The sequence below is a fragment of the Azolla caroliniana genome, unplaced genomic scaffold (assembly GCF_043228905.1).
Source record: "Azolla caroliniana isolate FFs.n. ecotype wild unplaced genomic scaffold, voAzoCaro1.0.p SCAF_3, whole genome shotgun sequence".
Taxonomy (NCBI): domain Eukaryota; kingdom Viridiplantae; phylum Streptophyta; class Polypodiopsida; order Salviniales; family Salviniaceae; genus Azolla; species Azolla caroliniana.
This window is the reverse complement of record NW_028230438.1, coordinates 10,452,640-10,524,728: the sequence shown is the minus strand read 5'-3', so window position 1 is coordinate 10,524,728 and position 72,089 is coordinate 10,452,640. Positions and strand designations below refer to the sequence as shown.

At 45.4% G+C, this 72,089-nt stretch overlaps 1 protein-coding gene and 1 non-coding gene across 3 annotated transcripts; both read left to right on the top strand.

Moving 5' to 3' along the window:
• Positions 1-39,518: 39,518 nt before the first annotated feature.
• Positions 39,519-43,984, top strand: PHR1 (photolyase 1). Of its 2 annotated transcripts, XR_015529470.1 has the most exons (10): positions 39,519-40,057; positions 40,686-41,032; positions 41,299-41,539; positions 41,632-41,789; positions 42,326-42,362; positions 42,461-42,519; positions 42,602-42,683; positions 42,778-42,849; positions 43,285-43,544; positions 43,822-43,984. XR_015529470.1 is itself a non-coding variant. In XM_087316594.1 (9 exons), the coding sequence occupies exons 1-9, from the start codon at positions 39,548-39,550 to the stop codon at positions 43,447-43,449; spliced, it is 1,671 nt and encodes a 556-aa protein (XP_087172720.1). In that variant the 5' UTR covers positions 39,519-39,547; the 3' UTR covers positions 43,450-43,656. The 2 variants fall into 2 exon arrangements, 1 of the variants encoding a protein (XP_087172720.1); XM_087316594.1 differs by lacking the exon at positions 43,822-43,984 and having other exon boundaries at positions 43,285-43,656.
• Positions 43,985-44,173: 189 nt separating this feature from the next.
• TRNAR-UCU (transfer RNA arginine (anticodon UCU)) lies at positions 44,174-44,246 on the top strand. Its single transcript has one exon. It is a non-coding gene; the product is annotated as a tRNA-Arg (tRNA).
• The last annotated feature ends 27,843 nt before the right edge of the window (positions 44,247-72,089 follow it).

Here is a 72,089-nt window from a genome sequence, read left to right as displayed (position 1 = left end):
GTGCCAAATACCGAGGATGGTATAACGACAGATTGGAATGAGGTAACAAATGCTTGTAATAAATTTATAAAAAGAATGCAAAGGAATGGTGTAATGCTACAAATACCACATGTGGGAATCACAAATCGGCTTGACCAAAACATTGAAGTTAAAAGACTTGGTCGAGAACCATCACACGAAATGGTCCATCAACCACGAGAAATGATCAAAACTAAGAGTGAGTCTTTGCTTGATGATTTAGTTCAAAGTATGAAAAATCTAACAATTAAAGTGGCAAAGCTTGAGAATGGCCAAACTTCGAGGTCAAGGGAACCATTTCGACCTCGATGCATGTGGTGTGATAGCCTCGAACATCAATTACGTGATTGTGCGGAATATAAAGACATGGAAAATCGAGACTTGGTGTATTGGAAAAATGGTAACATTTATTTAACTGAAACTAGAAGTCCACTTACAAAGAACTTTGGTGAAGGTGGTGTTAAGGTTAAATTTGAAGAAGCTGAAGCAAAGAAGGCTTCCGCAATGTACTACTTGGCAATGGCAGGAATGCGCCTCGATGACATGCCATCCCGATCATCATTCTGGGAGAAGGTTGTAAGTACCGCACAAAAGCAAAAGATGAAGATGGAAGACCTTCGTGTTGCCGAAGATTCTGTAAGGAAAAACATTGGATCGGATGTTCCAGTAGATGCTATGACGGTCTATGCTCAGATGGTAGAACACCAAGAGCATGAGGTGATAGTGGAAGAAAAAAGGAAAAGGCCGGATGATGAGATTGGCTCAACAAAAAAGCATGAGACAAGAGACAGCAAAAGAAAAGAGATGGACGCAAAGGTCGAAAAAGGTAAATCTGGTCCTTCATTCAAATTAATGTCTGATATTGAAAAGGATACAGATTTAAAGAAAGTTTTAGAAACAAGAATACTAGACAGTCGAGTAGAATTTACACTAAGAGAAGTGTTAGGTATTGCAAAAAAGGAATTTCATGATGAAATAATTGATATTGTGTGAAGAAAGAAGCAAGTAAATGAGCAGGTTAAAGAGACAAATACGAAGGTGGCATATGAAGTGGTGAGCAACGAGTCAAACAATATCGTTGTTGACTCTCAACATGCATCAACCTCAATGATAAATTCAACAGATGTAAGAAGCCATTACTCTCGCAAATGTTGGGCAAGAGCCACTACTGAGCATCATGTGAAGATTAGAAATGTTCCAGACCCCGTGATGGCACTTATTGATCATGGTTCTGAAATAAATATAATGAGTGCTGATTTTTACAGGAAAGGTAGATGGCCAATTGATACTCAACATGGTTTGCGAGTAAAAGCTGCCACATCAGTCACAGAAGATTTATTTGGTGCATGCCCAAATGTAAAGGTTACTATTGGTGATATAGAGGTAGATCAACATTTCTTTGTGCAGGAAGGATCTACCTATCCAATAATCCTGGGGTAACCATACATTACAGCGGTACAGAAGGAGACCAAAGTCCTCGACAATGGTTCTGCCTATGCGAAAATCCGTAGCCAAGATGGACGATGAACTGTACAATTTATGACAGTTCGCCCAAATCATGAGAGGAACAAGCAAGAGCTTCATGATCATTCAATACCAAAAGATTGTGATGATTTTGATAATCAGGTTTTTGACCAGGACTGTTGCGAGTGAGGGTTGCAATAGTCCCATTATTAAAAGACCCTCATATAGGGCATTACAACATATGAATAAGTCATTTCATGTTTCTAAAAGTGGTGCTATATGTGTGACTAGGATGTATGAATGCAAGAGGAACTTGAAAAAGAATGCTAATCTGTTTCAATAGGCATTGAAGGATACTGGAGTACTTGAAATGGAAGAGCAGATTGAAAGTGTTATGGAAGAAATTTCTTTTGCAAATACTTTAGAAGAGTTAGAAATGTATTTGAAAGAAGATGATGAGAATGTTAGAAAGATACATGTAAACTCAATTGATATGTATTATGAGATTGATAGGTATAATTGTAAATATGAAGAAGTAGAAAGTTTATGTAATACAAAATACAAAACAATAGATAAAAAGGTCAAACCTGCTGCAGTACCATTACCTATTGGTAGTGAAGAGAAGATGGAGGCAGTAGCAACCGAGCCTATGCTTCGACCAATAGAGAAGATCGAACATCACTTCACTTCGGAGACAATAAATAACTTGAGAATCGGAAGGGGTGAATTTCTTCTACAATCAGAGATCGTGACTTTCAAAGAAATGATCTTTAGGCATGGGAAAGCGTTCACATTCAAAGCTGAGGAGATTGGTTGTGTAAATCCAAAGGTGGTGACACAAATGGTAATATTTACTATCCCTCATATTCCTTGGAATTTTAAACCTATTGCAATACCGAGAGCTCGATTACCTCAATTGTTGGAGTTGCTGAAGGATAAAGTCAAGATGAAGATTTTAGAGCCTTCAAATGCACCATACTCCAATAGATGTTTCGTCATTTTATTCGGCGTTGTTTCTGCCGATCGGCCCCGTTTCCTTGCTTGAATGGCCAGTGGCGGTGGTACTAGCAAGATGAGCCATTGTGCCATCGCGGTCCAGGCCTTCTTCCCATCCACAACCGAGTGAATGGCAACCCACAAGGAATCTACCACTATAACCAACCAGTCCACCTTCACACCTTCATACGTCGCAATGATAAAACTCGCTCCATTTTTAGGCATAGTCGGTGGGCAAGGATGCACAAATCCATATTCGATTAACACCCATGCCACCTCCCAAAAGAAAGGGTCCTTGTCGCCTTGTGTGTGGTATGCTTTGCTGCCTATGGAGTACTCGCCAAAGTACCCCATCAGTGTCTCAATCGAGGGGTTCTCGATGGAGTAGAGGCTTCCTGCCGGTAGGGTGGTAAGGGCCTACACCATGCCTTATGTGATCTCCTCGAGGTCGATTTGTAATGAGACCTTCTCCGGTTCTTCATGCGGTGGCGCCTCTGCTATCCAGAGGAATCCCTCCAATCCGTATCTACTGAGCCAATCTTTCGCCGCGTCTAATAGAGCCATTGGTCTTGTGTCTTCTTCTTCACTTTAGTTGATTTGGTGGAGTTCCTTGCTGTTGGTGCTCGCTTGTGCTCTTTTGAAAACTTGTAAATGCCTTTGCTCTCAGAATACCTTGTTTTCACGAAATGGCAGTGCCTATGTTAAGCGGATGTTTTGTGCCCCCATTTTGTCCAGCCGACATTTCTTGATTCCCGCGCGCATGCACGTCGTGTACCATAATAGTATGTGCACGCTGCATGGTGCGCTTTAAATGGTTGTTGTCACATCTTTTCATGGTGGCCATTCATAATTCACGTTCTTTTTTCTTTTCTTTTTTTACTTTAACCGGCTACTAGACCGTCATAGCCGAAGGTACCAGCTTCGTTGTCGGCGTAAGTTCCATGATTACTTCTTCACCGCTAGGCCCCGGTTGCTCGTACGGATTCTTCGGCATCAGTCCGTGTTACGAGCATGACCATATAATATCCCATGGTGAGAATTTACCGTAGCATTCTATACACGTGGAAAAGTGTGAGGCTTAAACGAGAGTGTAAAGAAGGGGAGGATTACTTTTAATACTCGGGATTGAGACAACCCATTAGGCCAAGTGTGAACTTGCCTGGGGGCCTTGGGTATCGCTATAAATAAGATGCCTAGCTACCCTCATTTCATCATCTATTGACTATGTTGAGACACTGTTCGTGAGTGGTTCGACTCTTGTAGCAAGCGCACCAGCACCAGGTACGACTCGACGCCACGGCGGTGGTATGGGATGCCTATCAAGGCTCGAGTCCATCTCGATCCCTTCGCTCGGGGGTGGTCGGGTGGATCGGCACCCTTCTTTCTCTCTCTCTCCTTTCTTTCTATCTATCTAGATCTATCCTTATCTAATGCTTACTTTAGTACATGTCTCTAATATTTGGTATCCAAGCCTTTGTACTAATGTTTCTTTTGTTGTTCTTATCTTCTCGATGGATGGCGATCGATCGTTGTGCAGTTGGCCTTCATGCAGACAAGGATCAACAAGGAACTTCGGTAATCTTTCTTGTTATTTTTGGTCTATTTTTTCTTCTCCCATCTAATCATGTGTATGGTTAATATGTAGATTATTTTCATTAATCAAATTATGTTGTAGTGGTATTTAATCGGTTATCTAAAACGCTTACATATGTGCACGAGGTCAATACCTCGTTTGACATATAAATAATATGTGATGAGTGTCGTATGTGTACGAGGTTAATACCTCAATTACATATTACGTTCACGAACATATGTTACATTTGCATATGAGGTCAACACCTCGATTTTATTGTAAATGATATGCGTTTGGTCTCGTATGCGTAAGAAATCCCCGTTGAAATCCCTATTGGTGACTTCGATATATCGTTACGTAAAGAAACGCTATAGCCATAATGGTGTTGAGTACGTAGGCCTTGACCCACTTCATGTGAGGTCGCTCTTATGACACACATATCCAATATCCCTCCCTCATTACATGGATACGATGCCACCATGAGATCATTCTTACGAGAGGCATTCGCAATAACGTGACCATGTGATGGGCCATGTGGGCCTACTACGAAAAGAGGGCTCATTTGGCTTGACCATTAGGTTGCACTTTGGCGTATGCCATCGTAATTACGAGACTTGAGGTTAGGTAACGTACCAACGTAGTTGTAGTAAATGAGGGCGAAATAAGGACTCTTGACATATATGTTTCTTTTAAAAGAACATATATGGGCAAATGCCTCGCATATCTCTTATATGCATGAAACATTAAACATTCAAGAAGAGCAGCCTACTTTGTTGGCTCAAGTGTTTAATGCATTTGTTCTCGAGGTCTCGAGTTCAAATATGACCAAGACTATACAACCTCGTTGATACATATGACTATAACACATGTTTAGACTTGAGGTCTAAGTGCACTTCGGGGACCTCATAATAGGACTTAAAGAGCCAAAACCATAGATGTGGGCACCAAAACATAGTTTATTGTTAACATTTTTTTCGTGTATAAACTATTCATGACGCGAACATACATGGTTGAGCCTCGGGGAGCCACCATGAAAAAATCGATATAGAGATCAGGGAAAGACATTAAATTGTCACCCCCATGGTTTTTAAACCACCTTTGTGTTACCATAGTAACCTGATCTTGAACCTCATCTCATACGTCTAGAGGGGTATCGACGTAAGATCATGATATTGATTAATGTTTGCCCATGATATGTTTCCATCACGACATGATGTTATGACTATCCCTTTGACCTTATCCTATTTCTTTGCCAGAATAATCATTTAAGGGCTCAAAATAACGACCCAATGTCATCCGCTCAAGCGGAAGGAACTCAAGGAAATCCTCCTGGACAAACATCCATTGAGATGTATTTTTCGCAACTAACCCAATACCTTAGTTTCACCGCTCAACAGATGACCGAACTTCGGGAATCTCAAAGTGCTCTCGACGAACGTGTCATTAGTTTACAACGAGAGACTAATAGACCTGATGAGCGATACGGTAAGCCATCATTTGTCGTTAAGCCATTTACGGAAGAAAAAAAGAAAAGAACCGAAGAAGCAATTTGCACGTGGTTGGGCTGATGGGAGTCTCATTTTGAGCTCTATCCCATGCAAGATAGTACAAAGATTGCATATGTCGGCCGAGAACTAGGGGGTAAGGCCGTCACCTGGTGGTGTGGGCTCCGTACTTTGGGGAAATTTCCCGATACCTTGACAGATTTTGTCACAGTTTTCAAGGGCCAATTTCTACAACCTCCCTCTTGAACCGAGGTAGCACAAGCTTTAATGAACCTCTCTAGTCGGAAATTTTCCTCGCTAGAAGACTATGTCCACCATGCTAGAAACCAAATCCAAAAATCGGGTCTAGAAGGGGACAATTGGTTAATAGCTTGTTTTATCAATGGCATCCCCAATTCGGACTATCACTGGATAGTGCACGATAAGGATCCAAAATCGTTTGAAGAGGTCGTTGAAATAGTTCTTCGCTATCAACGCACTTCGAAGAAGGACCACAACAAACCCAACGAAGTGCCCGGGACTAAGCAGTCGCAATTCATTGGGAAACACAAGACACCCAACTAATTCCTGGATCGCAATTGTAAGCGACAACATCCTTTTTGTGTATACCGCAAAAAGAAGGGTTATACAAAAGAACAATGTCGAAAGCTCCAACGGAAAGAGCACGACAGCAAAGCTAAAGCTGCAGACCATAAAGGTCAGATTCCTAATGTCGTTCAAGTTTATACACATCATTTAAGTAATTGTGAATGTTCGTCCCCTCACTATGTATTGGGTCCCAATGATTTACTACGTGCAAACGGGTATATTTTGAACAACAACAACTTGATATTCGTGATGTTTTTCCGAGTGCACTACCAGATGGTTTACCTCCTAAACGTAATATAGACCATCGTTTAGATATTGTACCTGGCATTGCACCATTAAGTATACCTCCTTATCCCTTAAGTCGACCCGAAGAAGATGAGGTATCTAAGCAACTCAAGGACTATTTAAGAATGGATTATATACGTTATAGTAAATCTCCATGGGGTGCACCAGTTCTCTTGGTAAAAAGAAAGAGGGCACATGGCGTATATGTATTAATTACCGATGCTTGAAAAACGTGACGATCAAGAATTCGTATCCATTGCCTTGGGCTGACGATCTAATTGACCGTCTCCAGGAGCTCAGTATTTTACGAAACTTGATCTCCGTACTGGCTACCATCAAATTCGTATAAATGAGGACGATGTTCCTAAAACGACATTTCGTACGCACTATGGCCATTATGAGTTTCTGGTTATGCCTTTTGGTTTGACCAATGCTCCGGCTACATTTCAACAAGAAATGAATGACATTTTCCGAGAACAACTTGGAAAATTTGTCGTTATTTTCTTGGATGATATTTTAGTTTATAGCCGTACATTACAAGAACATGCTAAACATGTCTACTTTGTTTTACAAACATTGCGTTACAAACAAATTTACGCGAAGATCTCAAAATGTGAGTTCTTCAAGAAATCAATTACTTATCTTGGACATCTCATAACCAAACGAGGAGTTGAAATTGATCCTTCTCGCATCGAGAAAATCAAGCATTGGCCCACTTTTCGGATTATTCGAGAAGTTCAATCATTCCTTGGTTTTGTTGGGTTTTGGCGAAAATACCTTCGTAATTACTCCCAATTGATGACGTCGTTTACTAATCTTCTAAAAGGTCAAACGCGTAAGTCTACAAAACCTATTGTGTTGAATGCTACACTAGACCTCCCCTTTAAGGAACTCAAGGACCTAGTTTCCAAGGCTCCTTCACTTCTTTTACCCGATCCTTCAAAACCTTTTGAGGTTGAAACCGATGCAAGCGATTATGCTATAGGTGTTGTCTTATATCAAGATGGTAAGCCAATAACATTCGAGAGTAAGAAACTTGATTCTGCTCAATGTCGGTATACCGTTCAAGAAAAGGAATTATTCGCAATTATACATGTGCTCAAAACATGGCGTCATTATCTTTATGGAAATCGCTTTGTGGTAACTATAGACCACAAGTCCTTGAAATATTTTTGTGACCAACAAGACCTGAAAGGTCGTAAGGCACGATGGGTTTATCTCATCCAGGACTTTGATTTTTCCATACGATATCGTAAAGGTTCCATGAACACTGTCGTTGATGCACTAAGTCGCATCCATGAAGTTAACATGCTTAGATTCACTGAAATAACATCAGATCTTTATGATCACCTTCGAGGAAAGTATCCTGATGACAGTTATTTCGCAAAATACTGGGCAAGAGTTGAGTCTGGAATAGACACCACCACATCCTCGAAGGAATACTTCACATTGCTAACGGTTTGCTCTACCGTAATGGGAAGGTTTGTGTTCCAGATTTGCCTGAGGTAAAAAAGAAGATTCTTTTTTAATGCCATAATGCACCCTCAGCAGGGCACCTTGGAATACTGTGTACACTCGTTCTCATCTCCACTCAATTCTATTGGCCTAAGATGCGCCCTGACATACATAGCTATGTGAGTAAATGTCACCAATGTTAAATTTTCAAAGCCGAGCGACTTAAAGCCATGGGACTTTTACATCCCTTGGACATTCCCAATAATAAGTGGGAAATTATATCCATGGATTTTATTATTAGCTTTCCTCGCACCCAAAAAGGTCATGATGCCATCTAGGTTGTGGTTGATAGACTAACTAAAATGGCTAGATTTATTGCTACTAAAACTACGGTAACAGCTCCTGAATTGGCTTACCAATTCATTGATGAGTTATTTAATTTTTATGGGTTACCGATGGATATCGTGAGTGATCGAGATCCAAAGTTTACTAGTGACTTCTGGACGCAAGTCTTCAAGAAGTTAGAAACTACGTTGAGCATGAGCTCCACGGATCATCCTCAATCCGATGGACAAACAGAACGAGTAAATCAAATTATTGAGGACATGCTTCGAACATACGTTAGTACAAAACAAACAAAATGGGTACGTTATCTCCGAATTTTGGAGTTTGCTTATAACAACTCCAAGCATACGTTGACGGGATATAGTCCTTTTATGTTGATGTATGGTTTTCAGGCATGAGCCCCAATTCATGTTAATATACATCATGATGAGTTGCGAAGTACGCAAAACTTTCTTTGGGATGTGCAAGATATGTTGCATATTGCACGAGATAAAATATAAAAACAGCTCAAGATAGAGCGCGTTTTTATGCCTATCATAATAGGGAACCTCGTGTATTCAACCCTGGACAGAAGGTATTTTTACGTGTACCTCACAATTCTAAGACATTGTCTAAGGGTAAGTGCGCTAAGTTAGCCCCACGGTTTTGTGGACCTTTTACAGTCCTCAAATGCATTGGGTCATCAGCCTATCGTCTTGCTCTTCGCGATGGCGTTGAAATTCATCCAGTTTTTCATGTGAGTCGTCTAAAAGAACTTCTAGGTTCTGGCGACAATATAGTTACAACTGAAACTCTGGTTACTTCTAAAGAATTATCTTCTAAACCACATGTACCAGAAAGAATTCTCGATGTTAAAACAAAAAAATTACGTACTAAAGAAATCCGAGAATTTTAAATAAAATGGATGGATAAATCTATCAAAGATGCCACATGGGAACGCGAAAATACTCTTAGAACTAACTTCCCTAACTTTCCATTGCAAGAGTGCAATGCTTTAAAGAGGGGGAGTATGTTACGAGCATGACCATATAATATCCCATGGTGAGAATTTACCGTAGTATTCTATACATGTGGATAAGTGTGAGGGTTAAACGAGAGTGTAAAGAAGGGGAGGATTAGTTTTAATGCTCAGGATTGAGACAACCCATTAGGCCAAGTGTGAAATTGCCTGGGGGCCTTGAGTCTCGCTATAAATATGAGGCCTAGTTACCCTCATTTCATCATCTCTTGACTATGTCGAGACTCCATTTCGTGGTGGGTCAAGTCCTGTCGCGAGTGCGCCAGCACCAGGTAGGACTAGACGCCACGGCGGTGGTATGGGACGCCGATCGAGGCTCGAGTCTGTCTCGATCCCTTCGCTCGGGGATGGTCGGGTGGATCGGCACCCATCTTTCTCTCTCTCCTTTCTATCTACATCTATATTCTATCCTTATCTAATGCTTACATTAGTCTATGTCTCTTACAGTCCGTGGTATAGTTTTAATCGGAAACCGTTCACCCACTTGTCCAACACTTCGCCGGCTAGCGTGCCAAGTTGGTACGAGCCCTTGAATTCTCTTGTTATCCAATATGGCCCGGTCTGGAATACTAAGATGGGTTTGCCGATCCCAAAGTCCTTCTCGTTCCCCTATTCGTGCCGGTCCACGAAAGCTTTTCTTTGTCGTTGCTCAAGTTCTAATTGTAAGATACCTGTTATCCGACGCTCTTCCAACTCACACAGCGCCACCAGGCGAATTTTCTCCGATTTGTTTTCGCTTAACCGTTCCCGAACCTGTATCATTTAGCTAGGAATTTGGAATTCCATCGGTATTACCACTTCCAACCCGAACTCTAACTGGAACGTTGTCGTCCGAATACTCGTTTGGTACACCGTCTAGTATGCCCATAGCGCGCTTTGTATCTTTGTGTCCTAGTCAGTTTTCATTGACGATCTTCTAGAGAATATTATGTAGTGTCTTATTGGTGGATTCTGCTAGCTCGTTGGCCTGTGGATTGTACGGCGTGCTCCGTTTATGCACAACCGCATAGAAAGTTGTCAAGCTTTCCACTACTTGGCCGAGGAAATGACCACCCTAATTGTTACGGGCATGACCATATAATATCCCGTGGTGAGAATTTACCATAGTATTCTATACACGTGGATAAGTGTGAGGGTTAAACGAGAGTCTAAAGAAGGGGAGGATTACTTTTAATCCTCGGGATAAAGACAACCCATTAGGCCAAGTGTGAACATGGCTAGGGAGGCCTTGGGTATCGCTATAAATAAGAGTCCTAGCTACCCTCATTTGACGATCTTGTTGACTACGTCGAGACTCTATCTTGTGGTGGATCAACTCTTGTAGCGAGCGTGCCAGCACCAGGTACGACTCGACGCCACGGCGGTGGTATGGGACGCCGATCGAGGCTCGAGTCCATCTCGATCCCTTCGCTCGGGGGTGACATGAGATAATGATATCGATTAATGCTCACCCATGATATGTTTACATCACAATATGATGTTATGACTATCCCTTTGACCTTGTCCCATTTCTTTTCCAGAAATAATCATTTAATGGTTCAAAATAACGACCCGATGTCATCCGCTCAAGCGGAAGGAACTCAAGGGATTCCTCCTGGACAAACGTCCTTTGAGATGTATTTTTCGCAAATAACCCAATACCTTAGTTCCACCGCTCAACAGATGACCGAACTTCGGCAATCTCAAAGTGCTCTCGAGGGGCGTGTCATTAGTCTACAACGTGAGACTAATAGACCTGATGAGCGACAGGGTGAACCATCGTTTGTCGTTAAGCCATTTACGAGAGACAAAAAGGAAAGAACCAAAGAAGCAATTTGCACGTGGTTGGGCTGATGGGAGTCTCATTTTGAGCTCTATCCCACGCCAGATAGTACGAAGATTGCATATGTCGGCCGAGAACTAGGGGATAAGGCCGCCGCCTGGTGGCATGGGCTCCATACTTTGGGGAAATTGCCCGATACCTTGACAGATTTTGTCATAGTTTTCAAGGGCCAATTTCTGCAACCTCCCTCTCGAGCCGAGGCAGCACAAGCTTTAATGAACCTCTCTAGTCGGAAATTTTCCTCACTAGAAGACTATGTCCCCCATGCTAGAACCCAAATCCAAAAATCGGGTCTAGAAGGGGACAATTGATTAATAGCTTGTTTTGTCAATGGCATCCCCAATTCGGACTATCATTGGATAGTGCACGATAAGGATCCAAAATCCTTCGAAGAGGTCGTTGAAATAGTTCTTCGCTATCAACGCAGTTCGAAGAAGGACCACAATAAACCCAACGAAGCGCCCGGGACTAAGCAGTCGCAATTTGTTTGGAAACGCAAGACACCCAACGAATTCATGGATCGCGATTGTAAGCAACAACATCCTTTTTGCATATTCTGCAAAAAGAAGGGTCATACAAAAGATGAATGTCGAAAGCTCCAATGGAAAGAGCACAACAACAAAGCTAAAACTGCAGACCATAAAGGTCAGATTCCTAATGTCGTTCAAGTTTATACACATCATTTAAGTCATTGTCAATGTTCTTTCCCTCACTATGTATTGGATCCCAATGATTTACTACATGCAAACGGGTATATCAATGGATCTCCCGTACAATTTTTATTTGATTCGGGAAGCTCACACAACTTTGTGAATGATTGTTTGGTTCAGATATGGGGAATCCAACCCACCGTAAGTAATCACACGTACACGGTGCACTTAGCTGATGGAAGAGTACAATATATCAACGGGGCGATTCATTCATTAGGAATTTCTATTGACACTTATATAGAGGAAGTAAACTTCCATGTAATGAATCTTTATACCACCGATGTAATAAAAGCTCTTCTTTATCTATTGATTGGGTTCATCATTGAATTACATTTGTACTAAACGATTGTACTCATTTTATTCAATGTGTAAAAAACACAATCCCTCTCGATTGTTTCCTCGTGTCCATCAAAATCCGAGTTGTCTTGTTCTACTCTATTTTATTGTGTACTTGATCCGGACATTCACGTTTACAATATCGATAATGTCTCGATTCAATTAACATATTTTGAACAACAACAACTTGATGAAATCTTAAATGATATTCGTGATGTTTTTCCGAGTGAACTACCAGATGGTTTACCTCCTAAACGTAATATAGACTATCGTATAGATATTGTACCTGGCGTTGCACCAATAAGTATACCTCCTTATCAATTAAGTCGATCCAAAGAGGATGAGGTAGCTAAGCAACTCAAGGACTATTTACGAATGGATTATATACGTTATAGTAAATCTCCATGGGGTGCACCAATTCTCTTGGTTAAAAAGAAAGAGGGCACATGGCGTATGTGTATTAATTACCGATGCTTGAATAAAGTGACGATCAAGAATTCGTATCCATTGCGTCGAGCTGATGATCTAAATGACTGTCTCCAGGGAGCTCGGTATTTTACGAAACTTGATCTCCGTACTAGCTACCATCAAATACCTATAAGTGAGGACGATGTTCCTAAAACATCATTTCGTACGTGCTACGGCCATTATGAGTTTCTGGTTATGCCTTTTGGTTTGCCCAATGCTCCGGCTACATTTCAACAAGAAATGAATGACATTTTCCGAGAACAACTTGGAAAGTTTGTCGTTATTTTCTTGGATGATATTTTAGTTTGTAGCCGTACATTACAAGAACATGCTAAACATGTCTACTTTGTTTTACAAACATTGCGTGACAATTAGTTTTACACGAAGATCTCGAAATGTGAGTTCTTCAAGAAATCAATTACTTACCTTGGACATCTCATAACTAAACAAGGAGTTGAAATTGATCCTTCTCGCATCGAGAAAATCAAGCTTTGGCCCACTCTTCGGAACATTCGAGAAGTTTGATCATTCCTTGGTTTTGTCGGGTTTTTGCGAAAATCTCTTCCTAATTACTCCCAATTGACGACACCGTTTACTAATCTTCTAAAAGGTCAAACGCGTAAGTCTACAAAACCTATTGTGTGGAATGCTACACTAGACCTCCCCTTTAAGGAACTCAAGGACCTAGTTTCCAAGGCTCCTTCACTTCTTTTACCCGATCCTTCAAAACCTTTTGAGGTTGAAACCGATGCAAGCGGTTATGCTATAGGTGTTGTCTTATATCAAGATGGTAAGCCAATAGCATTCGAGAGTAAGAAACTTGATTCTGCTCAATGTCGGTATACCGTTCAAGAAAAGGAGTTATTTGCAATTATACATGCACTCAAAACATGGCGTCATTATCTTTATAGAAATCACTTTGTGGTAACTACAGACCACGAGTCCTTGAAATATTTTTGTGACCAACAAGACCTGAAAGGTCGTAAGGCACGATGGGCTTATCTCATCCAGGACTTTGATTTTTCCATATGATATCGTAAAGGTTCCATGAACACTGTCGTTGATGCACTAAGTCGCATCCGTGAAGTTAACATGCTTAGCTTCACTGAAATAACATCAGATCTTTATGATCACCTTCGAGGAAATTATCCTGATGACAGTGATTTGGAAAATACTGGGCAAGAATTGAGTCTTGAACAGACACAACCACATCCTCGAAGGAATACTTTCACATTGCTAACGGTCTGCTCTACCGTAATGGGAAGGTTTGTGTTCCATATTTGCCTGAGGTCAAAAAGAGAATTCTTTCTGAATGCCATGATGCACCCTCAGCAGGGCACCCTGGAATACATCGTACACTCGTTCTCATGTCCACTCAATTTTATATGCCTAAGATGCGTCATGACATACATAGCTATGTGACTAAATGTCACCAATGTCAGGTTAACAAAGTTGAGCGACTTAAAGCCACAGGACTTTTACATCCCTTGGACATTCCCAACAATAAGTGGGAAAGTATATCCATGGATTTTATTGTTAGCCTTCCTCGTACCCAAAAAGGCCATGATGCCATCTGGGTTGTGGTTGATAGACTAACTAAAATGGCTAGATTTATTGCTACTAAAACCACGGTAACAGCTCCTAAATTGGCTTACCAATTCGTTGATGAGTTATTTCGTTTTTATCGGTTACCGATGGATATCGTGAGTGATCGAGATCCAAAATTTACTAGTGACTTCTAGACGCAAGTCTTTAAGAAGTTAGAAACTACGTTGAGCATGAGCTCCACGGATCATCCTCAATCCGATGGACAAACAGAACGAGTAAATCAAATTATTGAGGACATGCTTCGAGCATATGTTGGTGCAAAACCAACAAAATGGGAACGTTATCTCCCAATATTTGAGTTTGCTTATAACAGCTCCAAGCATACGTCGACGGGATATAGTCCTGTTATGTTGATGTATGGTTTTCAGCCACGAGCCCCGATTGATGTTAATATACATCATGATGAGTTGCAAAGTAAGCAAAACTTTCTTCGGGATATGCTAGATATGTTGCATATTGCACGATGTTGCGTTGTTACGCGAGTGCGTGGAGAACGAGGCGGGACCACCGGTGTCTTGGACCGAGAAATAGCTAAGCAGGAGGAGAACGGCAAGACAACGGACGCACTTGCACACGCGCAGACACGGGAGCACACAGGAATCACAGTCCAATAACACAACAAAACGAGACGACTAGAAGTCCGAGTATATGAACACGTATGTATATAAATATATATATATATATATATATCAAGACGGTTACAAGTAATAGGCCAGCAAGGCGAACATCGACACATGTTCACTCACGCACAAAAGAGCGAGATGGAGACTCTGTCGGAAGCACACGGGCGTTCCATGGAGCAAAGTCAGCCTCCCGAAAACCTGCGCAAAATGGCTATGGAGAGTGGCAAAGGAGAAGGGCTCGATCCCAGTCCGGCAACACTTCGTCCTCTCTAACACGCGATACCCTTCCCATTCCTCTACGTCTCTTTTATAGCCTAAGGAGGGAGGCCGTTATCATCTGTTACATCACATTAATTCTCTGTCCTTTCGGACAGAGATACACCTCGATTCTCTCCCTATTGACTGCGTGCTACCTAGGATTTCACCTCAGTCGACTTGTACCTACCTACTTACCATACAAAGAAAAGTGTGCTCGCATGTAAGGGCCAGTTTACACATGCTAAACTCAGTTTCCGCCTAGGGACGGTTTTCTTCACGACATCCGCACCCACCTAACCGCGCATCCACCGGTAAGTGCCAAAATTGGGCTCTTGCTGGAGAAAACCAGTCCATGCTTTACTCCTCGTCTTCCGGATCATCATCCGCCTCGGACCGCCCGTCGTCGCAGTCCATGCTTTCCAGATCCGGCTCGCACTCATGTCGTTTCTTAAACGCTTTGACCCTCTTCGCCGCTAACGGTATTGCCATCCTCGTACCGTCGAGCTCCGCAAGATGGTAGGTCTCGTTGTCGTTGGCGCCTGTCACCACGTAAGGCCCGAACCACCTCCTTGCAAACTTCCGCGTTGCCTTGTGCTGATGGTCGAGGCTGCTGTCATACACTAGGATCCAGTCGCCTTCCTCGATCTTCTTCGGTCGCAGTCGGTGAGTTCGGTCAAACCACCCTTTGTTCTTCAACCTTGCCAACCGAAGCTTCTTCGCGGCTCGTTCCACGTCCTCCGGCCTTCGCTCGAGCTATCGAATCCGTGCCGCTAGCAGCTCCTCCCCGCTCATCTCATATCTCCAGTCCACCGTGGCCCATGAGGAGATGGTTCGCTCTGTTGGCATGATTAGCCTCTATCCATACATAAGCTCTGCCGGCATGAACCCGGTTACCGAAGTGTGCGTAGTTCGGTCCGCCCACAAGGCATAAGGTAGCAGTCGCGGCCAGTTCCCGACTTGGCCTTCACATGCCCGTACTAGCGCTTTGACGATCGGCCCGTGTCCGCGCTCCACCTTCCCATTATCCTCCGGATTGTACGTTGTGGTGAGCGAGAGTTTGACCCCTAGTCGGTCAAACAGCTCTTCAGCCTCTTGCACGTCCAACTCTCCGCGGTCAACCACGATCTTTCCTACGCTCCCGTACCGACATATCATGTCCTCGATCAGAAACCGGCACACAGCCGCGGTCGTTTTGTTCTGCAGCGCTCGGCCTTCAACCTGGTTCGTCAGATCCTCCCGAGCCAGCACAAGATACCGCATCTGTCCTACCCCCATCGGCATTGTCACCAAATCCACCATCCATTTTAAGTGGACGATCGGAGGGTAGGTCGGGTGAAGCTCGTCTCGGTGTTAGACTATGGAGTGCATCTGACAGCTTTCGCAAGTCGTCACGAACCGATGCACGTCCCGGTACCGTCCTGGCCACCAGTACTTCCCCTTTAGCTTCTCGAACGTGGCCCACGTTCCGCAGTGTCCGGCCCAGGGACTCTCGTGGTAGGCCTCCAACAACTCCTCCTGTTCCTCCTTCTTCGCCACCACTCGGAGCGGGATGCCGTCCCTCTTCTTCGGGTGCTTCCATATGTACCCGTCCCGAAGGAAGAATCGGTATGCTTTCTTCCGCATCCGGTTGGTCTCTTCCTTTGTCCATGCCGCGTCCGGTGTCATTGTTTTCAGGAGCCCGCTGATCTGGAACCACTCCCCGTCATACTTGCTCTCATCGAATTCGTTAAGCGCCGGAGTGCTCCCCTTTCTGGTCGTCACGTATGCTGCCTCAAAGAAATCTACGCCGACTTCCTCGTCCTCCGAAACCATGTCGTCCTCGATTTCGAACCTCGCCCTTGAGAGCATGTCGGCCATGGCATTGTCTTTTCCGGAAATGTGTTGTATCTCCGGATTCAGGGACTTGATGTATGCTATCCACCGGAGCATTGCGAGGTCCGGCGTCACGCATCTGGAAACCATGCTGAGAATCGGCAGGCAGTCCGTCTCGATTATTACCTCTGTCCCGATCAGGTAGTCTTTATCGGCCTTCACCGCCGAAATGATACCCCAGAGTTCGCGTTTAACCTGGGCGTATCCTCGTTGTTGCTCACTGAGGACCTTCACGTCGAACCGGATGGGGAACCTCGTGCCAACGTCATCCTCTTGGTTGATCACCCACTGTTACCGGCCGGCAAGGAGTCCAAAATACGGAGTGAAGGAATTAATTAAATATGGTTGTAAATGAGCATAGTGTGGACGGACGGACTGGAAACGGTATGCCGTTCCAGATCCGGACGGATCCCGAATAGGTGCGATAGGCACCGTTTTGTACTACGGGCCGGAAACCTATTTAAAGGCCCGGACCCCATTGTAATCGCAGCGGATAATTAATAGAGCTTATGATGTTTATACTTCTGTCTTGATTTCCGTTCTGTAATCACTGTTATATCTTACGCGTGTAATTAACCAAAGCAATCTAATCGTGTAACCTACGTAAGTCGGTGTAATCGTTGAATCTTAATCCTATGCCGTAATCACCCCTTTGGTGAAGTGTCTCCGTGACACCTTGTGTTAGGCCTTGTCCGGCTAAGCGAATAACACAGTTTTGGCGACCACGATTCCTGCTTTCTCGCAGCGAACGACGGTAATGGATGACTAGACCAACGCACGACTTGGTTACAGACCGAGCTCGACGCCTCGCCGAACGGCAAAGACGGCGTGAGACCTTCCAGCAAGCAGCGCAAGAAATTCGCTCGGATCGTTCGTTCTCCAACGAGATCCGGAGAGTCGCGGAGGAATCTCTTCGGTTACGGCAAACTCGCGACCAGGACGACGGAAGCAGTCTAAGTAGTCTCCGGGAAACCGAACGCCTGCTAGAGGCGCTGGCAAGCGGAGAAAACGAGGCAGAAGCCTTTTCAGCCTACGAATCGGATTCCGAAGGGGGATACAGCGTGCACACGAACTACCGGAGCAGCAACGATACCCCCGGCGACCCGGAGGACGACGGGTCGGATACCGTGCCGACTCCAGAACCGGAACCGCTCAACCAGGGCTATCCGGAACCCCAAACGGAAGCTGTCAACCCACCAACACCGGCAGTGGAAGAAGCAAAGCCACCGACACCAACGAAAGAGCCGGCAAAGGTACCGGAAGAAGAGCCGGTGAAGGAACCGGCAAAAGAACCGGAAGTAGAACCGGAGAGAAAACCGGAAGGATATCAACAAACGCCAATAAACCGCGGCCTAATACTGGACGACGACATGCCGTTCCAATATTCAAAGTATCGCGATGATCCGGACGCGGAAGCGCATGTTGATGACTTCGAGCAGACATGGGAAGCAAATCACACGTCCCAGCGAATGACACCGGAGGAAGAAGAACGCTCGAAGATAGCGGAATTCGGAGTCACCTTGGAGGGACCAGCGACACGATGGCGGCGGTCGCAGGACCCGGCGACCATCACAACATTTGCAGAATTAAAAGCAAAATTCTTGCATTTTTTCCACAAGGAGGTCGACCAGACGACAATGGTGGGCCTGTTTTATACGATCCGACAGGAGGCAGGGGAAAGCATTCCCCAATTCGTCATCCGTTTCCAACGAATGCATAGCCAGCTTGCCCGTGCACCCCCAGAGGAGGAATTACGGACGATATTTTTAAACGCACTCCGGGAACCGTTACGCACGGTGTGTACGGTGATCGACTTTCGAGGATGCACCATCGATCAGGTCATTGACCGGGTCAGAGAAATGGAAAAGACAAGCTCATGGCTTACGCTGGGAACACTACAACGGGCGTTACCCACCGAGGAAGATCTCCGGTTCCGGCAGGCAATTCAATGCAAAATCTGCTTGAATGCCGGACACTCGGCAGTAGAGTGCACCATGCGCACTCAGTGTGTGATTTGTCAATCCAAGAGTCATACAACGGACCGGTGCGAGTATAACCTGTTAAACCGACAAGCACCACCCGTCCGACGGATCGAGCCAAGAAGCAGCCAAGACGAAGATGAAGATCGTTGGCAAAAAATGAACCGGTACCGACCGGCACAGGATGTCCGGTACGGAGACAGGCAAGAGAATGATGGCCGGTACGGGAATCGGCGTGATAACTACGACCGGTATGAGCGATCGGACCGTTATCGGGAGCCCAACAGGCGACACGAGCAATACGACAGAGACCATTCCCCTGGTTACCGAAGGCACCAGGAGGACTACGGCCGATTTTACGATCCACCACGACCGGACTACCGAAATAAACATAAGAATAATAAGAAACGTAATTTCAAGAAAGGTGGTCACCCTAGGGACCCGGAACATGGAACCCCAAGGAGCCAACCGGCACAGAACGCACCACTCGCTACGGGACCGACTCCGGCTACCAGCAATGCTGAATCCAGCAATACCCGTAAAGAGTACTGCTACTACTGCAGGCAGGAAGGCCACTACAGTAACCAGTGCCCGGTAAAGAGCTACGAGAAACGACCAGCAGTTAATATGGTGGTTCCGGAAGTGGCGGATTTACAGCAAGTAACCACACGGTCGAAAGGCATAGCCAAAGAGTGGGAAACACAAGAGGCCATACGAAAGCAGGCGACGGAATGGGTGAAGGAAGCCAACGAAAGGAACGTCGCGGACGCGGAACGGCAAAAGGCGAATACCATAGGGAGTGCCGGCGGTAGCCACCCAGAAAACGAGACATGGCAAGCACTGCAAGAATGTCAGATCACGTTACCATTAGGAAGACTCTTGCAGCTCGTGCCGCGATTCACAGAAGGACTAAAAACGGTCATGACAGACGGTATAGCCCCACCGGCACCAGTCCTCTTCTCGAACCCGGAGGAGGGACCGACGGTGGTGGACACAAGTAGTCCGGTGATTACAGCTATTGTCAAAGGGCACGAACTTCCCGGCACAGTAATTGATGGAGGTTCCGGGGTGAACGTAATAAGCCTCCGCACGTGTGATGCCTTGGGTATACATGAATGGGAGCCATGTCCGTTCTGGCTACGGATGGCGGATACGAGCTCTGTACGGCCGACAGGCTTAATACGGAAATTGGAAGTCACCATAGGAGGCCACACATTTCACATCTCGGCTGTCGTGCTGCAGCTACAGGCGCAAGGCGCGTACCCACTATTACTGGGCAGACCATGGTTGAAAACAGCACACATCAAGCAAAATTGGCGGAAAAATATGATTACCTTCCGACGCGGAAAAGCCAAGGTCCGGGTACCAACACAACCACGGACGAGCAACGGGAAGGAATGCACACCGTTGTATGCGGAATGTGTGAACATGCTTGAAGGATTGGCAGACGACGAAGAAGCCCAGTACTTGGAGGAACACCCAAAGATCGTACCACTCTTCGAGATTGACGTAGCTGAAGCCGTAGCGCCATACTTGCCGCAGCGGGATGAAACCGAAGCCGAACCAGACAAAGATGCGATTCGGGAATTACGGCAAGCACAGGAAGCGTTGGAACGGGAAATGGCCGTTTCCCAACGAGTAAAGGCATCCCAGCTCGACGAAGTGAACCTAGGAAGCAAGGACGAATCAAAGCCGGTACACATCGCCAAAGAAATGAAGCCGGAAGATAAAGCGGCGATGATCAAACTTCTCACGGAGTTTCGCGACGTATTCGCCTGGTCATACGAAGACATGCGAGGGCTGGACCCTCAATTATATCAGCATCAGATCCACTTAGGCAAGGACGCGAAACCAGTGGCGCAACGACGTTACCGAATGAACCCCAACTACGCCGCCAAAGTGAAGGAGGAAATCGACAAACTCCTAAGAGTGGGCTTCATCCGGCCGGTAAAGAAAGCGACGTGGCTAAGCCCCATCGTCGTCGTCCCCAAGAAGAACGGTAAAATCCGTGTGTGTGTAGATTACAGGAAACTAAATGCCGCCACAACTACGGATGCATTCCCTCTTCCGTTCACGGACGGAGTACTGGATGCCGTCGCCGGTCATGAAGTTTATAGCTTTCTAGACGGGTTCAGCGGGTACAATCAAATCCGGATGCACCCGGACGACCAGGAGAAGACAGCGTTCGTCACCGAATGGGGGGTGTTTGTGGCCGAAGTCATGATGTTCGGCCTAAAAACGGCACCAGCAACGTTCCAGCGAATCATCATGGAGATCTTCGGCGAATACATTCCTGCCTTCATGTAAGTTTTCCTGGATGATTTTGCAGTCTATAGCCGGGGAAAAGACCATTTGCAGCACCTACGGTTATGCCTTGAAAAGTGTAGGTTATACCGGCTAAGCTTAAACCCAGCAAAATGCATCTTTGGAGTTTCAAGTGGAATATTGCTGGGACACATTGTAAGTAAGGAGGGCATTGCGGTCGACCCGGATAAAGTAAACGCTATACTAGGGGCACCGGCACCGAAAACAGCCAAAGCACTAAGCCGATTCTTAGGACAAATCCGGTGGCACAGCCGGATGCTCCGTCACTTGGCGGACTTGGCGACACCATTACACACCGCGGTACATCGGACACCGTTCCAATGGACGGAGACGGAGGATAAGGCATACAATGCCCTGAAGGTACTTTTGTCGCAAGCACCCGTCGTGCAACCTCCGGATTGGAGCAAGGAATTTCATGTGTTCGTTGACGCTTCCGACATCGCTATCGGCAGCGCCTTAATGCAACTTACGGAGCCCAAATGGTACCGGCCGGTATATTACGCCAGCCGGAAGCTGTCCCAAGCGGAGAAGAACTATTCAACGACGGAACGGGAGGCCCTGGGCATGATCTACAGTGTAACAAAGTTTCGGCATTACCTATTGGGAAGGAAGTTCTCCTTTCATGTGGACCACTCGGCGCTCCTGTACTTAGTGTCCAAGGCGTCCCTGACCGGTAAATTGGCCCGTTGGACCTTGCTGTTGCAGGAGTTCGAATTCGAGATTTTCCACCGGCCCGGTATCCAGCATGCCGTAGCAGACTATCTAAGCCGATTAGAGTCCGGAGAACCAGGCGACGGAGTAGCGGATGAATTCCCGGACGCAGAGTTATTCCGTATCACCCCGGAAACGGCAGCGGACGGCACGGTGGCATCAGAAGATAGGTGGCTGACAAACATGCACCAGTTTCTAAGCACGGGCCTGCCACCGGAGGAAATGAACCGGGACGAGAGGAAACGACTGGCGGTGCAGAGCCGCAATTTCTGTCTATTACGGGACACTCTCTACCACAAGGGAGCAGATGGAATATGGAGACGGGCAGTCCGTAGTGACGAGAAAGAAGTAATCTTACGGGAAGCACACTGTGGGGTTGCCGGAGGACACTATGACGGGGAAGCGACGGCAAGGAAAGTATGGCAGAGCGGCTTGTGGTGGCCCACGACGTTAAAAGACGCCGTCAAGTATGCTAAGGAATGTGACCTATGCCAACGAATGGGCCAGCCTACGGAGCAAGCACGGATGCCACACCAACCGGTACTTCCACTAGAGCCATTCCAGAAGTGGGGGTTGGATTTTGTCGGACCGTTCAAGCCACCGGCAATGAGAACGGGTAATCGTTATGTCATCGTGGCAACGGATTATTGCACTAAATGGGTGGAAGCTAAGGCCCTGAGAGACAACACCGCGTCATCCACAACAAAATTCCTGTACGAAAACATTTGGTGCCGATATGGATGTCCGATTGAATTAATCAGCGACCAAGGAGGCCACTTCCTCGGCCAGGTAGTGGAAAGCTTAACAACGTTCTATGCCGTGGTCCATAAACGAAGCACACCGTACTACCCACAGGCGAACGGGTTAACAGAGTCCACCAACAAAACGCTGCAGAACATTCTCCGCAAAATCGTCAACGAAAACCGGACGGACTGGGATACAAAGCTCCATAGCGCGCTATGGGCGTACCGAACGGCATACAAAACAAGTATCCAGACAACGCCGTTCCGGTTAGCATTCGGCTTAGAAGCGGTCATGCCAGTCGAGTTTCAGGTACCAAGCTTACGGATCCAACTACGGGAACGGCTGAATGAAAAGAAGTCGGAGGAAATGCGGCTAGCAGCACTATGCGAATTGGAGGAGCAACGGCTGGCCAGCATCCTACACATGGAACTGGAGCAGCGACGACGGAAAGCGTTCGTTGACCGTCACCGGAAAGGTAATGAGAAGATGTTCGAAATTGGAAAGCCGGTGCTAGTATTCCAAACGAGGATGGGCAAGATGCCGGGTAAACTCCGATTCAGATGGACAGGCCCGTATTGGCTGACAAGGGAATACAACGGGTCCTATCAGATAGGGACACTTGCCGGTGAAGTACTAGGCAAGTGGGTGAACGGATTTCGACTGAAGCCCTATAAAGGACCGATGCCAAAGAACCCGTTTATGCAGCAAACCGGCACTATACCGGGAACCTGTCCGGGATCGGTACGGATCGATCCGGAAGAAAAAGACGACGGGGAACCCGTAGCAGAGACGAAGGAAGACACGGCAACCCGTAAGGAAAACGGTAAGGGTCCGAAGGGACCTACGGATGTGTAAGGTCACACACCGTCATTAAAAATTGAAAAAAAAAAAAAAAAAAAAAATCATTAAAAATCGAGGTATGAACAGGTGTGAAAGCAAGGAGCGAAAAGGTACGTAGTGGGCATTTAAGAGACGCCACGCTACTTAATACTAAATTGGTACACGACGTGTGCATGCTCGAAAAAGGCGCCAAAACGCACAAAGAAGAAGCAGAACGCATGGAGACCTTTTCATTTCGCGAGCCAAGAAGCACAGAAGCACCAAGACAGTGGAAGCTGAGCAAACGCGAACCTGCACGCAGAGAACCCCCACGTTCAGAACGCTCTCTCTCTCGTCCTCACTCTCATCACCACTCTACCTCGCCATCTTCCCTCGACCTCGAAGCAGACATGGAACCACAAACGCTGTCGGAAGCGGCCAGGAAATGGTTCAGGCAACACGGACTGGAGGGGTTCTTGGCCATCATGGAAGCACCACCGCACAGAGAAGCCGACCAGGTCATCAAGGAGCTCGACAAGGAAGTCATCACCGAGGAAGCGATCCGTGCGCTAACAGGCCTTCCGGAGGGAGGTATTTTTCAGATTGATAATCCAACCTCGGAGCAACTCACCCGATATTTCGGTGAGTACTCTGTTGCCGGCAAAGGCTATCGAACGCAGGGCGGCGAAGATCCGCTGTTCAGGGAGATAGCTCGAGTGCTCCATGAGTACGGCCACGTGTACCCCCGACCCCCTGTCATGCCAAAAAATCGGGCAGGGATGATCATAGCCACCTATGAAGGGACCAAGGTGGATTGGCCGGTGTTGATTGCAGACGGTTTGTGCGTGGCAATCGACATGGTACGAGGAAAGGACGGCAAGGAGGGCCGGAAGCTGTGGCATGCCGTCGCTCAGTGGATAACATTGCTCGTGCCGCCGGTCGAGACCGTTCAGCCAAAGAAGCGGCCAAGAGTATCGGAAGGAAGCACCTCGAAGCCGGCGTCCAAACGACAGCAGCTGCTGGCGTCGAAGGCGACGAAAGGGAAGAAACGGGTCCCAGAACCGGAGGAGGTGTCACCGGTCCGACCCGTCAAGATAACCATACGGAGATCGGGACAGAAGGAACCGGAACCCTTGACGGCACAGAAACATGCCGTGACACAGGAAGAGGAAACGGAGGAGCCAGAAGAGCACCTCCAACGACGGTCAAGAAGTAGGACCGCCGAGACCGGAGGGGAGCGGTCGTACCCGCGAGAGGCAGAAACGCCCCCAACTCAACCTGAGCAAACCACAAGGGAGGAACCGGAACCGGTGCGTAGGGAACCGGTCGTGTCGACTTCTGTAGAAGAAGTCAGTCCAATGGCTCCGGAGACGGCGAGAACCGGAACTCAACAGCCGGCGAGCCCAGCCAGCACACACGGTGGCCAAGGAGTAGAACCAGAACGGCATATGCAGGCACTTAGGCCAGACAATTCCACAGGGAATGAGCCGACCCGACCAGTACAGCAACAAGGCACCAGTAGCATGTGGCTACGGTGGGTAGGCGAGCAAATCGCCGGAGCGGTCGAGTATATAGAGGCGGAAGAGAGAGCGCACCAGGAACGGTTGCTCGTCACAACCGTAGATCTAGAGACGGCCCGGTCCAGAATCCGGAGCCTTGAACAAGACTTGGACAGGGTCACAAGGGAAATGGCTCAATTCGCTTTGACAACACAAGTCCAAGCACCGGTGACTCCGGGCAATGTACAGAATAAAGTGTCAAATCAACCTGTACATAGCAATCAGACCCCGGCAACGGAAACCGTTCCGGAAAGAAATGCGGCACAAGCCCAAGAGCTTGCGGACTTAAAGGATGAGCTAGCTGCCCAAGAAGCGCTGAGGAGCCGCGAAAGAGAATTGAAGATGGCAGCGGAGGCAGAACTCAAAAAGACTGCTGAGAATCTACGCCGGGCCGAGGAGAGCTTACGGAAAGGCCACCAAGCGTACGACCGGCTCAAGGAGGAGAAGGAGAAAATGTTGCAAGAGAAGGAGAGGCTCCGGAGGAACGCCGAAACAGAAGTAGAGCGCCTGAAAGAGGAACTCCGGCAGGTAAAGGACCGGGAAGACCGGAACCATCGCCAGATCAACGGCAAGCTCAAACAAAAAACAGAGGAATTTGAGAACTTGCACCGGGAGTATAAACGGTTGCAAACGGAGCACAAGGAACGGACGGATGAGCTCCGGCAAGCAGTTGATCGGACCGCAACCGCATTCGCCAAGGAACAAGCGGAAAACAGAAGACGGTTGGAAGAGGCGGAGAAGGTTCGGACAGAGCTCCTCAGGCAACAGCAGGCGGAAAAAGAAAGAGCGGCGGAGGTACTGCAGAGGCTGCAAACGACATATCAAGGGCAGCTGACGCGCTACAGAGAGCAGGCGGAGGATACGGCAAATCTCATCAAGCAGTTGAAGGAGGAGCGACAAGTGGTGGAAAGCAGAGCGCAAATGGGGGCAAGTCGCATCCAGGATATAATGCGGGCCTTGTTGAACCAGACCAAGAGCTTGATTGACAACGGGTCCGTCAAATGGTGGACCAAGTGGGCCACGAACGCGGCGGAACTCCAATTGCTCCGGGCCGACGTAGAGAACCGGCGGAAGGAGGGAGATGATTGCTATATGCTGAATTCCGAAGACTTCACCGGCATAAGAGATGAGCTAGCCGAAGACTTTCAAGCCTTGGCAGAGGACCAACTAGAGCAAGTCCGGCAACTTGTAGCTCAGCTGGACGACGACAGGCTGGAGGCGCAGATCCAGTTTGAAAGCTACGAGAGGTCTCGGATCCGGGGAGAGAAAGAACGAGAACCGGTTACGGTCAACCTCAGTGATGAGGAACCGTTACTGGAAGGAGACCGGACCGGAAGCAGTCAAACGGAGATGCCGGAGTCAGAGAGACAAACGGAGCAGCCGGAGTCAGCGGAACAAACGGAGCAGCAGCAGCAAGCAAAGCAGCCGGAGCAGCCTCAGTCCCAACCGCAACCACAGCAGCAGCAGCAAGCACAGCCGCAAGAACCACAACCGGAAGAACAAGTGGAAATTCTTGAACAAAGTATTTTGGACAATTTGGGTGAACAATGAAGGGGCCGAGCAGGGTTCGACGTACAAGGTACTGTCCCACGGGCGTGCCATGTGTTACCGGCCGGCAAGGAGTCCAAAATACGGAGTGAAGGAATTAATTAAATATGGTTGTAAATGAGCATAGTGTGGACGGACGGACTGGAAACGGTATGCCGTTCCAGATCCGGACGGATCCCGAATAGGTGCGATAGGCACCGTTTTGTACTACGGGCCGGAAACCTATTTAAAGGCCCGGACCCCATTGTAATCGCAGCGGATAATTAATAGAGCTTATGATGTTTATACTTCTGTCTTGATTTCCGTTCTGTAATCACTGTTATATCTTACGCGTGTAATTAACCAAAGAAATCTAATCGTGTAACCTACGTAAGTCGGTGTAATCGTTGAATCTTAATCCTATGCCGTAATCACCCCTTTGGTGAAGTGTCTCCGTGACACCTTGTGTTAGGCCTTGTCCGGCTAAGCGAATAACACCCACCCGATCTCGGTCGGGCTAGTGTCCACCGTCACGTAGATGGGGACGCCCTTGCCGTAAGCCGCTTTACGAAGAGCTGGTGCTACCGTAAGCGCCTCCTTTAGTCTCCGGACCGACTCCGTGTGCTCCGTCCTCCACTCGAACCTACGCCCTTTCTTCAATAGCCCGTAGAGCGGCTCCGCAACATGCGCGTAGTGCGGAATCCAGATGTGGTAGAATGCGCACGCCCCAAGAATCTACGGACCTCCGTAACCGACCCGCAATCGTCCTTCATCGTGGAGATGGCTTCTACCTTTGCCGGAGACGGTTTCCTACCGTAAGGCCCGCACAGGTGTCCGACCACCAAGATCTCTGACTGCCCGAACGCTGATTTTTCTCCGGAGAAGGTGAGTCGTGCGCTCTCAAGCCTCTGCAGCACCTTCTCGCAGTCGTTGATGTGGTTCATGACGAACCTCCGGCATCCGTCCGGCCCGACAGTCTTGTCCGCATCTTCCATCGGACACCCCTTTATCGGGATGTTGTCCAAGAATGGCATGGTGATGTCCGGGATGCAGTCCCTCAACACCTTGTTCATTGCGTTCACCATATGCGCTACCGAGTTCGTCCCGCCTTGTGGTAGGGTACACATCCGTACTAGACCGAGAGGAGTTTGCATCGTCGTGATATCCCTGCTCTCCACAGCTAGCTGGAACTGGTCGTACCCCGAGTACAGATCACCGACAGAGTAAATCGACCTTCCGGCGAAGGCCTCCGCGAACTCGTCTATGGTCAGTCTGATTCCTGCGTTCCGAATGGTCACCTTGTTAACCGGTTGCATGTCTTGAATAAAACGTGATGTGTCGTTCTTCTTTGGCACAGTAAACCACCGATTCAAGTATGGGGCACTCGACGGTTCGAGGATGCCCATCTCGACCTTCTATTTCAACAGCTCCATCAGCTTCGGGATGTGAGCTCTCGGTACCAGAATCGGTCTGAGGTTCCATAGCACATGCGGTACCATGAAGATCACCATCGGTTCCACAACTGTCGGGTCTACGCACCCGATCTCCTCCGATGAGAATGCAAAAGCCTTCTCGTGCCTCCTGAGCATTCTCCGAAACCGGTCCTCTTCCGCCGGCAGTAGAAAGTCACCCCCACCGATCTTGAGCTCTCGTAGCTTTATATCGGTGAACGTGTGTCCTATACTGGCCGGATCTCGCAAACTCGGGTCCGACGCACCCCCTTTACTCATAACTCGTTGCCCTCCGGCAAGGGTGCCGCTACTGGCCTCACCTTCCGGTCCACAGTCTTGTACTTTGTGTTCACCCGGGCCGTCCGATTCGACTCGAGCCCGTTACAGAAGTCGGCGATGACTTCGTACATCCCTTCCGAACATACCGGAATCGTCCAGTCCTTTTAAGGCCTCCTCCGACCACCTCTCATAACTGTCCCAAGGTGTCATCGAAAGAGACCACCTCCACGGCTCCATTGATTTCCTCTCCAGGGCCGAGGACTCCGCATGCCCGAAGTCGCTTCTCCGTCCTCTTCTTCTCCCGGCCAACAACGCCGGCAATCGTACAACCCCCGCTATCGAAGAACCAAAATTTCCTACCTATAGTACAGGTCTTCTTCCCTACTGTACATTTGTGGGGTTTTTCCGGGGTGTCCGGACTATCGCGGCCCCACACCTTGATAGCCCTCTCTAAAAATCCCCTCGGGTTTCGCGATTACGCTCATGGTTTGGTTGCACCGTCAGGAACTGGACCGAGTGACGCCCGTCCTAGCTCTTGACTCTTGCATAGGCCGAACCGTTGTCCAACACCTTGGTCTCCATCCGTGCCGCCGTGATGTATGATTCTCCTAGTATAACCGGATGTGAGGACCTCTCCTGCACGAAGAAGTGTTGGTCGATCTCGACATCGCCGATTGTCACTCGTACGTTCGGGCAGGCTCCATGTAGTTCTTCCGTGGTGCGCATCGCTGCCCGTATTTTCTAGCCGTGTTTGGTGTTGATTGGCCATTTCCCCTTTTTGTAGAAGTCCAAGGACATCAAGTTGATTTCTGAACCGTGGTCCACCAACGCCACCACCGGCTCCTAGACATTCCCGACCTTAACAGGGGTCTCCGTGGTCGCTCTAGCCCAGTGCGGCCTCGAATAGTGGCTCTCCGCCAACTCATCTTCTAGCGCCATGTCCTCTATGTGAATCGCTCGCACTTCCACCGGCTTCTCCGGCTCTGGCTCTATCAACAACCTCTTCCTCTTCACCAAGTCTACGATGGAGTCGTGGAACTCCTTCTTGGCGATCCTAAGCACTTCCCTCAGCGACAGGTCCACTTTGTTGTCGAGGATACGTTCCTCTAGGACCTTTCGCAGGTCCGTGGTCCTTTCGATTTCCGTGCTCAACCGGTACCCGGCCTTCTTGGCTTTATCCGGTGCGCCAGTCGCACTGGCCTCATTCTGCCTTTGACCGAATCGGGTCTCGTACCGTTGCGAGGGCCCGGCCCCTCCGGTTTTACCTACTCGCTTGTCTTCCACCAAAGCCTCGTAGTTCTGGCATGCGGCTTCAACGAAGCCTGTCTTCTCTTCGACGGGGTCACTCCACCCGATTACCTCCCAGACCCGTTTTTCCGCGCAGTCCGCTTCTTCTTTCCTTAGCCGTGCGTTGACGAGGCCTTCCAGCATCCGCGGCCAGAATCCGGCTTCGTTCGTCTTCCGGGCCTCACCACCTCCGGCCTGGATCCCAGCCGACGCCGAGTAGTGGACGGTCTCTGCGTGGCGAGCCGCCACTTCTTCCATCAGCCGTTTCATACCCCCTCGTCCGACATTCAGGTCCAAGGCCCTTCGGGTCTCACTAGCGTGCACCCAACCGTTCCATAGGTACACCACGTTGGCTCTCATTGCCTCGGCGAAGTCCCCGTAGTCCTTCCGGACGTGCCCGACCGCGTCGCACCACAAACACCAGTTTCCAGCTAGAGGCCTTCGAACACGGGCCTGTTCACCGTTGTCCCTCTGTGCATGTGCAGTCTAGAGGTCCTTTACCATCCTAGTCAACTCCTCTAGAGCTGCTCCTCCGAACGAGCCTTTGACCATGCTGGTCGAAGTCGATCCGGTCTAGAGCCAGTCTCGGGTCTCTTCCCTTCGCGCTGGCAGGGTTGGCTCGAGTTTCCTTGCTGCTACAGAGCCCGCCCCTATTGATCCTGAAAAGAATGGCGTGCGGAAGCAATATAGGAAAACCGAACAACAGAAAACGCAGGTTTAATGGAAAGCTTAGGTCTTCACAGTACGCACGGGGGAAGACAGAGAGAGAGTAACACAAGAACTTAAATTCGAAAAATAATACTCAATCTGTACATAGGATGTGCTCAGTGAGCACTTTTATACAAGCCCTGACAGTGGGCTGACACAAGTACTGACAGTACTTGACTGCTCATAAATGAGCCTCGACACTTACTCCCAAAACTATTCCTTACAAGGAATATCTTTCTAACGGCCTTTCGGTCTACGCACCGATACGGCCTTTCTACACACCGGTCTGCGTACCGGTTTTATGCACCCAGTCTATGCACTAGTTACGCATCGTATTACGCAGAAATGTTGAGCTTGTCTCTCAACACTCCCCCTCAAGCTCAACTTGAGGTTCTACCTGCTCTGCCGGACCTACGCTCCGGCTTCTCCTAGCTCCACGCCTCGCTCGCGCTCCTCGGCCTGTTCGACTCCGCGCGCTTCGACCCTTCTGGTCAGCTTGTCTGCTCCCACGGCCCTTCACAGGTCCCTTGCTGTCGCGGTGTTGGCGCTTCTCCTGCTGCCTTCTTTTCCACTTGGCCCTCAGTTGATTCAGTGTATCTGAATCAAACATCTGAACCGACTCGGCTACCTCCGATCGGTTTTCGCTCTCATCCGAGTTGGCTGTCTCCAACTCGTCTCCGGTCTTCTCGCCCTTGACGGCGTCATCTCCCCCATGCCTAGTTGGCTTTGGCTCTTTCTTTCGGCTACTCCCCTTGTGTCCGCTTTCAGACTCTTCCGCAGATCCGCTCTCGGCTTCTTCAGTCGATTCGAGGTCTTTTCCGCTCCTTTCCTGCTCCCTTTCGTGGTCATCTAGGACGTTTCTCCCCCTCAAGTTCGGCACATCGAAGTGACGCAACCCAAGCGCACTCGAAAATTGCCGCAACTTGTCCAGACCAAGAGGCTTGGTGAGGATGTCGGCGGTCTGCCGATCTGTCGGAACATATTGAAGTTCGACTTCACTAGAAAGGACACGCTCACGGACAAAATGGTAGTGCACCTCAATGTGCTTGGTCCGTGCGTGGAAGATGGGGTTCTTTGCGCGTTGGATGTTGCTAAGGTTGTCGCAGTAGATCGTCGTTGGATCAGACACATCCTCTTGCAGATCCTTAAGTAGCCGCTTCAACCAAATGGCTTCGCATGTTGCGACAGCCGCTCCTCTATACTCGGCTTCGGTGCTCGATAGTGCAACTGTCGGCTGCTTCTTGCTACTCCACGCTATCGCGGCACTCCCAAGAGAGAACGCATGTCCGGACGTGGATCAACGATCGACGACATTGCCGGCCCAGTCGGCATCAGTGTAGCCGACCAACTACGGAGTTGTATCGGTCCGATATAGCAGTCCGCGGTCCTTAGTGCCGCTTACGTACCGCATAGCTGACCAAGATACACTTCTCGGCTTTTGCGTCCAACTTCCTCCTTTTCTCCTTCGGCACATGCACATACACAATGCTACCGAAAACTCGTAAGTGTCGCAAGTTCGGCTTTGTTCCAAAGTATAGTTCGTGCGCCGACACTTTTTCTCCGATCCGGTTCTGGATGTATACAACGGTTCTTACCGCCTCGGCCCAATAGAACTTGGGCAGGCTCTTCTCCTCCAGCATTGTGCGTGCAGCTTCCACAACCGACCGATTTTTTCTCTTGGCCACGCCGTTTTGCTCCGGCGTGTATCTACAACTGAATTCGCGCCGAATTCTCATCTATTGTAGATAACCGTTGAATTGACCAGAAAAGTATTCTTTTCCGCCATCCGACCGCAGGCACTTGATCTTTCTTCCTGTTTCCGTTTCCACAAACCCTTTGAGGTCCCGGAAACAGTTGAAGACTTCGCTTCTCCTCTCAATGAGGTAGATCCACGTGTGCCGTGTGTAGTCGTCGATGAAGGAGACAAAATATCGGCTCCCGCCAAGACTAACGTTTTGTGCCGGCCCCCACACATCAGAGTGTATCAAGTCTAGCTTATTCTGGCTCCGATTACGCTCGTTTGGGAAAGGAAGTCGGTGTTGCTTCCCAAGCTGGCAGGCTTCACAAATTTGTGCCTTCCAGCCACTAAATTTGGGCAATCCAAACACCACTTGTTTCGATTGCAGGTCTTGACGCCGCTGGTAGTTGACGTGGCCTATCCGTTTGTGCCATAAGTCGATGTCCGACTCGACTTTTTGTCCCTTCGCGAACATTGCGGTGCCACCGTCAGTAGAGTTGAGGATAAACATCCTCCCATCTCTGCACCCTTGTGCAATAATACGGCCTTCTTCCTCAGTGAAGCACCCAAGATGCGTAAACCGAACCTGCATCCCCTGGTCGACGATTTGCCCGACCGACACCAAATTCTTCGTGATGGTCGGGACGTGTAACACGTTCATAAGTTTCCCTTTCTGCCCGACATAGCTCAAGGGAACTTCACCGACATTCACGATCGGATGCGGAGTGTCATCTCTAGTTGCGACTACTCCTGGTTGCGTCAGTTTCTCAAGGTATGAGAACCACTCCTTGTGGCATGTCATGTGGTTTGATGAGCCGGAGTCGACATACCACACCTCGTCTGATTTTGGGGCGGATTGTTTCATTGAGTTTGCTTCGTGTATCGTCACGAAGACTGACCCTTTTCCGGCTTTTCCAGATCCTTCGGTGTAGTGCGATCGCTGCCGATTTCCTTTGTCGATATGTCCGGAACCAGACCTCTCCGACTCGGCACGCTTCTTCTAGCACTCGCTCTCCCTGTGGCCTTTCTTGCCACAGTACCAGCATTCCGTGGCGGATTTCCCTTTCTGGTTCTCGTCACCTCGACTCCCCCTGTTTCCGGAGGGTCCGGAATTGATGTCGGCATCACTTTGATGCGTTCTTCCTTGATCCTGTCGGCCGCCTCCATTGCGTACCGACTCGCCTCGTCCGCCACGACCACGGGGCCTTTCTCCCTCCGTGTACAACATCTTGTTGTCGGTGTGCGTGCTCGTCGACGCACCCGCGTGGTTCTCCTCTACCAGGAGCATCGACTGTAAGTCGAAAAAGGACGGCATATTCTCCCGGCTACACACTGCAATTCGGAACGCCCCGAACTTTGACGCCAAACCCCCGAGACAAACCTGGACCATCTCGCTTTCCTCGATGTTCACATCGATGGAAGCTAAGGAGTCGCATATGTCCTTAATCCTCGAGGTATAGTTAGCCACCAACAAATCGCATTGTCATAGGTTGCTCAACTCCTGTCGAAGCTGAAGCTTCCTGGCTGTGGTGCTCGCGGCGAAAACCTTCTTTAGATTTTCCCATGCACCCTTCGGCGTTTTTGCGTCCCGAACGTAGCTTGGCAGTTGTTCACCCACACAAGACGCGAAGCAGTATAGCACTCTGCTCGCCGATTGTTCCCACATCGGGAAGTCTTTGTGTGTCGAATCGGGTGTTGTGTCATTTGCTCCATCGACATAGCTCTAGTAACCATGTCTGAGCAGGTACTGGTGCATCTTGTAGGACCAAGATGCGTAGTTGGTTCTGTCGAGCTTCTCCGTTGGAAGCGAGCTAGCCATTCCTCTGTCCATCGTTTTCCTTGTTCTTCTTCGTTGGTTTTTCCTTCAAGCAAAGTTAGCTGCAGAGGTTCTCAACCCTCGCACTCTGATACCATGAAAAGAATGGCGTGCGGAAGCAATATAGGAAAACCGAACAACAAAAAACGCAGGTTTAATGGAAAGCTTAGGTCTTCACAGTATGCACGGGGGAAGACAGAGAGAGAGTAACACAAGAACTTAAATTCGAAAAATAATACTCAATCTGTACATAGGATGTGCTCAGTTAGCACTTTTATACAAGCCCTGACAGTGGGCTGACACAAGTACTGACAGTACTTGACTGCTCATAAATGAGCCTCGACACTTACTCCCAAAACTATTCCTTATGAGGAATATCTTTCTAACGGCCTTTCGGTCTACGCACCGATACGGCCTTTCTACGCACCGGTCTGCGTACCGGTTTTATGCACCCAATCTACGCACTGGTTACGCATCGTATTACGCACAAATGTTGAGCTTGTCTCTCAACAGATCCTTTATCGACCCACTCTCGCCGTTTGTCGAAACGGCCACAGACTCTCTCCCGGTCCCTCGCATCCACCGACTTAATGAACAGCAAGACGCGACTTGTGTCTAGTATGGTCCGGTTGAGCGCCGAAAGACGCGCGAAACGTTCTTCAAACTCCCGGAGGAGCACCGGCGCGTTTCTCCCCTTTTCAGGGGTCTCTACCCATTCCATGAAGTCCCGTTTCAAGAGCCGAAGCTCGTCATCAAGCCCGTATTTTTCGAGGAGCCGACCTTCAAACTCTTCCCAAGTCAGGCTCTCAGCCCGTACCTCGAGCACCTCCGCATGGATGCCCGGCATCGCCACCCAAGGGAATCCAGTCAGTCGCCTTTCTTCCGAAATGTCTCTCATTACCATCTCGGCCCGGTAGGCCTCCAAATAACTCGTGGCGTCCTTCCCACTGAACCGGCCTATCCTGCTGACGACTGCTTCAATAGCCCTATCGAGGGCGCTTGCGCCTTCGCGCGCACTCACTATCTGATCCACAGCCGAAGCCATGCCTTCCGCGAGATCCGACCCCCTCATCTTTCTATTCCTCTACCGCCTATTTCACGTCAGATTCACCAAATATGTCGCGTTGTTACGCGCGTGCGTGGAGAACGAGGCGGGACCACCGAGGTCTTGGACCGAGAAATAGTTGAGAAGGAGGAGAACGGAAAGACAACGGACGCACTTGCACACACGTAGACACGGGAGTACACAGGAATCACAGTCCAACAACACAGCAAAACGAGATGACTAGAGCTCCGAGTATATAAACACGTATGTATATAAATATATATATATATATATCAAGATGGTTACAACTAACAGGCCGGCAAGGCGAACACCGACGCATATTCACTCACACACAGAAGAGCGAGATGGAGACTCAGTCGGAAGCACACGGGCATTCCACGGAGCAGAGTCAGCCTCCGGAAAACCTGCGCAAAATGGCTATGGAGAGTGGCAGAGGAGAAGGGCTCGGTCCCAGTCCGGCAACACTTCGTCCTCTCTAACGCACAATACCCTTCCCATTCCTCTCCCTCTCTTTTATAGCCCAAGGAGGGAGGCCGTTACCATCTGTTACATCACATTAATTCTCTTTCCTTTTGGATAGAGATACACCTCGATTCTCTCCCTATTGACTACGTGCTACCTAGGATTTCACCTCAGTCGACTTGTACCTACCTACTTACCATACAACGAAAAGTGTGATCGCGTGTAAGGGCTGGTTTACACACGCTAAACTCGGTTTCCGCCTAGGGACGATTTTCTTCACGATAACGAGATAATATAAAAACAGCTCAAGATAGAGCGCGTTTTTATGTCGATCATCATAGGCAACCTCGTGTATTCAAACCTGGACAAAAGGTATTTTTATGTGTACCTCACAATTCTAAGACATTGTCTACGGGTAAGTGCGCTAAGTTAGCCCCACGGTTGTGTGGACCTTTTACAGTCCTCAAACGGATTGGGTCAACAACCTATCGTCTCGCTCTTCCCGATGGTGTTGGAATTCATCCATTTTTTCATGTGAGTCATCTAAAAGAACTTCTAGGTTCTGGCGACAATACAGTTACAACTGGAACTCTGGTTACTTCTGAAGAATTATCTTCTAAACCACATGTACCAGAAAGAATTCTCGATGTTAAAACAAAAAAATTACGTACTAAAGAAATCCAAGAATTTAAAATAAAATGGATGGATAAATCAATAAAAGATGCCACCTGGGAACACAAGAGTACTCTCAGAACTAACTTCCTTAACTTTCCATTGCAAGAGTGCAATGTTTTAAAGAGGGGGAGTATGTTACGGGCATGACCATATAATATCCCGTGGTGAGAATTTACCATAGTATTCTATACACGTGGATAAGTGTGAGGGTTAAACGAGAGTCTAAAGAAGGGGAGGATTACTTTTAATCCTCGGGATTGAGACAACCCATTAGGCCAAGTGTGAACATGGCTGGGGGGGCCTTGGGTATCACTATAAATAAGAGGCCTAGCTACCCTCATTTGACGATCTTGTTGACTACGTCGAGACTCTGTCTTGTGGTGGGTCAACTCTTGTAGCGAGCGCACCAGCACCAGGTACGACTTGACGCCATGGCAATGGTATGGGACGCCGATCGAGGCTCGAGTCCGTCTCGATCCCTTCGCTCGGGGGTGGTCGGGTGGATCGGCACCCTTCTTTCTCTCTCATTTCTTTCTATCTACCTAGATCTATCCTTATCTAATGCTTACTTTAGTACATGTCTCTAATACTAATCATTGATAAGCTCGATCAGACAACCATATCTGCACCAAATGTATTCACATAGAAATTTTGTTGTCGATGTTGCGGTGTTGTCTCGCAGAGCTTTGGCTTCTACCCACTTTGTACAGTAATTGACTGCGACAATAATATACCGGTTGCCGATTTGCATTGCCGACGGCTTGAATGGTCCTACAAAATCCAAACCCCATTTCTGAAAAGGATCCAATGGCAAGACTAGTTGGTGCAGCATTCGTGCTTGTTCTGTGGGTTGGCTCATCTGTTGACAGAGATCGCATTCCTTACCGGATCACGTCTTTCAGGGTTGTCGGCCACCATAATCCACTTTTCCAAAATTTTCGTGATGTAGTGTCCCCAGCATAGTGGCCACTCCGCAATGGGCTTCGTCGCTCCGAACCACGCGTCGCCATATTCCATTAGCTCCCTTGTGGTACAACGTGTCCTGTAATACACAAAAATGACGGCTTTGGACTGCCAACCGTTTCTGTTCGTCCCGATTGAATTCGTCCAGAGGCAGTCTGGTGCTCAAGAATTGTTCCATGTTAGTGAGCCATTTATCGTCATCGGCCACCATTTCGTCTACTGTGTTTTCCGCAGTCACCCTAAATAGCTACGCATCTGGAAACTCATGTCGATCGGCTCGTACATGTCTTTGACTATGAGAAGGTCCTCCATCTTTATCTTCCAATCTACATAGTTCTGAGAGTTTAGAACTAGTCGGTCGTGTCTCCGACCTCGATCAACTCTCTCTGAGTCGACGCTTTGACTGTCGGCTCTCATCCAATCAGGCGGCTCCTCCCATTGGAGGGACATATTCGTAACAGATCCTTCCCCGAAAGACAACCATCGATCAATTAACATAACATAACAAATTTCTAATATACTCACATATATTTTCATGACATGTATATGATTAACGTATACATGTGATTACATATGTGTATATAAAAGAATCGTCAACCAAAACATAACCAACTAATGATGTAATCGAGATACGTAATTGAGGCATATAGCCTCTACACACACGTAACATCCAAAAAAACAAGAGTGTACGTAATACGGAATTGAGATATTGACCTCTTACACATATGACACAAATCACATAGCCAATATATAACAATTGAGGTATGGACCTCATACACAACGTAACATATGTAGCGAACGTAATACGCAATCGAGGTATTGACCTCTTGCGCATACGACACAAATCGTATAACAATTGAGGAAATGACCTCATATCTGTACACATGTACATTTTATACAACCAATCGATTACCACTACAACATATCTCAATGATTGAAATAATGCATAATGACATAAACATGATTAGAATGGGAGAAGAAAGAATATTAAAAAAAGGAAAGAAAGGAATGCCGAAGTTCTTTTGTTGCCATGTTTCTGGATCAAGCTCGACCGCACATCGATCGATCACCATCCAACCAAAAAACAACAATCAACAAAAGAAACATTAGGAATCGAGGCTCGGATACCAATTGTTAGAGCTAGATCCTAATGTAAGCTTACTATAAGGATATAATAGATAAATAGAAAAGAAAGGAGAGAAAGAAGCGTGCCAATCCATCCGACCACCCCTGAGCAAAGGGATCGAGATGGATTCGAGCCTCAATCGGTATCCCATACCACCGTCGTGGCGTCGAGTTGTACTTTGTATTGGTGCACTCACTACAAGAGTTGAATCACCACGAGGACAGAGTCTCGATGTAGTCGATAATGTGTCAAATGAGGGTAACTAGGCCCCATATTTATAGCCAGACCTAAGGCCACAAGGCAAGTTCACACTTGGCCTTAATGGGTTGTCTCAATCCCAAGGATTAAAAGCAATCCTTCCCTTCTCTACACTCTCGTTAACCCTCACACTTTATCCACGTGTATAGAATACTACGGTACAATCTTACCACGAGATATTATATGGTCATGCTCGTAACACTATTATTAGGGCAAAAAGGTAGGGGCTTTATGTTTCCAAATGCCCCTGAGTTTTCAAAAAATATCAAAAGAATACTATCCTAAAATCCACACCTTTTAGTAGTAATATAAACATTACGAATAATCTGGCCTAGATAAACAAGATAGTATCGAGAGCTTCAAACAAATCACACAAGCATGTGAGCCTCTCTCATACGGGAAGAGTGTTGAATATTAAAAAGAGGTTGGCAACGTTTGGAAGGATCAAAGTATTGTCGAGTCATTTTTCTTTTGTTGTCATTGTGTGTTGGGTTATCAGGGTTATGTTCACTTGTGAGGATTTCTTCGTTTGGGATCTTATCGTGGCTCCTCACGACTAGCAAAAGTACTAAAGAAGTAGAAGTCTAGCTTGACTCTGGTGGCACGAATTTGGTGTTCACAAGCCTTACCCTATGATCCCCATGTTTAAAAGCTATATCCATACGAGTAGCGTATTATGGGATCTTGTGTACTTGCCTTGAAACATTATGGGATCCTGCGTATTAGTCAAGATTCTCATTAGGGCACTTGCCTTGACCAACTTGTCATAAGACCATAGAGATCAATCCCTTTGTTCTAAGGCTTTGAGCTCAAGGATTGCATTTATTCCCTCAGCGTGCATGAGCTTCTCTCTAAGGTTGACTTTGGATAACTCCTCCTCGTTAGGTCTCCAATAATAGCATGGTACAATAGAAAGAGAGAGGGGTGACGTGTCAAGGCTCTTGAGGAGCCACGTCACGTGACGACGTGGCATGCCCCGCACAGTCTCAGGAGGCGTGCAGAGACAGAGAATCTCACTCCTCCTTCGTTATATGTATGTATGTATGTATGTGTGATACGCATTTGATTTAACTACTTTTCCTCTGCGATTTTCTTCCTTCTTTTCCCGCCATGGCGACCCCCGGGTCTGCAACAAAGCTCCTCTCGGCAAGAAAGAGACCCATAAACCCTAACCCTAACCCTCATTCTCCTTCTCTCTCAACCCCACTTAAGAAGAATAAGAAACAGAGCACAGACTACGATGGGTCAACTTCTTTTTCTTCAGCATCACCATCTGTATCATCGTTACCATCATCATCATCATCATCATCATCATCATCAATTTCTTCTGCAACAAACCCTAACAGAGTTCGATTGCTGAAGAAATCCTCCATTGAATCAGCAGGAACAGGGGCCCCTGTTCTTTACTGGATGTCTAGAGATCAGAGATCCATAGACAATTGGGCGCTTCTTTATGCCTTTGAGACAGCAAAGAGGAAAGGTGCATCTCTTGGTGTTGTGTTCAATCTTGTCGAAAGCTTTCTCGGAGCTCGGGCTCGGCATTTCGCATTCATGCTCAGAGGCCTTCGGATTGTTGAGAAAAAACTTGCAGCCCTTAATATACCCTTCTTCCTCGTCAGGGTGAGTATGTTGAGGGTTTCTCAATTAGAGATTCTTCTTTAATAATAATAAAAATAGCAGGGTTTTAGGTTACAGGGTTGTATTAGGCTTTAGGTTTTAGGCTGTTTGCATAATGATGGCTTAGCAGAAATAAAGTGGAATGTAGTTGGAATATTTGTGATGTGTTTTTCAGTTAGCTTCTATAAAAAAAGCAAGGAATTTCTGCACCAAAGTCAAGTAAAACATACTTGAAATGCATGTTTCTTCCTGACTGTTGAGAGTTTTTGCAGTAACATCCAACAAGAAATCAATATAGCTAGTAATTCTCGCGTTTCTTTTAGGGGTGTGCTTCTGAACTGTTAAACGGTTTACCATAATTTCTAACAAAATCCAAGTGGAATACAGGCAGGAACTCATGTGATTCTCTTAGGGGTAGATCATGGCTGTATACTTGTGGAACAAATCTACTCTCCCTCTAATATGTGGCTCAAAGAGGCATGTATATGAAAGGTGCTAAAAGAGATATAATCAAAGGTCTAACATTTATATCCATATACTTCATGGAGGTTGTGATGACCGTGCGATCTTATACATTTCCGTTTTGATAAAAATTGTGGATTCGTTGTTGAATCTTTGATACATTACACAGGGAGAACCGGAGGACAACATTCCCGCTCTTCTCGAAAAATGCAGCGCATCGACGCTTGTTGTTGATTTTTCTCCATTAAGAATTTGTAGAGAGTGGCGTAAGGGTGTTTGTCAAAGAGTACCCCCTTTTGTTGATGTATATGAGGTCGATGCTCACAATGTAGTACCATTGTGGGTTTCATCCGATAAATTGGAATATAGTGCTCGAACGATCCGAACTAAGATTCAAAAACACTTGCCAGAGTATCTTGTTGAATATCCTCAACTTGAGGCCTTGAATGAGACATGGTCAGCATCAGAAAAGCCGGATATAATTGATTGGGACTCACTCATAGACGAAGTCACAAGGTAAAAGTATGAAACAGTTACATCCAATTTATAGATAAGATTCATGTACCACGAAGATTTTGTTATCATTACAAAAGAAAATTACTAAATGCTAAAAGTTTTAGTCTCACAAGCTATAACCTTAAAATATGAAAGAAGATGGATTGGAATAGAAATTTTCGCTTTTAACAAAAATTTAAAACACTAACGCATTTCTATTAAATCTTAGTGGAACATGGCCTGAAAGTTTAAATCAATATGCCTATTAAATTTGTTTGTCGTGTTAGGAAGGGTGGAGAAGTGCCTGAGGTCAAATGGTGTAAACCTGGAGAAGATGAAGCGATGGATGTGCTCTTAGGGAAGAAGAATGGGTTCCTCACGACACGGATAAAGAACTATGCAGATGATCGTAATGATCCTAGCAAACCCTCTGGACTTTCGGGATTATCACCTTACTTGCATTATGGTCATATATCCGCCCAACGTTGTGCATTGGAGGGTCGAAAATTAAGAACCTCCCATACAAAGGTTCTTCTTCATCGATTCGATTCTCAATGTCATATATCTTTTTCTTTGAGGAGGTTTTCTCCTTTTATATCATTTGCTTGGTGGATTTTCAGGCAATAGATAGTTTTCTTGAGGAGCTGATTATTAGAAGAGAGCTAGCAGATAACTTTTGTTTTTATCAACCTCACTATGACAACCTTCAAGGCGCGTACCAATGGGCACAGAGCACACTGCTAGAGCATGCCTCTGATAAGAGGGAACATATCTATACGTGAGTACTATATACACCCCTGAGTTGTTCTTCTTTATTTCCTCAGTTTTCGTTTTCTCCATGCATACCCTTCGTCAATTCCCTCGTGAACTAATTATGTGTGCTTTTTGGCCAATTATAATGGTTAATTCCTCCCCTTTTTTTCTTCATTGTGAGTGCTAATTTGAGCAATTATATGGCCAATGCATTGCTGTTTTCTCTTCTCGGGGAAGGGGGTTGTACCAGGGGCATTTGGGGAAAAACAAAAATCTAATGCATTTCTATAAGTGAAGTAAAACCCAGAGGTACTTCAGAGTTTATATCATATATATATGAATATATACTCTTGCATAACCTATATTTTTCTCTCTTAATAGGTTTTCAACTGAAAATATAGCTTGAGATCTAACCTATGGTTTTAGAAGGCTACACAGAGGGATTTCCTAGCATTTAACTATAGAGTGGCAATCTATTTTTTTGAGAAGCCTAGCTTGAGAACTTGATAACTCGTGGACATTTTCTCATGTATTCTTTGATTTTTCTGTTGAATATTCCAGGCGAGACCAACTGGAGAAGGCAAAAACTCATGATGAAGTAAGTATACCATTTTTTAATACACATTATCATCCCTTGTGCCTGTTGCACATCTTGGCTACTAAATCTCAGACATTTTGGTTTTATTATATTTCAAGCTATGGAATGCTTCTCAATTGGAAATGGTTCATCTTGGGAAAATGCATGGATTTATGAGGTAATTTTCTTAGCCCCCCCCCACCATGTTGTTTCAGTTGGTTTTGAAGGAAATTAACTTGATTTTGTTTTGTTGTTTGAAGAATGTATTGGGCGAAGAAAATCCTTGAGTGGACAACCGGGCCAGAGGAAGCACTAGCTATTGCGATATACCTCAATGACAAGGTCAATATTCTTCATCTTATAAGTTAGTACTTGGTATGTCATAAAATGTCACAACTATTTTAAAGCCCTCAGAGTTGGTTGTATTATCTTACAGTATGAACTGGATGGACGGGACCCTAATGGCTATGTAGGTTGCATGTGGTCAATATGTGGCATACATGATCAGGTATAGGTATACATGATATATGCAGTATATGTGCAGACTTACATACACACACATTACGTATGCACTATAAATACTTCTATTTTTTTGCAATGCATTATATTATTGGTGGGAGGCTACAAATTGATGTGAAAACTTGCAAAGAATATTTACATTGGAAATATTCAAAAAATAGGGCATGAATAATGCCTACCAATGGCATGGGAGACATGAATGGGGGGGAAAACAAAAATAACAGATATGGACCTCAAGCTGAAGATGCGCACACACATACACACATGCATATGCATAAACATACAAGTATATGTGTATGTGCGTACATATGCACATATATACATGTTTATGTATGTTACAATCCTTAAAGACACCAGTTTTCTTTTCTTGTGAGATTTCTCAGTCATTATGAAGATACCTATGTACTTTCTCTTGGTTTCGCAGGGATGGAAAGAACGTCCAGTGTTTGGAAAGATCCGATATATGAATTATAATGGATGTAAAAGGAAGTTCAATGTGGATGGTTACATTATGTATGTGAAGAGAGCTGTTGCGGAACTGAGGAAGGCAGCAAAAGTTTCCGACAACATTCCATCACAGTCCACTTGATCACAAATGTGATCATGGAAGCAAGTCTTGATATTTAATTCAATGACATGGAATTCAAATTATATTCTTTTTGTAAAGCCCCATTGATGTAGAGGGTGAGTAGGCGAGGGCATGGATTTCGATACATTTTCTTTCTTATAATTATTATGTGACCAGGAAAAACCCGGAAAAACAAACTTAACTTGTAATGTATTCAAGTAATGCATTAACCTGGAAAAAAACCTGAAAAGCAGTTGTAATTTCCGTTTGCCATTGTTCAAAAGCTCGCATGTGAAGGTATACAAGTGCCTGTAATCTTTGTGAACGATTGTAAAGGTAGTCCAGAATGGAATTCAAATTATATTCTTTTTGTAAAGCCCCATTGATGGAGAGGGTGAGCAGGCGAGGGCGTGGATTTTGATACATTTTCTTTCTTATAATTATGTGACTGGGAAACCCCGGAAACACAAACTTAACTTGTAATGTATTCAAGTAATGCATTAACTCAGAAAAAACCTGAAAAGCAGGTGTAATTTCTGCTTGCAATTGTTCAAAAGCTTGTAATCTTTTTGAACCTTTGTAAAGGAAATCCTTCCGGACTACGTAGCGATGAATATGTGTATGCTCATCTGGGAACGTATTTTAGCTCAATGGTTTTTTTCCTATTTTTGTAAGATTTTCTTTGTGTGGATATTTCCTATAATTTCGATAATAATGTGAAAAAATTCTCCTTTCTCATCAACTTGCGCCCGTGGCCTAATGGATAAGGCACTTGACTTCTAATCAAGGGATTGTGGGTTCGAGTCCCACCGGGCGTGATTGACTTGTATATATCTAAAATATTGTACTGTCTACCTTGTGTTATTTCTAGTTTTTAGTTGGAAACAAAACGATCAACTGAATTTTCAGTATATATAATCATATTTTTGGAGCATTGATTACCATATTCTACCTATCTACTTGTCTAACTTCCATTCTTCATGACACCATTTTACCTTCTTGAGGTGGGTTGAAGGGAAGGGTAAGAAACGCTTGACTTTTATATGATTGTGAACTTGTATGTTAGTTTTTAAATGAATATGCTCACTTCATCAATGGACCATGGAAGTATCTTTCCCATTCATAAACCATTGGGAATGACATTTACCTAATTCTTGTGACTTTGAAGCTCGTTGTGGGGTTTTAGGGTTTAGAATCTCAAAGATGTTAAAATTTAGAACTTGGTTTGTTCACATTCTTTTTAGGTCCTCCAAGATTACAGGTTTGAGAAGTGTGTGAATGACCCATTACATTTTCTATGCAACAATATCCCAAAATACTATACATATATATAAATATTTGTGGCTCACATGCCACAAACTTTCATCAAAACATTTCCCCATTTAGGCAACTAAGAAGAAAAGGTGGATGAATCTAGTGATTCATTAGAATAGGAGCAAGCAACAAACCTTTATTCCTTTGGTCCGAAGTTCTCCTCATGTCATGTATTCTCATGCCCCTCATGTCACCCTTTTTACTCTCGAGTTTCACCTTTCTTAATTTTCTCCCATACATATACTCCCCCCCCCCCCCCCCCTTCCTCTAGCACTTATTGACTTTATTAGTACATCCTTCTAGACTTCGTCTATCTCTTACACTATCTCATTATTCCCTTGTATTTTCTTGCACCTCACACATTCTTCTTTGTCCTCTTACACTCTTGTTCATCGATGTTACTTCTCTTATAAGCTATACCCCCCATTTTATGATGATAAGCACCCACCCTGCAACATGCCTCCTTATTTAAACTGGCGCCTATTGGAAATGGTGAGAGTTTGGTCATCTTTGTTCTCCCACATTTTGATATACTTTCACAAGGTTATGCGGATAATGCTTGTGTTGAACCATTGGTTTATTCTTGTAAATGAGAAATGTAAATTTAAACTCTCTTGTAAAAAATGATAAAGTGTATATGGTGTGCACGTGCATGTATGTTTCACCCACCTTCTACAACATGCCTCCTTATTTAAACTTGCACATATTGGAAATGATGAGGGTTTTTTTACCCTCATCTTTGCTCTCCCACATTTTGATATACTTTCACAAGGTTATGCGGATAATTCTTGTGTTGAACCATTAGTTTATTCTTGTAAATGAGAAATGTAAATTTAAACTCTCTTGTAAATAATGATAAAGTGTATATGGGCGCACGTGCATGTATGTTTGTTTGTGTGGATTAATGTGCTGGTTAATAATCCCTTTCGGTTTGGCAATTCCATTTCTCTTTCTTTCCCTCTTAAATTGTTCAATGAACACTTACAAATTTAGTTTTACGCTCTTTGGTATTGGTTGTATACATTGTGCCATGTTTGAGTTAGTGAGTAGTTTCACTAAACTAACTCTTCAATTTGTTCTATTTTTTAAATGGTATTGATACATGATCTCTCTTACCCCGACCCAAGTCTATAAAATCCTATTCTAACATAAGTTTTATAGGATTGTCACTGTTTATGGGCGATCCAAGAGTGACCATGCCCATTGCATTGTGACATAATGCAATAACTCCATGCAGGAAAAGAAGGGAAATAAAACTAGATTTAAGTTTAACTACTTCTCTTTCACACCTTCATAATTCAATATTGTGATTTGTAGTTGTATTTGTAGATAAACTAAAATGAGAAACTATTATAGTTACTAGAATCATTTTGACAATAAAATACAATTCCTCATATCCATCATGTTATCATCCTCATCTTGTCACATTTTTGGCATATCAAAGACATCACTCTCGTGGATTAGTTTGGGAAATTTTGAGCGCTTCATTTTGACTCTTACAAGTTTTTAAAACGACTTAACGACAATTGGCACTTTTTGCTATTTGAAAACATGGTAAAATATATAGGTGCTTATACTTTCTTCCATTAGCTGCTAAATGAATCAAGGTTATTTAATAGACTAATCCAATGTTTCATCCTTAATTATGATAGTTATAAGCATTTATTGACGACTGTTTTTGTTCATGTCCTTCATGAATCAAAAGTATGGTTCGCGTGCAATGTTTAGTCTTTTGTTCCTTATGAGTGCATATGCAGTATATCAATGTGTTAGTACGATGCAGACTATTAGGTACATAAAGCCAATGAGTTGTTCTTAAATACGATATTATCATCCATGGTGCCCTTCACAAGGATAGCCAATCTAAACCCTAAATACGATATTATCATCCATGGTTTTTTTAGTTTGTGCCCTTCACAAGGATGGCTAATCTAAACCCTAAATACGATATTCTCCTCCATGGCTTTTTTAGTTTGTGCCCTTCACAAGGATGGTCAAGGATTTTTTTGTAGGTGACATTCAAACTTAAGTATAGCTATAGTGAATCGTGCAAGTATATTAGTTCAGTTCCTAACAAACCTAGCATGTATATCCATCAAGGGGGGGAGGGGGGGGGGTGTCTAGAAGGTCTTGGTGATGGTATTAAATGTCCTTAAAAGTTCTTCTATTTTTAAGGATTGAATACCACCACCACTATGGGCAACAAAATGATGCTCATTAAGACGAGATGGCTATGTTTATCTATATTATATGAGTACATGGATAGTGCTCCATTTAGCACCTATTTAGACCTATGTATGTGAGCTCTATTTAGGTTAGCCCCTAGGAAATTGGGTTGATTTTGGAAAAAGCTCTCTAGGGATTTGAATCACAAGTTTTAAAGGCCAGGATTCCAATCAATCCAATCTCTTCTTTATGTCCATCTCTACGTTTTATATATAATGATGGGCCTCATAACAATCATTATCATTATCATTCTCATCGTCATCATCAAAACAAAAACAAAGAGAAAAAACACAATGAAAGTGTACAAGTTTTGGCGTGCATGGAATTTGTTTCTTTGTTTCATTCAAAAAAACTAAGCACCTTGAACTACACTCCACATTACAAATGATATAAATTGGGCTCCAATTTCAAACATCATTCTAGGTTAAAGGATCAACATATAGTTGATCCTCTCAATTCGGTGGTGGTGTTTCGGAATTCTTGAACTAATAATAATCCTCTCTAAAATGGACCGCGAACAAATTTTTTAAAAAAAACTACGAAAAGGACGAAGAGAATTCCGCCTAGAGGCAAGGCAGGAAGACTACTACTACTAGTAGTAATGATATGGTGTTGTGGTAGTAGTGGAGGATGGATTGTGATGATGATAATGATGTCCTTGTGCTGGCGACGGAATCACGGGCACACCACCTTTGGGGCGATAGTTGTTGTTCTTTAGTCCCCAAGCCATGACCCTACTACCCCAACTCCTCGATCTTGGGAAGCTTCTTCTTTGTTGTGTTTCCCCTACTACCACATCATTCAAATTCTCATCATAGTCCAACACCATATCGCCACCGCAACAAAGCTGTTGTTGGTGTCGTCCAAAGCGTTGTTGTTGTTGTTGGTTGTCGTCTTGATGGAAGAACCTAGGAGGAGGCACTACTACTATTGGCGAAGCAGCTGCGTGGTGACAACAATATCTCGTAGCGTCTTCGTCTTCGTCTTGGGCAGAAGGCACCCCAAGAGAGATGCATTTGGGGAGAGACATGGGTTGCTTGGCCGGGCGGGCATGTAATTGCGAGACCATGTCCACATTCGATCGAATCATGCCACCATGGGTCGGCCCAAGAGAAGATCGATAATAGCCACCACCACCACTACCAATGCCGAATTCCCCTTCTTCTTCTTCTTCTTCCTCTTCTTCTTGTTTTTGTGTTTTGATGATATTGATTCTCTCTTCCTCTAGCTTCTTCATGAAGCTTTGCTTGAGCAGGTGATGTGCCTTGGCTCCATCCAAGGATAGCCTAGCCACCACTGCTTCATGGCCATCCATCCTAAACACTTCTTCGGCCGCCTGCAAATGGTGGTGGCGGTGATGATGATCCGCAGAATTGTTGGCTCCTCTCTTCTTCTTCCTGCTGAACAATGATGATATCCATGACAGCTTATTATAGCCATAGCCATAGCTGCTACTGCTGTTGCTGTTGGTGTTAGTGTTAGTGCTTGCTTCTGGATTAGCCATGGCCATGGATTCTGATACCCCCCCATCCATGGAGCCTCTGTAATAAGCTTCCCTGTAATGGCATTGAGATTGACCACACATCGCATCGCTGGCCGATTTCCTCCCGTTTGATATGTATTGTAGCGGGGACCTTAGATCAGACGCTCCTTCCTCCTCCTCCTCCTCCTTCCGCATGGCTGAGCCTGCAGCAGATGATGCCCCCACACATGGCTTCTTTTGCCTTCCCTTGCTCGATGCAAACCATGACGATGCCTTCTTTACCTTTTGGGGAACATTCACGTTCTTCGCAGCATCCGTCCTCAAACAGAAAGCATTCTCCTTATAGTAGGGGGATGATTGATGATGATGATGATGGTGATGGTGATGGTGATGGCTTGGATGATGAACAAAAGGAGGCATGTTTTCTGCGTTTCCATGGAAGCTCAAGTGAAGCTTGGTCTTCGGCGCGTTTTCGTGTGATGGATTTGCTTCAAACCGCAGCACGTCTTCTTCTTCTTCTTCTTCTTCTTCTCTGCCTCCTCCTTTTCCTGCGTGGGCCTCGGCTTCAGCCTGTGCTTCCGAGAGAGAGATGGATTGAATAAGATCGACAAGACGCTCTCGTAAGCAGAAAGCACATATGCCTGTGATTCGATGGTGAGGATGAAGGGGGCAGCGAGGAGGGCAACTCATGTTAAACAAACAAACAAACAAACAACACGAGAGAGAGATGGAGATGGAGATGGAAAGGATGGATTGGATTGGATTTTTTTTTCAGATTTCTCTACAGAAAGAGAGAAAGACAGAAGAAGAAGAAGAAGAAGAAGAAGAAGAAGAAGAAGAAGCAGCTTTTGCTTTTTGCTGGGCTCTGATCGATGATCCAAATGCTTCTGTTTCTGTTCTCTCTCCCTCTCTTTTTTTGTGTATTGGGGGGAGGGTATTGTCTTCTTTGCTCTGTTCTGCACTGCAGAGGCAGAGGCTGCCTCTGGTGTTTCCTGTAGCTTTTCTGTGTATCTCGATCTCTCTGTCTCTGTCTCTCTCTCTGTGTCTTGGGTTCTGCTCTGTTCTGCTCTGTTTTTGAGGGGTGTAGGCAGATAGAGATTTTAGAAATTCCAAACCATACCCCTCCTCGCTCTCTCTCCTAAATTAAAAAGAAGAAGAAGAAGAAGAAGAAGAAGAAGAAGAGGGTAGACAGGTGCTTTTTTTTTAAAACCTAATTAATTATGCATGTACATATGTATATAAATAATCCTCCTTCTCTAACGGTTTCAAACGTTCAAAAAACAACTAACAATTTTACTTTGTTTTTTTTTTTTGCTTCTTCTTTGAGAGAGAGAGAGAGAGAGAGAGAGAGAGAGAGAGAGAGAGCTTCTATTTTACCACCCCAAAATATATGTTCAATCCAATTCCCTTAACACTCACTAAGTGCTCATGTAGCCATGAGCTTTTTCACGAGTGATGCGTGGGTGTTGTTGGAGGTTCATTCTCCTTCTTTCCTACGGGAAAAACTTCTGAGGCGAGGTTCTGCTGGGATTGCTTCTCTCCAAGTAAGAATCGTTGACACCGTCGAAATTTCAAGGAAAGGCTAGACAGAACGAAGACTGCAGAAATGCAACGTTGTTATTGTTGTTGACCATTTGACAAGTCATGCCAAAACTCGAGATATTCTCACACTTCATCAATCTTGAACCTAATCTGTTTCCAAACTTCATTTCTTATGTCTCTTTTAATTGTTTACAATTTAATCGTACACTTTAGTCAATCAATTATTACTTTATGTTTAAAACATAATTTCATGAAATTTCAATGTTTAATAACTTGTTTGTTATCATCACAATTTGTTATTAAATCATTATTATGATAACTTCTTTGTAATCTACTATTGAAAACATTAGTGAATAGTATGTCGACCAAGAAAACATTAGTACAAATAATATTTAATATTCTATGTTAATACATAATATAATTGCTAGTGTTAAATAAATAAATACCCAACATCCCAATTGCATGCAGTAGGCCCAACCTAGCACTTCATCAATTTTTTAATGAATGCATATTTTACTCTAATACAAGATGTTCGCAATATGACTTTCCGACAAATATTTGAGATTAAAAGGATCTTGCTTTGGCAATGTATGTGGGGATTCAACAAATGGAGGGAGTTTATGAGGTGAGTGTTCATTTGTTTTGAAGTCATATAAGAGGATCAAACGTACTTCAAAAAAGAATCACAACAAACCTAAGACAACAAATAAACGACAATCATTGGGAAATATAAGACACCCAATGATGTGTTTGATAATAATTCAAAGAAATTCACTTCATTTTGTGCAAATTGAAAAAACAGGCCTACGTTAAAGACAATTGTCATAATCTCAAGCACAAGAACAAAAAATTTATGCACAAAGAGCAAAAAGGTCAATTCTCTAAAATTCTTAAAGTTCACACACAACATTTATCTCAATGTCATTGTTCTTTCCCAAAACATTAGTTTCTTCACCGACAGAGGGACAAGATGCTATATATAGAATAGTTGTTGAAATATAATAGGATTGTGGGGGAGTTATAACAAGCCTTAATATGATCTGATTTAATTTATCGTAAGCATCTCTTGTAACATGTAAGAAACATTAAAAACGTTACGTGCCCACACTTCCATTTCCCCAGCTCGTTCTCCCCCGCCTCGATCTCCCATTGAGGGGTTGTTGCATGACTAGTGCATAAGGTCCACTCAATCATACATGGATTTTATCATCAACTTGATGGATTGATTTCATTGTATAGGCCTTTCCAATTGTAAAAGGTTGCTTGAAAGGATTGATTGTTAAACACATTGTAAACATGAAATAATTTATGGGTGTGACTCTGAAGTCTTAGGGTTAAAAAAAGGAGCCATGCATTTACCAAAATCAAACATATTAGCAAACCTAGATTGAAAGTATATTCGAATAATATTATGGATGAAGACGATTCTTTAACTCTCTTGGTGGGGTAGTTCAGATTAATAATGAAATCTCTTATTTTTGTGATTTACTTTTTGTGAAAGAATCAAAATTTGCAATGTTGTTGACCTTAATACTTCTAGCGGTATCAACTCAATTCGTTGCTTCTATTGTTACGGGCATGACCATATAATATCCCGTGGTAAGATTATATCGTAGTATTCTATATGCGTGGATAAAGTGTGAGGGTTAAACGAGAGTTTAAAGAAGGGAAGGATTACTTTTAATCCTTGGGATTGAGACAACCCATTAAGGCCAAGTGTGAACTTGCCTGGGGGCCTTAGGTCTGGCTATAAATGTTAGAGTGATGATTTAATGTAAGCATATGATAAGGATATAATATGTATGAAATAAGAAAGGAGAGAGAGAGATAAGGGTTCCGATCCACCCGACCACCCCCGAGTGAAGGGATCGAGACGGGCTCAAGCCTCAATCAGTGTCCCATACCACCGTCGTGGCGTCGAGTTGTACCTGTTGTTGGCGCACTCGCTACAAGTGTTGACCCACCACGAAACAGAGTCTCGACGTAGTCAAGAGATTATGATATGAGGGTAGCTAGGCCTCATATTTATAGCGAGACCCAAGGCCCCCGGGCAAGTTCACACTTGGCCTAATGGGTTGTCTCAATCCCGAGGATTAAAACTAATCCTCCCCTTCTTTACACTCTCGTTTAACCCTCACATTCATCCACGTGTATATAATACTACGGTAAATTCTCACCGCGGGATATTATATGGTCATGCCCGTAACATACTCCCCCCTCTTTAAAACATTGCACTCTGGCAATGGAAAGTTAGGGAAGTTAGGTCTAAGAGTATTTTCGAGTTCCCATGTGGCATCTTTGATAGATTTATCCATCCATTTTATTTTAAATTCTCGGATTATTTTAGTACGTAGAATTTTTCTTTTAACATCGAGAATTCTTTCTGGTACATGTGGGTTAGAAGATAATTCTTCAAAAGTAACCAGAGTTTCAGTTGTAACAGTATCGTCGCCTAAACCTAGAAGTTCTTTTAGACGACTTACATGAAAAACTGGATGAATTTCAACGCCATCGAGAAGAGCGAGAAGATAGGCTGATGAACCAATGCATTTGAGGACTTGAAAAGGTTCACAAAACCATGGGGCTAACTTAGCGCACTTACATGTAGACAATGTCTTAGAATTGTGAGGTACACGTTAAAATACCTTTTGTCTAGGGTTGAATACACGAGGTTGATTATTATGATCGGCGTAAAAATGTGCGCTATCTTGAGCTGTTTTTATATTATCTCATGCAATATGCAACATATCTTGCATATCCTGAAGAAAGTTTTGCGTACTTCGCAACTCATCATGATGTATATTAACATCAATCGGGGCTCGTGGCTAAAAACCATACATCAACATAAAAGGACTTTATATCCCGTCTATGTATGCTTGGAGCTGTTATAAGCGAACTCCAAAGTTGGGAGATAACGTTCCCATTTTGTTGGTTTTGCACCAACGTATGCTCGAAGCATGTCCTCAATAATTTGAATTACTCGCTCTGTCTGTCATCGGATAGAGGATGATCCGTGGAGCTCATGCTCAATGTAGTTTCTAACTTCTTAAAGACTTGTGTCCAGAAGTCACTAGTAGACTTTGGATCTCGATCACTCATGATATCCATCGGTAACCCATAAAAACGAAATAACTTGTCAACGAATTGGTAAGCCAATTCAAGAGATGTTACCATGGTTTTAGTAGCAATAAATCTGGCCATTTTAGTTAGTTTATCAACCACAACCCACATGGTATCATGGTCTTTTTGGGTGCGAGGAAGGCTAACAATAAAATCCATGGCTATACTTTCCCACTAAAATGGCTACTAAAACCACATTAACAATTCCTGAATTCGCTTACCAATTCATTGATGAGTTATTTCGTTTTTATTGGTTACTGATGGATATCATTAGTGATCCAGATCCAAAGTTTACTAGGTACTTTCGGATGGAAGTCTTTAAGAAGTTAGAAACTACATTGAGCATGAGCTCCACAGATCATCCTCAATCCGATGGACAAACAGAACGAGTAAATCAAATTATTGAGGACATCCTTCGAGTGTCATAGAGATCTATGACATTTGCAACCCCACGATGGAAGGTCGGGATTAAACCCAAGACCTCTTGGTCTCCATTGGGAAACCCTATCAACTAAGCTACATCCATCTACGCATCCTTGTATAAAATCCAACTTCATGTATGGTAGATTGAACATTAAAAATTCCTAGCTTGCATGCATCTTCATGCATTCTCTATTCCTAGCTAGCATACATACCTCAACCTTCTTGTATAAATACTCATGTGCACCTTGATTCTAATCAAGGTGAACAACACCCCTTACGGAATAATAAGTCAAGTTCTTGTTCTTTCTCTCTCTCCTAGTTCTTAGTGTCGTCTTGGTTCTACTATATTATACTCCTCCGTGACAATTTGTTCACCTTCCTCTTCTTGCTACCATGTCCGACTCCGTCGACAACCTAAACCATGTAATGGTAGTCTTGCAACAACTTCAACTCGGAAATGAAGTCCTTTGGGAATCATTATGGGAGCTTCAATCCGGCACATCAAGAAACCCACCACCCGTCGAGCCACAACCGGCGTTGGCACCTAGCCCAACCATTTCCTCTTCCCATCCATATGTCCTCGAACCAACCGTCAGCCTTCCCGAAAAATTCAGCGGCACGAGGGCATATCTTTGTGGCTTCACCAATCAAATTCGGTTTATCATCCGTTTATAACCCCAATGATATGGTAACGACTTTTCTTGGGCCGGACTCATCGACACCCTTCTCTCCGGGCCGACGCAAGCATGGTTTGCACCCTTGGTAGAGTCTTCATCCCCTCTCTTAGATGTTAATCCTTAGGGCCGGACAACAGCCTAACACAAGGTGTCCACTTAAGACACTTCACCAAAGGGTGTTACGGCGAGATAACTTACGACACAACGCTTAATTGGACCTTAATCGGTTACTTAGTAATACATCATTAACACGCGTAAGATATACAATAAGCACAGAACGGTGAACAATACTCAATGATGAAACAAAAGGATTATATTACTCTCCGTTAATGACTACATTATAATCGGGCCTTTATATAGGTCACCGGTGCGAAGTACAAAACGGTGCCAACCGGCACCTTTTCGGGATCGGCATACCGATTCCGGTCCGTCCGTCCACATCTTCTCATATATTAATCTATATATTAAGACTAGTAATTTCAACAGATTCCTAAATAACAATTCCCGTTTTCACACCCTGGTCTTTGCCGTCCTTAGCTCCTTTGCCGGCCGGGTAACACATGGCACGCCCGTGGGACAGTACCTTGTACATCGAATCCCACACCGGCCCCTTATTCTTCATTTAAGATATCCAGGATGCTTTGCTCCAGGGTCTCCAGTGGTTCTACGGGAATCTGTTGTGGCTGGTGTTGCTGCGGCTGCTCCGATTGTGGCTGGGGTTGCTTCTCCATTTGTGGCTCCGACTCTGGCTGCGGCTCCGATGGTTGCTCTGGCACCGGCGTTTCCTTCGTTGTTTCCTCCGTCGGAGTTGTCTCTGGTTGACTTACCCCGGCCTGGTCTCCGTCTGGTCCTTGTACCGGCGATGGTTCCTCATCATTGAGGTTGACCGTTGCCGCTTGCCTTGCTTTTTCTTCCCTAAGCCGGGACCGCTCATAACTCTCAAACTGGATTTGAGCATCCATCCGATCGTCGTCCAGTTGAGCTATGAGTTGCCGGACCTGCACCAATTGCTCATCCGCCAGAGCTGTGAAATCTTCTGCCAGCTCATCCTTTATGGCGGTGAAGTCCTCCGATGTGAGCATGTAACAGTCGTCACCTTCCTTTCGCCGGTTTTCGGCGTCCGCCCTGAGCAACTGGAGTTCAGCCGTATTCTGTGCCCATTTCGTCCACCATCGCCCGGAGCTCTCATCAATCAAGCGTTTGGTCTTGTTTAGCCATGACCGGAGGATGCACTGGATCCGTTCCATTCCCATATGTGATTTGTTCTCCGCGGCTTGTCGCTCCTCTTTCAATTGCTTGATGATTCTGACCGTGTTCGCCTCCTGCTCCCTATAATGCGACAATTGACTCTGATAGGTTGTTTGCAACCTCTGTAACACCATTGTCACCCTCTCCTTTTCTTCATTGTGCTGCTTGTGGAGCTCCATCCGGTCCCTCACCGCTTCCTCCAATAAGTTTGTATTCTCAGCCCGTTCGTCGGCGAGTGCCGTTGTGGCCCTATCATCTTCCTACCGGAGCTTGGCCATTCTTTCCTGCTGTTGCTTATACTCCGTGTCCAAGCTCTTAAAGTTCCGGTGCAAGTGGTCGAAGTCCTCTGTCTTCTGCTTTAGCCTCTGGTTGATTTGTCGGTCTTCCCGATCCTTTTGTTGAGGGAGTTCTTCTTTCAGCCTTTCCGTTTCCGTTTCCGCCATCCGTCGCAGTTTGTCCTTCTCCTGCAGCAATTTTTCTTTTTCCTCCTTTAACCGGTCATAATCTTTCTTTTTCCTGCAACAATTTTTCTTTTTCCTCCCGATCCAAGTCTTGTTCAAGGCACCGGATCCTTGATCGGGCCGTCTCTAGTTCATCGGTTGTGACTAGCAACCGTTCCATCTGCGCTCGTTCTTCCGTCTCTACATACAGTATCACTCCGGCAACCTGCTCTCCTATCCACCGGAGCCATTGGCTGCCGGTACCCTGTTGTTGCGTCTGCACGGAGGGTTGGCTGATCGGTTCACTTGCCAGTGGCCGGTCCCGCCTAACTGTGTCGAGCTGCACTTCCTGCTCTGCTTGCTGACCACTTTGCCGTTCGGGTTCCGGTTGTGTTTCAGCTTGTTCTTGGCTGGCTGAGGAAGGTGGCACATGCCTTACCGGCGCTTGCGTTTCGGGGCTTGCCGGTATTGCATGTTGTGCAGGGGCTTATGAGACCGGCCCCATCCGAACCGGTTCTGGTTCCTCCCTTGGCGTGGGATTCTCAGTGTGGGGTAAAGGCGTTCCATCCTTCTGTGGGTCCGAACGCTTCCTGGCTGATTCTGCGGTGCTCGTCGTTGGCCGCCGCTGGAGGTGCTCCGTAGGTTCTTCCTCCGTTTCCTCCTCCTGAGTCCCGACATTCATTCTTGCCGCCAGGGTGTCCGTTTCTTGCTTCACCGGTCGGCGGAGTGTGCTATTCAGGGGCCGTGCCGGTGTTTCCTCCTGCGTGTCCGTCGGCTGCTTCCGAATGGCGTGCTCCTTCGCCGCCTGCTCCGTGTCGGCTGTCTTCCCCTTAGTGGTCTTGGTGGCCAACAACTATTGTCGTTTTGAAGCAGCTGTCGGGGTGCCGTCCGTTGCTCTTCCCCGCTTCTTGGTCTGGACAGGCTCGACAAGTGGCGCCAATAGGGTGAGCCATTGCGCCACCGCATGCCATATTTTGCGGCCTTCTTTGGCTTCCTTACCTCTTACGGTGTCAATAGCCGCACACAATCCGTCGGCGATCAGCACCGGCCAATCCACCTTGACCCCTTTGTATGTTGCAATGATCAAGCCTACTCGGTTCTGAGGCATGACGGGGGGTCGAGGGTATACGTGGCTGAACTCATGGAGTACACGGGCAATTTCTCGGAATAACATATCTTCTCCGCCCTTTGTCCTGTAGCCCTTGCTGGCCAGAGAATATTCGCCGAAGTATTTGATGAGCCGTTCAGAGGTAGGGTTGTCAATCATATAGATGCCCCCCTTCGAAAGGGTTTCTCTCTGCATCTTGGCGCCTTTTTCGAGCCTACGCATGTGCAGGTCATGTACTATAATAGCATTACGTGCCATGTGGCGGTGGTTTAATGCCCTATTCATAGCCCCTCGTACCTTTTCAAAGTGCCTCTTTACTCCTCGTTTGCATGGTCGTTCCCACCACTCCTTTGCATGATTTCTTTGATTCGTTTCAATTTATTTATTTATTTATTTAATTTTTGATTAATATGGCTTTAGTCGAAATCCGTTGACTCACTTACCCAGGACTTCGCCGGCAAGTGTCCCTAACTAGTAGGATCCATTGAACTCGTGTGTGATCCAGCACGGTCCGGTCCACCGAAACCGTAGTTTCCCCGGCATCTTTCCCATCCAGGTCTGGAACACTAGTACCGGCTTGCCGATTCCAAACATCTTTTCATTTCCTTTTCGGTGGCGATCCACAAACGCCTTTCTTCGCCGTTGCTCCAGTTCTAGGTGCATGATACTCGCTAGTCGGTGTTCTTCTAGTTCACACAGAGCCGCTAACCGAATTGCCTCCGATTCCTTTTCGTTTAACCGTTCCCTAATCGGAATACATAAGCTCGGGACCTGGAACTCTACTGGCGTGACGACCTCCAATCTGAATGCTAGCCGGAACGGTGTGGTTTGGATGCATGTTTTGTAGGCTGTCCGGTAAGCCCAGAGTGCGCTGTGCAACTTCGTATCCCAGTCTGTCCGGTTTTCGTTGACGATTTTCCGAAGGATATTCTGTAGCGTTTTGTTTGTCGACTCGGCTAACCCGTTTGCTTGCGGATAGTATGGCATGCTCCGTTTATGCACCACGGCATAGAACTACATCAAGCTTTCCACCACTTGGCCGAGGAAGTGCCCTCCTTGGTCACTTATTAGCTCGATCGGGCATCCATACCTGCACCAAATGTATTCATACAAGAATTTTGCCGTCGACACCGCGGTGTTGTCACGCAAGGCTTTGGCTTCTACCCATTTTGTGCAGTAATCCGTAGCTACGATCACATACTGGTTGCCGGTTCTCATTGCCGGTGGTTTGAATGGACCCACAAAATCCAGCCCCCATTTTTGAAATGGTTCTAACGGTAGTACCGGTTGGTGTGACATCCTAGCTTGTTCGGTTGGCTGGCCCATTCGCTGACATAGGTTGCATTCTTTAGCATACCGGACCGCGTCTTTCAATGTTGTCGGCCACCATAGGCCACTCTGCCATATCTTCCTTGCCGTAGCATCTCCGGCGTAATGGCCTTCGGCGACTCCGCAGTGTGCTTCTCGTAGTATTATATCCTTCTCGTCGCTGTGCACCGCCCGTCGCCATATACCGTCCGTGCCTTTGTGGTATAGCGTGTCCCGTAATAAACAGAAGTGCCAGCTTTGTACCGCCAAGCGTTTCCTCTCGTCCTGGTTCATCTCATCCAAAGGCAATCTGGTGCTCAGAAATTGTTGCATATTCGTCAGCCACTTATCTTCTTGTGCCGCCGTTTCATCTATTGCCGTTTCCGCGGTCACTCGAAATAGCTCAGCATCCGGAAACTCGTCCGGAACTCCGTCACCAGTCTCGCCGGAATCTAACCGGCTCAAATAGTCTGCTACTACGTTGTCGTGAAGAATGTGCTTCACGATATAAAAATGAGCTTAAATGTTGTATTTAATAATATTTGAGAGACTTGAACCCACATCCTTATATACGATGTACAATGTACATACCACTAGGCTAGGCTATTTATTTGTAAAAGTGTGTAATAAATGTGCTTCATGATATAAGAACGAAGCTATATATTGTATTAAGTAAAATTGAGGGACTTGAACCCTCAACCTTGTATACCAAGTACCAAGCATACAACACTAAGCTAGGTTAGTTATTTTAGAATGCATTTTTCATCATTATACTTATCCCATATCTATTTTCATACATAGCCATCATTCATCACATGCAATGCATGTGCGCCAAATGGCGATCATGCATTACATGTAACTCATGCATTGCATGCATGCCATGCTCCCATACATTACCATATGCATGGCAACACTTATATAAAGAGGGGAAAGGGAAAACAAGGTAAGGAATCAAAAAGAGAGAGTGAGAAAATAATATAATTAAGTAAAGAAGACTAGCTCATTGGGTGGAGAACCTCTCGTTTCGAAGTTGAGGTCGTGGGTTCAATTCAAGGGTCGATAGAGAATGTGTTCAGTTTGCGAACAAGGATTGTAAAGTTGGTAAAATATTATACTTTTAATATACATTGAATGTTTATATCATATAATCTTGTTCCTTGAATCATACTTTGTCTCAATCTTCTTTCTTGAATCATACATTGTCTCTATCTTTTATCTATGCTCGTCTCTCTCTCTCTCTCACACACACACACACACACACACATTACTCGTAACTCTTCTTCTTACTATCCTTATCCATTCTATCATCACCATACAAGCCTTATTAAAAGTTAAGTTTCTTCAACTCCCCTTAACCTTAGTCCCCGCGACTTCGCCGCATGAACCACAACTACCCCGACACATTTGGTGAACCCGACGTGAAGGCGGCGACGAGGAGAAATGGAGGAGCAAATGAGGCTTATGTGTACAATGATGGAATGAGTGATGCGGGAACAAGGGATGATGGCAAGCATCGACAAAGCCGTCGACAATATTCTCGCACGAGTAGGAATCTTCGAAGGTATAAATTTAACAAGATTTCTGAAGATTTATAATGAAGAAATGCTTAAACACGGTGTCGACGAGGCTGCAAAAATTAATAGCTTTAGTCGAGTCGCTGCGATTGGGCTACAAGAAAGGATCCAAGAGCTACAGAGGGAACATCAGACATGGGCGACTTTCGAAAGAGCATTGCTAAATGAATACAACCTCAACGATATGTCAAGGATGACAAGGCAAGCCTTCATGGATTGGGTAGAGTCTAATAAACATTTAAGTGTTTTGGAAGTATTAAAAGAGTTTTCTGAAAGATTTGAGCAACTCAATGTTAGAGATAGAAATATAATATTGCCAGATAAAGTCATATTGTTTCTACAAGCTACTAATATTAAAGACAGGAAGGACTTGGGAATGATTTTAGAAGATTAGAATAGTCCAAGTGGACTTATTGAAGACTGGGAGGAGGTGAAAAGGACGTGCACCCATTTCTGCAAAAGAAAGTTATGGTTTATGGAGTTGCCTGACAAAAATGATGAAGAAATAGGGAACGAGTCGGGAGAAAAGAAAGTAGAAGAATCACTCTTACACGAATTGGTGAAAGGTATGAAAGACTTGTCGATCAAAGTGACGAAGCTAGAATCGGGACAAAGCTCGACTTCATCAAGGTAGGGAGGTGGAATGGTCCGAAGGTGTATGTGGTGTGATAGTATCGACCACCAAAAGAAAGATTGTCAAGAGCATAGGGATGCTCTTAATCATAATAAAATCTACTATCAAGAGGGCAAGATTCACTCGACAGAGACTTGACAACCACTTCAACTCAACTTCGGGCGAGGAGGAATGAAAAAGCTAATGGAAGATGCCGAGAGAGAAACGACTCAAGCGATACAATCCGTGGCAACCTTAGGGTTGCGCATAGAAGACTCATATGGTGGATCTGGCTTTTGGCAAGATGTGATGGATTATGCAAGAAAAGGGAAGGTTCGAGTGGATGAATTAAAAAGAGCGGGAGATGAAATACGAAACTTCACTGGATGGAATGATCTAGTAGACGCGCTATCAGCATTCGCCCAAGTGAATGCACAAGATGTGCTAGTGGAAGAGAAGCGGAAGAGAGCTGAGGAAGCTGATCCGACAAAGAGACATGAGACACGAGAACAGAAGAGAAGGGAGATGGAAAAGGGTGCTACTGAGCCAAGGGAAGCTGATAAAGTAAAAGGAAAGACAGGCCCATCTTTCAAGCTTGCCTCAGACATAGAAACAACGACGGATATAAAAAAGGTACTAGAAACAAGAATATTAAATAGTAAGGTAGAATTTACTTTAAGAGAAGTGTTGGGTATAACAAAGAAAGAATTTCATGAAGTTATCATAGATATTATTAGAAGGAAGAGACAGGTGACGGAGGAAATTACGGGAGGGTGTGCAACAACACTCCAAGATTTGTATGGTGGCACCATCAATGTTGCAATTGTAAAAAACCAGAATGATGTTGGCGTCCATGAAGGGGATAGGAGTCACTATACAAGGGACCATTGTGTTGGAAGCGAGGTCGTCTATGCGGAAGATCAAGAAGCACTCGATTCCTGTTTATTCCCTGCGTATGACAGTTTCTATGTCGTTGCACAGAGAGAGAGAGAGAGAGAGAGAGAGAGAGAGAGACACAAAAGACTCTTTATTTCACAAAGTAACAATACAACAACCAACCTTACAAAAAGGTTACAAGGTCACTATATATAGTGACCGACTTAGGGCAACTACCCTTTATGCTAATTACATAAATGGCCAAAACGGGATAGTGTGAATACGTCCATTATACACATGTATTCGACACTCCCCCGTAATGGGCGTATACATGGGTTATCTAAGATTACAGGTATAGACTTAGGTTCTCGGACATATCAGCTTTGTTCGAGTCGGCAGGGTCCGAAGGCAGAAGACCGAACTGGTCGGGTCGGAGCAGTTGAAGCCGATCATTAAGGAACTGATGTCGGTTGTCGGGAACCATCCTGCTCTGTGTCCAGCTCTAGCCGGACTGGTTTGTCATTACGCCCATCTGATGCCGAAGAGACCGAAAACGGTCTGCCGAAAGACATTTGGTCATTCCATCTGCGACATTGTCGGTTGTGGATATTTTCTCTAGACCGATCTTCCCTGAAATGACGCAGTCCCGAACGAAGTGATATCGAACGTCGATATGTTTGGAGGCGTTGTGGTGAACCGGATTTTTCGACAAGGCAACAGCACCTTGACTGTCGCTGTAGACAACTGGAGCTGAGTCATGGTCGACTTGTCGAAACGTGTGCGCCAGCCGACCGAGCCACAAAGCTTCTTTTGCTGCGTCGGACGCAGCTACATATTCTGCTTCGGTCGTTGAGGTCGCTGTGCACTCCTGAAGTTTCGACTTCCACGAGATTGCTCCATTGCCGAATTTGAAGCAGTATCCGGTTGTTGATTTCCGACTGTCTATACAGCCGGCGAAATCCGAGTCGGTGTAACCGACTACGCATGAGGTTCGGTTCGGACCGAAAAGAATGCCGTGGTCTTTTGTGCCAGCCAGATATCTGAACACATGCTTGACTGCGTTCCAATGCGATCGGCCGGGATTGTGCATAAATCTGCTAACGACTCCTACGGCATGAGAAATATCAGGCCGTGTCGCGACCATCAGGTACATAAGGGAGCCGACTGCCGGTGCATACGGTACCGACTTCATATTTTCCCCCTCCGGACCGGATGTCGGGCAGTCTCGCTGAGAGAGCCGAAGATTCATGGGGAGCGGGGTTGAAGCAGATTTGGCTGATTGCATGTTGAAGCGTTCCAAGACACGTCCGATATAGTCGGTCTGAGACAAAAAAAGATGTCGTTTATCGCGATGCCGACTAATCTTCATGCCAAGGATGTGTCGTGCCGGACCGAGGTCCTTCATGGCAAACTTCAACCGCAGTTGCCGAATGAGATCGGCAAGTTCGCCCGCGTGGCGTCCGGAAATTAGCATGTCGTCCACGTAGATGATGAGGAAGATGGGTGATCCATCTTGAGCCGTGTTGGTGAAGAGACAATGGTCCTCATCGCTTTTGGAGAAGCCGATCGATTGGATGAAGTCGTCGAACTGCTTGTACCATTGTCGCGGTGCCTGTTTGAGGCCGTATAGACTCTTCCTGAGTCGGCAGACTAGATGTTCTTGGCCAGGTGCCACGAAGCCTTTTGGCTGCTCCATATAAATTTCCTCCTCGAGATCACCATGGAGGAAGGTTGTTTTGACATCTAGCTGAATCAGCTCCAAGTTGTCGGCTGCCACTACGCCGAGTAGAAAACGAAGGGTTGTCATTTTCACCACTGGTGAAAAAATCTCGTCGAAGTCGACACCATATTCTTGTCGGAAGCCCTTCGCAACTAATCTGGCCTTGTACTTTGGGGTGGTCGAATCAGACGTCTCTTTTAGTCGATAAACCCACTTGCAAGGAAGAGCACGTCGGTTCCTAGGTAATTCGACCAGATCCCAAGTCTTGTTTGCCCGAATGGAGTGCATTTCCGACTCCATCGCCAGATGCCAGGTGGCGGAATCGACAGATGTCGATGCTTCTTCGTAAGACGTCGGTTCGCCGGCGTCGGTGAAGAAAATTCCAGGAGAGTACCTCTCCGGAGGTTGCGACAGTCTCTCGGATCGTCGAGGTATGATTGGACTGGTCGCATCGGGTATCGAGGTCGGATGGTCCGAAACCAAATCATTCGGCTGTGCCGAGTCAGAGTTGTCCGAGTCGGTAGTATAAGGTTCAGCTACCCGTGAAGCTGACCGTGTGTTGAGAGCGGGGCCTTCTTGAAGGGTCAGCACATCGGAGAATGTTACCCTCCGGACTTCGATCGGTTTTTCGACTGATGGATTCATAGCCGACTCGTTGAACACAACGTCCGAACTTCGAACGATTTGTCTGCGTTCGGGGTCCCAGAGTCGGTATCCAATTTCGCCGTCGGATCCATATCCAAGGAAAATACATTTCCTGGACCGAGGTGCAAGTTTTCGGCGATCATCTTTCGGAATGAGGGCGTACGCCTCGCATCCGAAGATCCTCAGCTTGTCGTAATTCGGCTTGCTGCCGATCCATAGTTCCTGAGGAATTTGAAGTCCTAGAGGTCTACTTGGCGACATGTTGATTATGTGTACTGCCGTGAGTAGAGCCTCTGCCCAGAAGCCATCCGACAGTCCGGAGTGTTGGAGCATGGAAACTATCCTTTCTTGGATTGTCCGATTCATCCGTTCGGCAATCCCGTTTTGCTCCGGGCTATGTGGTGCCGTAAATTCACGTCTGATGCCGCGTTGTCGGCAGAATTTGACGAATTCTTCGGATTTGAACTCTCCCCCGTTGTCTGTCCGAAAGCATTTCAGTTTTCGGCCGGTTTGATTTTCTACCATAGCGAGCCAATCTGAGAAGATCGAGAAGACCCGATCTTTAGTGCGAATTGGATAAGCCCACACCTTTCGAGTCGAATCGTCAATAAAGGTGACGAAGTAAGAGGCACCGCCAAGAGACTGATGCGGCATTGGGCCGCAGACGTCCGAGTGGACTAAATCGAGAGGTCTCGTTTCTCTTGGTGCTGATGTCGGGTGTGATGCGGCTGCTTGTTTGCCATACTGGCAATGCTCGCAGAATTGATGGTCGGAGAAGGAGAGTTTGGGGATGTATCCGGCTCTAGATAGGTGCGTGATGCCGGCCTTGCTGAGGTGTCCTAATCTTCGGTGCCATAGTGATGACACAGGAATATCCACCAGAAACAGGTTACCCTCTCTGAGCGTAACATGTAACGGATACAGGGAGTGTATCTTGGGTCCTCTAGCAAGCAGGAGGTTCCCCCTGTGGAGTGTCCACCCCCCCGAAGAGAAACCGGCACGGATGCCGTCTTCATCTAGTTGTCCGACTGAGATCAATGGCCTTGAGAGCTCGGGTACATGTCGGACATTGTGAAGTACAAGTGTAGAGCCACCTGCAAGGTTAAGCTCTACTGTGCCGATTCCGATGATGTCACAGTGTTGTGAGTTGCCGACTCGAACTGAGTCGGAGTGACGGATCGTATATTGCCGAAATTGGGATCTATGAGGAGTCACGTGAAATGACGCGCCCGAGTCCAAGAGCCATGTGCTCGATTCTTCAGTCGTGAGCAGAACTTCTGATCCGACTGGATTTTCGATTGATAGTATATTCGGGTCGTCTGGTAGCACATCAGCTGAGAAGCTGACGTAATTGACCTCCTCATGCCGGCCACTCTTCTTGTTGTTCTTGTTCTTGAGTGCGCGGCAGTCGGCTTTGATGTGTCCGGGTTTCTTGCAATAGTTGCAGATTCGGTTATCCCGTGACTGGCTCCGTCTTCGCTGATTGTTCGGCGGTCGTGAGGAATCTCTTCCTCGTATGTTCGATCGGTCTGTCGAACCTTGTACTACATAAGCGTCTTCTGTTGAGTCTTTGGCGAAAGACTTTCTCCGAGCTGCTTCGGTTAGGATCGCGCTCGTGACTTCGGAGTATTTAACAGCCGTGGTTGACGCGTTGCACACAGTTGTGACGAAAGTTTCCCATGATGGGGGAAGGCTGCTCATGAGTATCATTGCTCTGAGTTCATCCTCGATTGCCGTCCCCTGTGACGAGATTTGGGAGCTTATGCTTTCGTACTCATTGAGGTGTGCTTGAACCGAATCAGATTCTTTCATCCGCAAGTTGTAGAGGCGCCGGATCAGAAACATCTTTGTTGCGGCGACCTTCTTCTCGTAAGTGTCCGACAGTGTTTTCCACAGTTCGAATGCTGTCGTACACGATTGCACCGTAAAGTATACCGATTCCGATAGGTGCATCCGAATCGTGGCGCGGACGATTCTGTCCAGCTTCTGCCACTCAATTGGTTTGTATCCTTCTGGAGGTTCTTCATTTTCGATGGGATCTATTTGTCCCTTGACTATGAGATAGTCCTGCATTTGCTCCTTCCAGAAGTTGAAGTTCGATCCATCGAACTTTCGTAGACTCATTTCTGACGAGCCGGATGTTGATGCCATCAAATTTGGTTTCTGTTGACGAAGCTCGGTTCGGAGTTGACTACGAACTTTGTTGGAGTGCAACCGGTTGGCTCACCCGATATCGTTCTAGTCGGATTTGAACCTGAGTCGGTTCGGCTTCGGATATATGTATTGTTGAACTTGCTCGAATTGACTCTGGTAGCTTGAGGGACAGAACCGACTGGTCTTCCCGAATGTTGCCGAGTCGGAGTGAGCCCAGTTCGCGTCGGATATATATGCCGAATACCGATTATTGAAACCGATTATCTGGACCGATTCTGCTTCGGTTGACTGCAGCAGCGAGAGAGACGGATCCAACTGATCCTCCCGAATGTCGATCAGCCAGATGAAGCACGAATTTGGGGTTGTTGTCTTAAGACCGATCTGCACCGAGTGGTTTCAACGAGCAGCGAGCAGCGTTTAACGACCTTTTCGGATGCCGTTTAACCGAATGGAGCACGATCGTGTCAATGATGCACAAGGGGATTTCACCTCGAGCGGTTACAATCACAAGGAACAGAGTACAACCTGATGGCTTACTCCAAGCAAAGATGATCTAACGCGATGAGATGCAAACCTGGTTTTTCTTCTTCTTCTCTCTTCTTCGAATGACGCAGGAAACCGAATGCAGAGACGACGGCCGACAGCGGATTGAAGGACCGACTACTGTGCAGGCTCTGATACCAGATGTTGGAAGCGAGGTCGTCTATGCGGAAGATCAAGAAGCACTCGATTCCTGTTTATTCCCTGCGTATGACAGTTTCTATGTCGTTGCACAGAGAGAGAGAGAGAGAGAGAGAGAGAGAGACACAAAAGACTCTTTATTTCACAAAGTAACAATACAACAACCAACCTTACAAAAAGGTTACAAGGTCACTATATATAGTGACCGACTTAGGGCAACTACCCTTTATGCTAATTACATAAATGGCCAAAACGGGATAGTGTGAATACGTCCATTATACACATGTATTCGACACATTGGGCTCGAGCAACAACGGAGGCACTTGCAAAAATTGGGGAGCAGCAAATTCCATGTATTGCTTTGATTGATCATGGATCCGAGATTAACATGATGTCATCGGAATTTTACGCTCGAGATGGTGGCCGATCGACAAGAATCATGGGTGGAAAATAAGAGCTGCCACAGAGACTATGGAGGATCTATTTGGAGCATGTCCTAGTGTGAAGGTAACAATTGGTGATGTGTCGGTGAATCAAAATTTCTTTGTGCAGGATCGATCAACCTACCCCATCATCCTTGGTCAGCCCTACATCACTACAGTGAGGATGGAAACAAAGGTTATTGATGATGGTTCGGCTTTCGCGAGAATCAAGAGTCAAGATGGAAGAAAGACTGTCCAATTCTTAACCGTGAGGCCCAACCATGAAAGAAACAAAGAATGCTTGAGGGAACATCCAATTCAAGAGATGGATGAAGAGTTTTCCCAGGATTTTTAGATAGGGCTTTTACAGGTAGGGGCTGTGATAGCCCGAACATAAAAGAAAACCCCATAAATAATAATGTAAATAAAGATATTCCTTGTACAATCTCATCTAATGGTGCTACTTTTATACTAAAAGTAAATAATAATAAAATACAAAATGCTTTCGAGTACTTTAAGTGTTCTGGATTAATAGAGGATGATGAAGAAATTCAGGATATGTTTGAAGAATTAAGTTTTGAAGATACAATAACTCATTTGGAAGCAATGGAAGAAGACAACGAAATCCAAGTTCCTGTTCATTCAATCAAGATGTACGAGGTCATTGAAGAAGTTGCTCGAAAGGATCATGAAGCACATGTACTAACAAAATACAAGACAATGGAGAAGAAGGTTCGTCCTATTGCTGCTCCACTTCCAGGGGATAGTGAAAAGGCAATCAAAGAAGCAGCCATAGAGCCAATGATCAGAGACCCACGAAAGGTAGGACATGTGTTTACTCAGGAAACAATACAAGGGATGAAAATAGGAGGGGGTGACTTCCTATTACCCGTTGAAGAAAAGCAATTCAAGGAGATGTTAAAAAGGCATGGAAAGGCGTTCACATTCCAACCAGAGGAAATAGGGTGTGTGGATCCAGAAATTGTGGAGCCCATGGTTATATTCACTATCCCTCATATTCCATGGAACTTTAAGCCAATACCCATGCCTAGGGCTAGAATCCCTCAACTATTAGAACTTTTAAAAGAAAAGATAAGGATGGGTATCTTGGAACCATCGAACGCTCCTTACTCGAGTCGATGGTTCACTGTGTTAAAGAAAGATGGGTGACTCCGATTTATCCAAGATATGCAACCCGTGAATAAGGTAACAATCCGAAACTCAGGAGTAGGGCCAATTGTGGATGAGTTTGCTGAGATGTTTGCAGGAAGAGCTATATATTCAATGGGAGACCTTTATTCCGTGTGATCAATTTCAACTTGCTATCAAAAGTCGAGATATAACTTCTATCAAGACACATATAGGGTTAGTACGGATGTGCACCTTGCCGCAAGGAGCGACCAACTTAGTGGCGCATATGATGAATGGAATGAACAAGGTACTTCGTGATTTTATTCCTGATATTACAATGCCTTTTCTAGATGATGTTCCAATTAAGGGATGCAAGGAGGAAGAGAAGAACGAGGAATTGGACGAAAGTGGTTGCCGTCAATTTGTTGCTGATCATATCAAGGATTGTGAGAAGGTGCTATCAAGGATGGAAGAAGTGCATTTGACCTTATCAGGGGTGAAGTCAATATTTGGGGCAAAAGAGATATTAATAGTTGGTCATATGTGTGGCCCATACGGGAGAAAGCCATCCCCAACCAAGGTCAATGCAATTCAAAATATGCAAGAGGAATGTACATTCGTCTCAGAAGTACGAAGGTTTCTGGGGGTATGTGTTTTTTACTGTAAATGGATTCCGCATTATGCCCATTTATCTGAACCTTTATATAGACTCCTAAGAAAAGGAGAGATATTTGAATGGAGTGAAGAGCATTCAGAGGCAATGAAGAAATTGAAGTACTACTTAGCACAAGCTCTACCATTAAAGCAACCTGACTACACCCCAACACATATATCTCATAGTAGACTCTAGTCCCATTGGAATTGGATGGGTGATAAGCCAACAAGATGGGGAAGAAAGGTATCTGGTTCGATTCAGAGCAAAGGTTCTTAGTGGTCGACAAAGAAAATATGCATAGGTGAAAAGAGAACTATGGGGGATAGTAACAGCAGTAAAGACAGACAGAGATTACTTAATTGGTGCTGAAGTAATAATAGAAACAAATTGTTTGCCTATTCTTGGTATCATAGCTAATTGTGATATTCCAGATCAAGCCATGTTAAGATGGTGTATCTATATTAGATCAGTCAACCCTGAAGTTCGACATATCTCTGGGAATAGAAATGCAGTAGCAGATATGTTATCAAGAGCAAGGTATGAGGAAGAGGAGATTCCAGACTCGGACGATGAGGACAAAGAACAAACAGTCCTTACAACAAGCATTACCCGGGAAGGAGGAATGCAGTTTCTAGAAGAGGAGTATGAAGAAGAATTCAAGGAAATAGGGAAATACCTACAAACCCCTGACAAGTACAAAGGTCGATCTGCAAAAGAGTTCGCACAGTTTCGCAAGAAAGCCCATAAGTTCTTCCTGCATGAAGGATATCTATGGTGACATCCGAAAACCAAGACTGGAAACCCGCAAAGAGTAATAGGTTCTGAAGGGCAAAGAAAGGAGATAATCAGAGAGCTGCATGATAAAGAATGGGCTGGTCATCGAGGAGTGTGGGCCACTTTCAATAAGATTAAAGAACGATTTTGGTGGCCTCGATACTATGAGCAAATAAAAAAGTATGTGGAAACTTGTCCCACTTGTCAATATTATTCAAACGTAAAATTTTGTGATGAATTACACCCAACATACTCACCGGGGGTGCATTACAAGTGGATGATAGATTTGGTAACAATGCCACTTGGAGTAGGACAAAAGAGATACTTGGTTCTTGCTAGAGAAGATCTAATAAATCAAGTGGAAGGCCGTTCATTGCGAACAAAAGGGACATTAGGAGTATGTCAATTCATCTTGGAGGACATTGTTTGTAGATATGGATGTATTGGGAAAATAGTGGCAGATAGGGGAGAACTCAATTCTGCGGAAGCTCAAGATTTTTTCAACAAAATAGGAATTCGACTTTCTTTGACAACGGCGTACAATCCAGAAGCTAATGGAAAGGTAGAAAGGGGACATGGGCCAATAGTCAAAGCTTTGGCAAAGGCATGTAGAGGACAGGTCAGTGATTGGCCAAAAACCTTACCCTATGCACTATGGGCTGATAGGACAACTCACAGCACTGTTACTTGATATATGCCTGAAGAATTAATCACAAGACAGAAGCCAATAATGCCAATTGAAGAAAAGATAACTACATGGGTTGTGTTGCCTTGGGAATCGGAAATGAGTAGGGAAGATTTACTTGTGGTTCGAATACAACAACTTCAATCAAGGACAAAAGACATAGAAAAAGCAGCTACTAGATTGAAAGAGGCAAGAATCAAGAATAAGGACAGATTTGACAAGATGAAAAGAATACGACCAAGAAAGGTGCAAGAGGGAGATTGGGTATTAGTATATGATAATAGCCTAGATAATCAATACAGTACTATTCGGAAGTTTGCAAAAAGATGGTTTGGACCTTATGAAGTTAGGAAAATAACAGATAAAGTCATATATTTCCTCAATGAATTAGATGGGACAGAAATTCGTATCCCAATTGCAGGAAAAAGGATTAAAATATTTAAAAGGAGGGAGTCATTAGAGCCTGAAATTTATGAAGAAGTAGAAGAATTAAAAGAATCAGAAGAAGTGTTGGATGAACTCTGCACAACCAATGTGCAAGTTCAGAGGGGGTGGGTGTCGTGAAGAATGTGCTTCACGATATAAAAATGAGCTTAAATGTTGTATTTAATAATATTTGAGAGACTTGAACCCACATCCCTATATACGATGTGTTATACAATGTACATACCACTAGGCTAGGCTATTTATTTGTAAAAGTGTGTAATAAATGTGCTTCATGATATAAGAACGAAGCTATATATTGTATTAAGTAAAATTGAGGGACTTGAACCCTCAACCTTGTATACCAAGTACCAAGCATACAACACTAAGCTAGGTTAGTTATTTTAGAATGCATTTTTCATCATTATACTTATCCCATATCTATTTTCATACATAGCCATCATTCATCACATGCAATGCATGTGCGCCAAATGGCGATCATGCATTACATGTAACTCATGCATTGCATGCATGCCATGCTCCCATACATTACCATATGCATGGCAACACTTATATAAAGAGGGGAAAGGGAAAACAAGGTAAGGAATCAAAAAGAGAGAGTGAGAAAATAATATAATCAAGTAAAGAAGACTAGCTCATTGGGTGGAGAACCTCTCGTTTCGATGTTGAGGTCGTGGGTTCAATTCAAGGGTCGATAGAGAATGTGTTCAGTTTGCGATCAAGGATTGTAAAGTTGGTAAAATATTATACTTTTAATATACATTGAATGTTTATATCATATAATCTTGTTCCTTGAATCACACTTTGTCTCAATCTTCTTTCTAAAATCATACTTTGTCTCAATCTTCTTTCTTGAATCATGCATTGTCTCTATCTTTTATCTATGCTCGTCTCTCTCTCTCTCTCTCTCTCTCTCACACACACACACACACATTACTCGTAACTCTTCTTCTTACTATCCTTATCCATTCTATCATCACCATACAAGCCTTATTAAAAGTTAAGTTTCTTCAACTCCCCTTAACCTTAGTCCCCGCGACTTCGCCGCACGAACCACAACTACCCCGACACCGTGTGGGTGTGATCACTTACGGTGGGTTGGATTCCCCATATCTGAACCAAACAATCATTCACAAAATTGTGTGAGCTTCCCGAATCAAATAAAAATTGTACAAGAGATCCATTGATATACCCGTTTGCACGTAGTAAATCATTGGGACCCAATACATTGTGAGGGAAAGAACATTGACAATTACTTAAATGATGTGTATAGACCTGAAGGACATTAGGAATCTGACCTTTATGGTCTGAAGCTTTAGGTTTGTTGTCGTGCTCTTTCCGTTGGAGCTTTCGACATTGCTCTTTTGTGTGACCCTTCTTTTTGCAGAATACGCAAAA

Coding starts and splice junctions, on each gene's coding strand:
- PHR1 (XM_087316594.1), top strand. CDS start 39,548: ATGGCGACCCCCGGGTCTGCAACAAAGCTCCTCTCGGCAAGAAAGAGA. Junction 41,540..41,631: donor TAAGAACCTCCCATACAAAG/GTTCTTCTTCAT, acceptor GTGGATTTTCAG/GCAATAGATAGTTTTCTTGA. Junction 42,520..42,601: donor AAAATGCATGGATTTATGAG/GTAATTTTCTTA, acceptor TGTTGTTTGAAG/AATGTATTGGGCGAAGAAAA.